General features: G+C 32.4%; 6 protein-coding genes, 1 non-coding gene and 1 pseudogene across 11 annotated transcripts in view; 3 read left to right on the top strand and 5 right to left on the bottom strand.

The window, feature by feature from the left end:
* The window catches only part of LOC142638259 (pentatricopeptide repeat-containing protein At3g56550), a 9590-nt gene extending 3941 nt beyond the window's left edge, over nucleotides 1-5649 (top strand). For 3 of the 4 annotated variants that reach the window (XM_075812281.1, XM_075812278.1, XM_075812279.1), the window contains exons 4-5: nucleotides 5366-5437; nucleotides 5584-5649. The gene's annotated coding sequence lies outside the window, so the exon portion shown is untranslated. Of the gene's footprint in view, nucleotides 1-2890; nucleotides 2959-5365; nucleotides 5438-5583 lie in introns of those variants that run through there. The other variant, XM_075812280.1, reaches the window with a different exon arrangement.
* On the top strand, nucleotides 2664-6012 carry LOC142638261 (uncharacterized). Its single transcript, XM_075812282.1, has 3 exons — nucleotides 2664-2958; nucleotides 5366-5437; nucleotides 5584-6012. Exons 1-3 carry the CDS (start codon nucleotides 2769-2771, stop codon nucleotides 5877-5879), a joined length of 558 nt encoding a protein of 185 aa, XP_075668397.1. The 5' UTR covers nucleotides 2664-2768; the 3' UTR covers nucleotides 5880-6012.
* A 2789-nt stretch (nucleotides 6013-8801) lies between these two features.
* LOC142639011 (cytochrome b561 domain-containing protein At2g30890-like) lies at nucleotides 8802-11320 on the bottom strand. 2 transcript variants are annotated; one of them, XM_075813098.1, is made up of 4 exons: nucleotides 10534-11320; nucleotides 10169-10330; nucleotides 9410-9558; nucleotides 8802-9326 (listed from the first exon to the last, which is right to left on the bottom strand). In XM_075813098.1, exons 1-4 carry the CDS (start codon nucleotides 10666-10668, stop codon nucleotides 9017-9019), a joined length of 756 nt encoding a protein of 251 aa, XP_075669213.1. In that variant the 5' UTR covers nucleotides 10669-11320; the 3' UTR covers nucleotides 8802-9016. The 2 variants fall into 2 exon arrangements, with proteins under 2 accessions (XP_075669213.1, XP_075669214.1); XM_075813099.1 differs by having other exon boundaries at nucleotides 10169-10342; nucleotides 10534-10664.
* A 14424-nt stretch (nucleotides 11321-25744) lies between these two features.
* On the bottom strand, nucleotides 25745-31365 carry LOC142640861 (3-hydroxyisobutyryl-CoA hydrolase-like protein 5). Its single transcript, XM_075815164.1, has 16 exons — nucleotides 31076-31365; nucleotides 30698-30769; nucleotides 30405-30488; nucleotides 30248-30316; nucleotides 29990-30053; nucleotides 29792-29865; nucleotides 29586-29669; nucleotides 29359-29443; nucleotides 29090-29175; nucleotides 28196-28317; nucleotides 27891-27951; nucleotides 27686-27784; nucleotides 26566-26667; nucleotides 26400-26441; nucleotides 26097-26203; nucleotides 25745-25982 (listed from the first exon to the last, which is right to left on the bottom strand). The coding sequence occupies exons 2-16, from the start codon at nucleotides 30728-30730 to the stop codon at nucleotides 25928-25930; spliced, it is 1167 nt and encodes a 388-aa protein (XP_075671279.1). The 5' UTR covers nucleotides 30731-30769; nucleotides 31076-31365; the 3' UTR covers nucleotides 25745-25927.
* Nucleotides 31366-37676: 6311 nt separating this feature from the next.
* LOC142638036 (aspartyl protease family protein 2-like) lies at nucleotides 37677-40053 on the bottom strand. The gene has a single exon (XM_075812024.1). The coding sequence runs from the start codon at nucleotides 39555-39557 to the stop codon at nucleotides 37920-37922; it is 1638 nt and encodes a 545-aa protein (XP_075668139.1). The 5' UTR covers nucleotides 39558-40053; the 3' UTR covers nucleotides 37677-37919.
* A 10226-nt stretch (nucleotides 40054-50279) lies between these two features.
* Nucleotides 50280-56086, top strand: LOC142640307 (GPI mannosyltransferase 1-like; annotated as a pseudogene).
* Nucleotides 56087-56373: 287 nt separating this feature from the next.
* Nucleotides 56374-56524, bottom strand: LOC142641850 (U4 spliceosomal RNA). The gene has a single exon (XR_012845526.1). It is a non-coding gene; the product is annotated as a U4 spliceosomal RNA (small nuclear RNA).
* Nucleotides 56525-62372: 5848 nt separating this feature from the next.
* LOC142640797 (persulfide dioxygenase ETHE1 homolog, mitochondrial) lies at nucleotides 62373-66806 on the bottom strand. The gene is made up of 9 exons (XM_075815058.1): nucleotides 66115-66806; nucleotides 65887-66015; nucleotides 65198-65305; nucleotides 63680-63814; nucleotides 63439-63480; nucleotides 63271-63330; nucleotides 63132-63185; nucleotides 62600-62624; nucleotides 62373-62489 (listed from the first exon to the last, which is right to left on the bottom strand). The coding sequence occupies exons 1-9, from the start codon at nucleotides 66340-66342 to the stop codon at nucleotides 62383-62385; spliced, it is 888 nt and encodes a 295-aa protein (XP_075671173.1). The 5' UTR covers nucleotides 66343-66806; the 3' UTR covers nucleotides 62373-62382.
* Between the last annotated feature and the right edge of the window lie 5121 nt (nucleotides 66807-71927).

The raw sequence follows: 71927 nt of genomic DNA, 5'->3' as shown, positions 1-71927 counted from the left end.
TATCAGGAATCCCAATAACAGTTGAACAGTGAAATACAAAACTCTAGCCAACTGAGTCATAGGCCTTCATCAAGTCAACTTTTATAGAGCATCTGACTTGACCCACTTCCCTGGGATAATTCTTGATACACTCCTGAGCTAAGAGAACATTCTCAGCTATGTTCCTACCTGGAACAAAAGCTGTTTGAATGTTGCTCACAAATTCCTCAAGACATCCCTCCAATCTATTCACTGGAATTTGTGTCATGCATTTATAAACTATATTGCAACATGTAATAGGCCTAAACTCAGACGTATCTAAAAAGATTGTGGAGCTTTGGGTAAGAATTTCTTTACTCATCAAAGGGGTATAGGAGTGGAGTAGCTTCTTATGGTGGACAAAGAATTACTTTAGAGCCACTTGGAACTTGCAGCATATAAAGCTTGTTATTTGGCCTGTATTGCGACTTAAAGGACATTTTTGGGCTTTTTCTGGTCATGAAAATATTAATCTCTTGCACTGTTATTAATGTGAGAACCTGACTTTACAGATTTGATGATGCTACCTGTTATTTTTTTTTTTTTCTTGACGTTATGGGAGAAGTTGGACCTTGGTGCAATACTTAGTGTCCTTGATGTGTCTCAGGTTCAAGTTCAAGATTCGACCTTTTTAAAATTGGGGGTACACTACCCATCAAAGACCTCCTAGACTGAACTGAGAGCATCGTACATGGGGTTTGACCTTTTTTCTTTATTATACAGGAGAAACAAATGGTAGAAAATTTCTTAAAGGGTAGGATTTTTTTGGGTTCTTAAAATCCTTGGGGCTGGTAAAAGATTCTTAAACTAGGCCTCCCATCAGATATGAAGTTGACTCAGGAAGTAATATATTTCTTCAGCATGATTGTTGGCACCCAGATATTGTGCTGTATAATAAATATGGTCATAGGGCTGTTTATGATGCAGCTAGTAAACCAGATTCCAAGCTTTCTAGTCTGTTGAGAGATGGCAATTGGGTTTGGAACCTTGCTCGTTCCGATGATCTGGTTGCAATTCAGAGTAAACTCAGCTTGGTAAGATTGGTTGAAGAGGACAGACTACTTTGGATTCCATCTAAGTCTGTTCAGTTGACGACCTCAGAAACCTGGAATTACATTAGAAAGAGTTCTCTAGAGGTTGCTGGTGGAAATTGTTGTGGTTCCCCGAAACCATTCCTAAGCATTCCTTTATAGGTTGGTTAACTATTTCGAACAGGCTGCCAACTAAGGATAGAGTGCCTAAGTGGGGGGGTTTAAAGGTGATGTGCTTTGTGTTTTAGGTAGGAGACAGCTTGAAAGTAGGGAGCATCTTTTATTTGAATGCTTTTTTGCTAGAAGAATCTGGTTGTGCATCATGATATTTTTGTTGTATCTGATTCTTTGATCTGTACTGAACGTCCTTTGTGGCAATATTGCTCATTTATCTAAAAAAGAAATGAATGATAGTAAAGGTCTTCTCAATCACCTTGTGTCAAGATTAGGTTTGGATATAAGCTTGCCAACTGACAAAGGTAGTAGAATCAAGGTTCAATTCTTCATCCAGTTGGGAACAGTAGGTGAATGTTACTTAATACGATGCTACATGCAACTTCTATTCAAAAATTATAAATTTCCATGATTGCTAATACAACGTTTAAATTTTTTGACAATTTGTTGCACCTAGAGCATGTTAACCCCATTGACTTCTTGTTTATTTAATATTGCTTCGCCAATTGGATGGGGACATTTAATTCTGGGGTGTTTTTTGTTTTGTTTTGTTTTGTTTTTTTTTTTTTTAATTTTATAAAATACGGATGATTTTAATTTTAATTTTTATGGACAGTGGCAAATGAAAATTTGATAATAATTTCATTCTCTGGCGATTTATGATTGACTGGATCAATGCTCTTCTTCTTCATTTTCATATATTTCAATTTTATTTTCTTTTTCTGGGTCGCTCAAGCATTAGTCTTTGCCTAGCTTGTCGACATTGGATATTGGGTTCGAAGTAATGACCAACCAGTTAGGGTGTCCCAATTCCCAAACTGATTATTATATTTTATTTATTCATTTATGGAATAAGGTCCCAAGCAATAAGAGAATCGTAACTAGTATCATGGTAATTTGGCTATTTTTTATTCATAATAATAATAAATAAATAAATAATTCCATAGATCAACGTGTGATGCATAAATTTTTCTAATGAAGAATAAAGTAGCAAAAATAAAAAATAAAAAGGATTATTTCCCACTTTTAATCTCTACTTCTCTAGGATAGTTTTTTTTATTTTTTATTTAGAATACTAAGTATTTTAACATATATATGTTTTTTAGATACACAACATAAACTAAAAAAAAAAAATTCAATTTTTATTAGCCAAGTTTGTCCCAACAACGATAGTAAATAGAATATTTCATTTTTTTCCCCCATTTCTTACAATTTTTAATACATCATGTTTTCGTCTTTTTCATATTTTGGCTTGTGAAATTAGAAAAAGGTAGCCAGATAAAAGAGAGAGAGAGAGAGAAAAAAGAAGAAGAAGAGAATCTCAGTAGGAAAATCAGAATTAGACACGTGGACAAGTCTGTTGGCTTGTGTAATAAATATGTGGACGAGCTCTTTTTTGGTCCAAATAAAAAAAATGAGGTGGGTATTGAATATTAATACAACACCTTTTTTGTAAACTGAAAGAAACCGACTAAAATTAACGAAAATGGGAAGCAAATCCTTAAACTTAAACTGCATAGAAATTTCACTAAGGACTCCAATTCCATGGCCTTGAATTTCATTGCTGCTTCTCTTCACCCAAAGCCTTCTACTACTACTACTAGGCCACTATCTTTGTTCCCAAAACACAAGCACTTCCTCAAGCTCCACTCTTCTTATTCTTTCAGAACATTTGGTCAGGCAGAGGGAGCTGAAGGAAGAGTTAGAGAAGAGGATCCTCCTGTTTCTCTCTCTGGTATGCAACTCCACAAATTGTTTTTAACAGCATCTTCTTCTTGAACTTCACTCTCATACTTCACCACTGTGATTATATTAACAGTAGAATATTAGACATATAAGTTGCTTTGTAGAATCATTTTAGCAAAAAAAAAAAAAAAGAAAAAGCTCAGTTGAATAATATATGCTCTAACACATTCTGTGTCCTAGAAGGTTTTGATAAGAATTTACATTTTATTCAGTGGGTTTTGTCAGAATCTCACCACACACGCACGCACACACGCACACACACACATATATATATATAGAGAGAGAGAGAGAGAGAGAGAGAGATTTTGGTCTACTAGCTATAAAGTTTATAGTTAAGAAATATACTATGCTCTTCTCGTTTGTTTTTCCTTGCATCAACTAGCAACAATTTGTGGCCATGAGATTAAAAAGGGAAAAGGGGAAAAAAAGTAAGGAAAAAAAGGGTAAGAATATTTACCAAAAAAAAAAGAGAAAAAGGTAAGAATAACTATAAGATGAGAAATGACAAAGGTGTTACACATGGAGAAAAAGTGTATGAGTTGGGGAATTAATATAAAATAATGGGTTGTGTAGGGACTGGATTTAGATCCCAATCCTAGAGGAAGAAGGATTGAGGCTCAAAGAGCCCAATGCAATAAAATTTCTAGAGAGTGGGTTGAAGGCTAGGCTTTAATGGATCAAACAAAGATTGTAGTTTGCCCAAATGAAAAGAGAAACCAGAATATAACTGTTTTGCATGAAGTAAATCGTCCTCGGCACAATCTGAGGAGCATCAATCTTATATATATATATATATATATATATATATATATATATATATATATCTTCCTATTTTTTTCTGAATATGGTTACAAGTACAGTTCTTAAAATTACCGTCGTTCCTTCTTTTCCTCTCCTTTCTTCTCCTTCCTTCGTAAGGGGCTTCTTTCTTCATATATATCTCCCCCTTTTATCTCCATCATCCACATGTAGATCAAGTTGTTGGCCTTATTCCCTGTCCCAGCAGCACCTTCCTGAAGTCTTTAGAAGTAGTTGTAAGGCTGCCTACCACTGCTCAGGTATCACCTTCACATTAATGCGGCTAAAGAGTTAACTACAAAACATTCAATGTAGTGATAGCAGCTTTTTCCTAGAAGATATTTCACAACTTCCCCTCATTTTATGCTTTCATGACATTTATCCTTATCAGTAGAACCTTTTGGAATGTTGCCCTTGAGGGCAGACCAATCCTCCTCACCTCTGCTTTGATTAGCTGAGGAGGCACTCCTCCTCGGACTGTCTCCCATAACTCTTGTAACTATAATTTGTTCGTGGTGTTCTATCTCGTACGTCTTCCCTATTGTCTACCTGTCCTTGGACCACTAAGTGTCCTTGGACAAGGCCCACAGCCCCAACATTCTCCCCTGGGCCTTTATCCCTACAGGTTGTATAAATGCATAAGTTTTATTGAGAAACCAGGGTTTTTATTTATTTATTAATATTTTGGGCAAAAATTATTTCAAGGAGGCCAAAGTAAGAGTGATAAGAAAAGTTTTTAAAATTTATAAAGCATTTGAATAATATTCTATCTTGACAATTACAAGACAAAAAAAGCTACAAGTTGCTTTAACTTATGTATATATATTGTACAAATGTGAAATTAATAAATATTGTCTTATTTATTTATGCCATGAGCCTTGTAGTTCAACTTATACTTCTTCGTGTTTCCAAAGGAGATGTCTAGGGTAAAATTCCCCTCCCTCAACTATCAAATTATTAAAAATAAATAACTAAATAAATACTTTATTAATTTGTGTTGTTCACTAAGTATTAATCCATCATCAATTTACATAAAATATCAGAAAATTCAATCGAATCGAATATGCTTGTACAAATTTTATTAAGGACCATTCTTGCTTTATGAGGGAAATTAAAGTTCATTTTTTGTTTCAAAAGCAATTGAAGTACTTCCAATATGCCCAAAAAATATATCCCATAATGATTACCTTGCAATTTACATGCAAAAGGACTCTCATTTGGTTGGTTGATTCAGAAACTCTAAATGCTGCTTCTAGCTGTATATGGTGAATATATGCTTTTATGATTTTCAACTAACAGATATCATGTAATTTTTTTTTATTAAATATTTTTATGTAAATTATCATTGTGTGAGATTCTGGGAATTCAACTAGAGATTGCAACTTCTTAACATATACAGTAAGATCATTAATTGCTTGTTCTCTTTGTCATTCTGTTACCACAGTTTTTAAAATTCCTGTCCATTCTGAAGGTTGTAGACTCTAGCTTGAAAGTTATTATGTTTGGTTATGCAAGATACTCCCTTTACACCTCTAAATTTTGAATTGAAATTTTTTTTAATTTTGATGCTGATGTGCTTATGATGTTTAATTTTAAAGGATCCTTGTCTTCTGCGCGGTCACAGCTGGATCTGTTGGAACAACTCACTTCCACTAGCTCAGCAGTTGATGGTATGTGAATTCATCCAACATAGAAACAAGCATACAAGATGCTTCTCACTAAGCAGAAAGAACATAAAGAAAATTGGGTAAATTTTTTTAAGAAAAGGTACTTCAATTCAATTTAAGATTTATTTATGGTCTTATGTCATCACCAGGTTATGAAAGTGATGGCAGCTCCCAGAGACTTACAATCCGTGACCAGCTAGCACGATTAGTTGGAGACAGAGATGATGATTTCAGCATTCCATTGGGTAAAGATTTAAAGAAGTTTAGTGCCAAATTCTTAACCATTTCACAGAAGAGAAATATCAGAAGACAAGCTTACTTGGATGAAGTGTCTCAAAGGAATGATTCAGTTTTCTTTGCGACTATTGGAGCTTTTGTAATTCTTCCACCTTTTATAATATTAGGTATTGCTATAATAACTGGTTATGTACAGCTTTTTCCATGACATATATGACTTTAGATTACTATACTGAAATTACAATTTCTTGCACTAAATTCGGAGTTGTGATGCTCTAACTAATCAGCAACTTTCAAATTCTTTTCTTAAAAAAAAAAAAAGATGATCTATTATTGATTTTTAAGCTTTTATCTGTCGAGTCCATTGCACTGGGTGTCAAGGCATTGGCTTAAGTTGTTTAAAATGAATTCTTCAAAGATGTCGATCAAGTTAATTAAAGAGATATTATTGTTGCATCCTTATTAACAGCTCAGACATGATTTTATTCTTACATAGCATTTGTACTGACAGAATCACAGCACAAGATCAAATAGGGTATTACTTCTGCAAATTATAAGCAACCTTTATTCCAATAATTTAGTAAGTAGCTATAGAACAGAAATACTCATTTTACTGTTTTTGAGCAAGATTTCATTTTTCTCTGTGGTCAGATTGAACTGACATTTGCATCATTTACCACAAGTAGGTATAAAAAAGAGTTGTCTTCCTTTTCTTCCCGGACGTTTCCTGTAAGAAGTTTATATATAATAATGAAATTATCTTTAGGTGCCAAGCAACTTTTGCAGCAATAACCATAACCCCGTCCCCATGTACTAGATATCCAAAATGATGAAATTGTTGATTTTGCATATAGTAGATATTTGATTTTTTTTCATTCAAACTAGCACTCATCAAGTTATTTTCAACAACTTATTATGGATGAAATTTAAAATCATCATCATAGTCTGTAGATAAGAAAAGTTGAAAATCATGTGTATATATAATTTTGAATGATTGTGTATAAAATGAGGGATGAACTCCTTTCAAATGCTGCATAAAACACAATTGAATTTTTTATATCCATGGATGTTGGAATGTTCATTTAACATTCTCCAGAAGTAGGCTTAGAACTGGATTTTGTCTTGCATATTTATTCACAAATATTCAAACTACAGGAATTGAAACTAACCAAGGAATTCAGTGGCTTGATGAGGCTATAATGAGCAACGTAGCAAATTCTGACTTAAGTACATTGTTTTTATAATTTTCATATGAGAAGTTTCCCTAGAGCTTAAAATTCTTAACACAAATTATTATTTATCCATTAAATGATAATATTGATAATTTTAATAGGAATGGGAGGCTCTCGGTAGCCCCACAATCCACTTTAGAGAGAGTATTGAAATATTGAGATAGGCTTGAATTCAAGGGGTTTGGTTCACTCCAAACAAAATAGTATTCTATTGTGGTATGTGTTGCATTTGAAATCATTCTATTTTGTCCTCAAATCATTTCAATTTGAAGTTTGATGAAACCAGGAAAAAAAGATCCTTTCCCAACATTTTAGATTTGGTTACATGAATCCTGTCTCACCAATTTCTTCATCTGGAGTTAGATCTTCCATTAATTTTTTCATCATTTTGGGATAGATGTTCTGTTAAACTTTCATTACTCTGGGTTAGATGTACTATTAAATTCCATCATGTGGGGCTAGATATGCTATTAACTGTTAAGTCATAGACTATCATACCATCATTGACATCTCAACTCATCTTCTTTTTTCAGACCATCCAATGTCCTTTCACTACATCCAACTTTTTTGACTAAATCTCCCATGTATAATGTTCTCATTCCTCAACTTCATCTACTTTCATTGACTGTCATTAAGATGGAATTATTGAGCTACATTTGCCTGCACTAGTTCTATTTTCTTAATTTTTAAAGTAATGTAACATTCTTACTTTTGCTTTTTTCCTTTGTTATCTTCTAAATTTTATTCAAAGCCATTGCTTAGGTGAATTTAACAATTCGATTTGTTAGCAAATTCAATGCTATAATTAATACATAATTTTGCCAACTAAGTTATCATAACAATAATTCAAACTCCAGACCATGGAAAGCAAAAATGGATTGATTTGGATGATTACAGTGTTCAGATTTATCCCTTGACTTTCACATCACAACTGTTTTCGTCATATGACTACTTTAATGAACCTGGTCTGAGGATCTGCCTCCTACGATGCAAAGCTGAAATATTTTTCTTGATTTTGTTGTAGATGATTTAAGGAAAAATATTTTAACTTGTACTAAAAGTGGTTCTCACTTTTATCTGCCTCCTTTAATTGCGTATTCCTATCCCAAGGCACTGCTTTAACGTATGGGATATCCAAAAACCGTGTGCCCATTCTTTGGGTTGGGGGGGTCTTGACAATTTGGCTTTGGAAGCCAGCACATATCATATTCATCACGGCAATGTTTTCCATGTCATATGAACCTATTAATAGTTAATTAGAAATACTTCCAAACTTCACCATCACTTTCTATCCACTCTAAATGCTTTAATTTTCTCTGATTTTCTTATTTAAAGTGGTCTTCCAAAGTGCTTCTGTTTGTGTGATTGACAATGAATCGTTTTAATTGTTAAAACCATTTGAATTTCAGGCTAGGAAGTGAGTGTGCATCATAGTGACATTGAAAAGAGAGAGACTTACACCATATATTGTTTCAAATGCAGTTAGGAACTTGGGATATTTAGTGTTTTAAAGAATGAGGAGAATAGAAAGAACTTTGGAGATTAATATTATATGGATTGAGTACTAGTTCAAGATTCTAAGCTTTCTTTTCTTCTACTGTATCTTCATCTTAACTAAGCATGGCCTAAGGCATATATTTGTTTGAAGTAGAAATACAGAAACAGGATTCCATTTTCTGCCAAAACACAACATCAGGATTATACAAAGGTTTGTTTATCCCAAGGATTATGAGTTTATGACTCCAGCTAATGGAAATATTTTATTTGGAAGCTCATGAGTTGTCTGCTCTTCATGAAATGATATAACTTCAGGTTGCATCTTTGTACTGTCATATTTTGCAAATATATTATCTGTAGCCCAAATAGGATCCCAAAAGTTATAGTCACTACATATCCAATTTGCCAGCTCCCAAAAGCCATATATTTTCAAAATATTATAAACAATAAACATCTGTAATTTATATGATAGGAAGTCTCCATCCCAACATTTGATGCTGTATGTGCTCTTTACTAATAAACACCAATCCATTCTATGGGAGAATATCCATAGAGAAAATGAGATGAAAAGGATAAATTTACTGTTAGTAAAATTAACATTGGCTGATTTTCATCCTCAACAAGTCAGGATCTTCAATTCCTTTTGCTTGTCGCTTGGAGAAATCTCTTGGTCATTAGGCATTATTGGTTCATTGCCCAAAACCACTCCCTGCTTTTGTATATGCAGCCATTTGTCTTGAAACAGGTAGACGAAGGCAAGGAAAGACATCTCAGCAGTGAAAATGATAGTCCAAAACCTTATACCTCTTGATGTCTTTTCATGGTAGGCTTGTAAACCTGTGTATATGTTTAGAACTCCTAGTAAGCATACTGCAGTTCCAAGTAGCCAATGCATAAAAAACCATACACTTCTTCCTTTAGACCCCCTGCAGAGAGCAAAAAAGTTGTGGTGAACATGCACAACTGATATACATAACCATGTTGATGTAACAATATTAAATGGTTATACCTCTGTGGCCTGATAAAACCAACCAGGGCTTGCAACCATATGATACCATATAGGGCTACCCCTATCCTTTGGTGATAATTATTGAAGGAGTTGTTGAAGTTTTTGATGGACATCACTGCTCCTGCTGTGGCAATAAGTACGGCAAGTATCTGTTAACATAAAATACTTATCAAATCTATGAAGAAAGAAAATATAGAATTCATTTGGAAAATAATTACATTAATGATGGGTACAATATCTTCACTTGTATGTATTATTTCTCTCTTTGTGACTTGAGTTTGGGCCAATGCCATACCTAACATCATAATTGTGTTTTACCCACATGCTCACTTCCAAATAAGATTTGGGAAATGGTGGGTTAAATAATCTACTGGAATATTGTATTCTATGCCTTTTCTTGCTCTTAAAGTATCCATCATATTCCTTAATGACCTTGAGGGATATTGAAGTTTACTAGGTGTATATCCGATTATTAAGAAACTGTGGGTTAGATTAATTATTGCAAATCAGGAATCTTTTTTAATTTAATATACGTTTCACCATCATTAGAAGTCATAGAGTAGGGCATCTGCCTTTAGTAAACAAAGTTCAAAGCTTTATTGTTATCTGTTTGTCACACTGTTGAGATATTATTGTTTTTCAATTGAAAGAGGAAGTAAAAAAGACTATTAAAACAAACTATCATTGTTTAATCTAAATTTTTGGGAAAACATGGTAAAGTTATAGGAGAAAAAGAAAAAGAAAAAAAAAAAAACTTGCCTGCAAAGTTGCATGAGCATAGAAAAGAATTTTGAGCCTTCTTCCACATTCCACTCTATTTGACATTCTGATAACAAGTATTCCTACAGGCATCAAGAACCCCATTGAAGCCCAGAGGAGAAATCCATGGAGTGTAATCTCAAACATCAGTTTCGAACTCAGCTGTTAACATAACTAAAAATCAGTTGGCTTCATTAGGAAATCCTTAGGAACAGTGGTATACAAAAGAAATAGATAATATATATATATATATATATATATATTTTTTTTTTTTTTTTTGAGAATAAGAAACAGATAATATGCTAGAACAAGAAAATGGCAGAAGTATTTCCAAGAGATCAGAATGGAAGGAATAAAAGAAAAACCTTGTGATTGTTGTCTTTCTTGCTTGCATGACTAGTAGTTTTTGATTGTTCTTGAGACGAGCTGACAAGCGGTAGAACAAGGATAAAAAGACTTGCATGAATGGTGAAAAAAACCAATCTCCGCAGAACTTGCATTCTTTCTTTTCTGAAAAAGATAAGCAATGGCCACTCCTTCAAAGACCCAGAAAGCCTTTTATGCTGTCGAAGCTTCAAAATTGCAGTTTGAGAAAATAAGGTTTAGCACATCACAGTGATGTGAAAAACCGTGAAACCAGCGCAAGGACCACAAGTAAATTAATACAATAAGGTTAAGGTACTTGACATCATCAAAAAACAGCTACAGCCTCTTGATTATCTCTTTCTCACTCACTCTCTAGGTGAATTATAAGCATAAGTCAGCTTGAACAATGTGTCTTATGAAAACCAATGATACTATTCGAAGGAGGCAAATCAAAAGTCTAAGTTCAAGATACCATGATAGTGTTTTGGTGTAAAGAAAGCCAAAGTGAGAACTTTTAAATAAAGAAGTGCGGGTGCTGCATGGAGGTTGATGGTTTTGAGTAAGAGATTAAAGAAAGTGAAGATTTCAACCATATGTGGGGTTCACTTATGACAGCCTTTTTGGGATGATGGAGGAGAATGTGAAATTTCAGAGCAAAAAGGATGCCATATTTCAAAGGAGGGAGAAAAAGACTATAGAGTATGGAGTGGACCCTGGTAGGTTGTAATAGCAAACATTATCTTTTGCCCCACAGTCCCACTACTGGGTGTTTACTATAACAGTATGCTTGAACATTATTGATTTGTTACCATGGTAATGCTGATGCTATAAATATAAGGCAGCGTTGAATCCAGTGGAGAAGGGGCCAGGATTTTGGTTAATACAAGGGAGAAGAAATTGTGATCTTTGCTCAAAGCAACTCAATGATAACTAGAGCGCTCTTAAATAAAAGAGTTGCAAACATTTTTTTTTAGTCTATTAAATAAGAGTCCGAATTTGGTAAGAATAGAGGATAAAACTCATGTTTTACACTATTTAATAAAATATTGTCACATCAATTTTTTACTTAAAATTTAATACATTCTACCACACCTAATAATATCTTAATAAACTCTTAATTTAGTTAGATTTTCATATGGGTATTAGAATTAATTGGGAGTGGTTGTGCTTATTTTTTTAATATGTGATAAGATGATGTGGTATACTAGGATTGAAGGGTGTAAAAAACTTGAGTTTTACATCACATCCTTATAAAATTTAATCTCATTAAATAAAGCTATGAAAGTACTAAGCAAAGTAGGTATGTTATTTATCAATTGATAAGGTTTTTTTTTTTAAAGATAATGTATCAATTAATAAGTTGAAAAAAGTTTGGGGGGGGGGGGGGGGGATTTTTTTAATTTGGCTAAGTTTTGTTGAGATTAGAAGGAAAAAGAGGCCAGTTTTTGGATGCATGTGATCAATAAGGTGAAAATTTTACCAAATTCAAACAGATCTGGAGTTAATTTATTGATATGACTTTTACGTAAGTTGGGTTTGGGAAAAACAAGAATCGTCACTTCTTGTCTTCAAGTTAAGAATGAAGACTAGAGCTCAAACAAATTACATGCTCATGTTCAAACAAAGTGGTCAAATTCACGTGAACCAAAAAGAATCCAAAATTTCTGATTTCTTATTAATAAAAACTTATACGGTGCTCTAAATTTCTAGTGGCTTGTAAAGAAATCATATTGTGGTGTTTAATGGGCGACTGACAACTACTTAGGAATAAGGTTATTGCATCAAATTCGGCAAAAAAAAAAAAAAGAGAGGTTATTGCATCAAATAGTCATGGGGTTGCAGGTTCAGACAGAAAAGAAGGTTTGTTTAATCCAGAATATTTTATGCACTCGCTTGGTTAACCCATTAATCCAAAGCTAACATCTTTCAAATTAGAGAGATCATAATGTACACCTAATTTTCTTTACCAAAAATTCTCTAACATTAGATCTAGTCAAGTGAACATCACCAAGAGCCTTAACTTAGTAGCATTATTTACTCTCTTTTATAAGGAGAACTAAGGCTCAAGTCCCATTATTTCATTTGTATAACTATTGAATAAAAAAATTATAATTGTTTAAAATAGTGTTTCATTTAGGGTTTGTTTGGACATTGTTTATTGCTGAAAACTGAAAATACTGTAGTGAAATAATTTTTAAGTGTGTGAATAGTGCCGTGGAAATCAATTTTAAAGTTAGATTTGTTGAAATCCGTACTTGCGGGTTCCTTGAACAGTGCACGGGACCCACAAAAACGCCAAACACAGGGAGAGAAATAATTTTAGTGCAATCCAAACTCCACCTTAAAGAGTTACAAACTCATGAGAGTTATGACTTTAACCTATCTATAAAATAATTATTTACTTTCTTTAAAAAAAAAAAGTTGCTAAAGTACATAAATAAAATTTAAGTTAATTAGATAAACAGCTCATTTTTGCCCCCTTTTTTGTGACTAATCACTAATCAACTGGAAATGGGATCTTAGGAAGGATTTGTGAAATCTTAACGGACAAGTCGTTAATATCAAAATATAAATGGGAAACCATCATATATTGCACTTTTTTTTTATTGGATTGATTTTGCCTTTTCAATCATCAGAATTTTTCTCCAGCATTTAGGATTTATGCACTCGGATTAGGGAAAGGCTAAGCATAGTGATCATAGCATAGTCTAACCATGTAAATATTATCTTTGTGTCTGTCTGTGTCCTACCATTCATTCAATTATTCAGCTCTTTTCTATTAAGATTTATGCATAAAATTATTTAACCCAAAAAAAAAAAATTCTGCTTTGGTTTAATGAAAGTTTTTATGAGTGGAGAGAAAAAACAAAACAGCATAAAGAATAATAAAGAGAACTGAAAATTTTCAGATTCAGACAAAACATGTGGACCAAGAGGTCCAAGACAACTTGGCTCATGCAACCATTTGTTGTGGAATTCTAATATTGATTGTAAACAAAAGCTGAATGGGGTCCCACCCTTATCAAATAGTGCGCTTGATTCCTTGAACTTCATGATGATTAATTTGAAAGCTATACACCTGTTGATATATATTTGTTTGCAGTTAAAGAGGTAGAAGTGCTTGTACAGAGTCTCCACCATATATGTGATCCACTCATTCCATACAACATTGCAGACCATTTTGAGAAAAAACAGTGAAATCTTTTCTGCACCATTCAAACCCAAAACACCCATTTGTACTAAGCTAGATTAACCATAACATCAAGAAATATTGTCATAGTTGTTACTATTAATGTTTACTATTACTAATATTATGAACAAGCCCTGCATTACAATCTTCATTTACATCTCATTATAGGATGAAATATGCAAGTGATTATGCTACTTGTTGGGGACCTCATATTATTGCCTTCCTTAACTGAGATAAACAAATAGTGACTTGTTTAGGCAGCAAGCATAGTCTATGTGTAAGCATAGTAACCATTGATCAGAATTGGTCATTCAAACTGTACACATGAGCTTATCATAATATTTCCCAATGTTTGTTGGCATGTCACATGTGATTCGTACATTATCGTCCACCAAATAATCATGAGCTTGAAAGAAAATCATCAAGGTGGGTTTCGATTAATATGAGTTCATTCTGTCAAAAGTATTAAAGATACAAAAAAGCCACCTTGCTTTAATTCTATAACAGGTATGTAGAGAAGGACATTTTTCCCTTATTACTAAGGAAAACCATTCACCCCACTCCCCACTCCTAAGTTAAAGCAATTATGACCTTTGTGTCTAATCAAGCGGGTGTTTTAGAAAAAGGCTTACTGATCGAAACTCACTAACAACCTCTCTCTCTCTCTCTCTCTCTCTCTCTCTCTCTCTCTCTCTCTCAATAAAACAAATAATAAACTTTGGCGACAAACTAATTTGTAGCAAACAACTATAATTCTACTAAATATCTTTTTATTAGACATGAATTTTGACAAATTTATCATTAAATCACATTTTCTTCTTATATCTTTCATACTTAACAAATTTCTAGAAAATCAAATATTAATAGTTATATTATCAATCATCTGTTTAAATTTCAAGTTTTGCAATATAAAATTTTGCATAAAAAATAAGTACGTGGATCGAATAATAAATAACATTTGATTGTAACGAAATTAAACGTGTGTATTAAGAACATAAAGAACATGTGATACAATAGCTAAATTTTAAAATATGTAGTCATATTAATCAGAGTTGTAGCCAAACTTTTTTTTTTTTGTCCATAAATCTTATTAAAAGTGACAGTCATCATTTCCTTTTTTTTTTTTTTTAACTAATATTGAGATTACGCCAATTAAAAGTACATGGAAATTTCCTTGCAATTGGGGTCAAATAATGACAATTGGTGAGAAGAAAATTAGGTTTGAGACTGATTGTAGCGTGTGTGTTTTCTGAATTCAGTGATTGATGTGTTTAATTATGTTTGCTTTGATATTCTACTTGCTAGACACAAAAATTAACTGTATCCTATTCTTTGGCCGAGTGTGTCGTGGGCATAGAAGTCAGCTAAACAAAGAGAAATGGTAAAGATGTTTTATCATTTATGGATTCTCTCTCCTTCTTTATAGAGTGAAAGGTTGCTCTCTCCCTTTTTTATATATGTATATATATATAAAAGTTACATATATAAAAAAGGAGAGAGCAACCTTTCACTGTATAAAGAAGGGGAGAGAATCCATTATTCTCTCCCCAAAGGGAAAGAGCAACCTTTCACTGTATAAAGAAAGGGAGAGAACATTTGTTCTCTCCCTTTGTATAATGTTCTCTCCCTTTCTTTATACAGTGAAAGGTTGCTCTTTCCCTTTTATATATATATATATATATATATATTTAATGATGTCCTTTAAGTTTATTAAACCCACAATTAGACTGTTTCTGGAGAAACTCCCTCCATGGACGGAGCTATATATAGACTAGGGGGCAAAGGTCCCCCCCCCCCCTAAATGTTTTTTTCCTTTAAATATTAGTGTATTAATAGGTATTAATTTTGAAAATTTTGTTCAATAAAATTACACTTTACCCCTTTAAAAAATGTCATCAATTCTTTTAAGAGTAACTATTAAGTTGTCTGTGCGATGCATGGATAATATTGTAATGTTTTATGTAAATTTTTTTGAAGAATGTTGTACGTATATTATATCATATTTGCTATAAAACTTTGTTAGTAACGAATTCATTATAAGATGCAACAATAATGAATTGCACACACATATCCATTATATTTATTATATTAAAGTAATAAGTGATAAAATAAACATTTTTGGAGTAATATTGTATAATAAAAGTTGATAAAAGCATGTTAATTCATTCTATGCTATTGATCTTTATTATGTGATGTAATAAAGAGTTTCATTGTGAAATCTTGTTTTTTTTTTTGTTTCTTCAATGCTTTGTTTTTGTTATATAGCGGCGCTTATAAAGCTTATTGAGGGGTATGTTATTATCATCTATTTCTTCATCTTCAACTTTTAAAGTTTGGTTTGTCCCTGTTTGTTCAATTTTTGAGTTTTCATTACTTTTTTTTCCTTTTGTTGTATCATTTGTGTTAATCACTAATGAATTGGCATTAGAAGATTCTTAACTGAATCTTACAAAGTTTGGACTTGCAGATTTGCTTTTGCTAAGATTTTACATAGTTATTTACATTCATGTTAAATTTCATTGATGTAACAGTTTTTTGTAAATGTTTTTTTTTTGTTGTTACTTTAGGAATAGTGTAGCAAAAGAATTAATAAAGCATATTGGATTGTGTATATATTTTTTTCTTCCGCACCTTTCTGTCATTTGAAGGTGCATCAAGAATCTTAGCAACTGTATAATTTTCAAAACCATTATTTAAATTGAATTCATTATAACAAAGTAGGAAAATGTTTTTTTTTCCTAAAATTTCCTTTAGATTATGTGGGATTCCTTCTCCAATATAAATCTACATATGAGGAATTTGATATTTATTATGTTCAATAGTTTTACAATAATTTAATAATTTATATAAGTTGTACCTCTGTTTGTTTTTTAGCAAGATTTCTTGCAAAATTATTTAGGATTTTCTTAGCATCTCTATCAAATATCAAAAAAATTGTTTTGTCATGCATCAAAAACTTCAATTTGAATCCTGTATCTAATGTAGTTTGCAATTTCATATATAGTAGTTATAGTAAGATGAATATATTATAAATATCTGGAGAGTATGTAGCTAATTTGGGTGCCTCTAACCTTAGGATAGGAAGATTTGTTTTCGTTTCACATTTTGCACACCAAAATGATCCTGTATGAAGTATAGTATTCATTGTGAGAAATGATATGCTCCTATAGAGCCATCTCATTCGCCAGGTCATTAGCCACATCGTTATTATTTTTTATATTTATTTTTTACCTTTAATTTTTTGACAATATTAAATATATAAATATTTGGCTTTACAAATTCATCTTAGGCAGTTTTAACTTTACATATTCATTTACTTTAATTTTGATATTTATAAATAAATAATAAATCAAAGAAAAATCATAGCAAAAGTGTTGTCTATACATATTCATCTTGAGCAGTTTTAATTTTACATATAATTTTGCTTTTTTATTTTCCTTTATTTTGGCTCTTTTTATTCCCATCATCTTACATATAAATCTCTCTCTCTCTCTCTCTCTCTCTCTCTCTCTCTCTCTCTCTCTCAATTTTTTTTTTCATTTTTTGTTGGATTATTTTATTCTTATATCTCTACCTTAGATTCTTGAATATTTGTGTTCTTTAAAACTCTACTTTTGGTTGTTTATAATTGAAAAATGAATTCGATTAAATTTTTAAAAAAAAATTATCTATAAAAATGTATTCAAAGGTCTTGCTTAATCATTGATGGTAGAGCAGATACAATCTAACAACTACCACATAGGAGGATCTCCTACTAGAAGTTTGTACCCCATCACCCTATTATTGACTACTCCATTCTTGTGTTCCTTGATGCAAATATATATATATATATATATATATATATATATATATATATATATATATATATATATATATATTTTTTTTTATCTACAACACTAAATACTTTTAATGATGTTTGTTGTTGAAATGATTTGGGGGGAAATCATATTAGAATATGTTATATTTTTTGTTGTTGCCAGGTTTTAGTTTATTTGGAAAACAACAAGATAGACTAAACAATATAATGAAAAATAGTTAGTGCAGTTGAAGAAGATGATCTTTGTATAGTTTCTTTTTACTGTTTGTAAATATTGTGTTTAACAAATTAGTACTTAATTGTTTATAGCTTTGTTATATGATGTTCTTAGATGATTGAGTGATTTTTTTTAAGCGTTTACTAATATTTTATATTGATTTTCATCTTCTTTTTCTCTTTAGTGTATTCTTTGATATTAAAAAAAAAATCAATTTTTTGTTTAAAAATATTTATTTATCTATTCATTTTTCACATATTGGATTAGATGTTAAATTAGTGTATGACAATATGTATACAATACTTCTTTCTTTTTTTTAAAAAAAAAAATTCTCTACTTTTTCCCCTCTAAAAGTGTACTCTCTTTTTTTTAATTAATTTATTAAGGAAAACAAGTTACAATCATTATGTATAAATTTATAACTAGCACTTTTATTTGAGAACAACAACATATTTCTATTGTGTTACTTCAAATCCATTTTAAAAATTTTGAATTATTTATGCATTTGATACTTAGCTTGATCACATCAAATTTTATATATTTAACATATTCAGGAGAAGAAGTTTGACTGTAGTGTGAGTTTTATTTTATTTTTCCTTTATTTTTAATTTTGAATTGTAGTTTTGATGGATTTTATTAATTTTTTTAGATTTCTTGGTGTTTTTGATTGTATGGTAGAACAAAATTAATTTCAAGAAAGTTTATTTAAAACTAAAAGAATAATTTACAATTTTTATATACTTTTTAATGAAACACAAAATGTTATAAATAACTTTTATTAAAAAATTAATATTTTCACTAACTTACCTTTTAAATTCTTGAAAAAATTTGTATCGTTTTCATTTTTGTACAACATAAATATATATATATATATATATATATATATTATTTGTGATTTTTCCTATAATAAATGAAAATATGATTAGTGAATACATTACTATTTATTAAATTAGTCCAAATTACAAAATTAAATTTAATGAGATAAAATATTATCACAAGCAATGCGCGAGTCATCGACTAATTTATATTAAACTAATATGTGACCCACTTGGGCTTTGGTTGTATGAATGCTAACTGGGTTACTTCATTAGATTTAGAAAATCTAATCAATATTTGTTTAGTGTTCTAATATCCTATGACATTATATTGTATATAATTGTATAATGTTATTCTATTACGTAACATGACTTGGATAATTTGGTATATACAACTATATATTTTTAGTGAATTTTTAGATATTTGGAAGTGAGAATTTGAGTTTATATCAAAATACAATCTACATTTCTATGTATTTGGATGTGGCTTTTAATTATTTGAGTAATATCAATTCTAAATTTGTGCTGAGATTTGATTATCATGATAATTTTCTTAAGAAAATGAAAACTTTTTTTTTCTTGATAAGTAAGAGAATGAGAAATTTGAAACTTAAAAAAGTTTAGTTGTACAAAAAAAAAAAAAAAAGGCATAACACACTCTACTAAAAGTTTGAAGAATATAGATCACTTCCAAAAAGAATCAATCAAACACACCCAAGTTTCTAAAAAATAAAAATAAAAAATTTCCAAAATAATAGAATGATATATTTGTAGAGATAGATTAATGGAAAAAACTTTTAGAAATAGCTCAAATTTTAAGAAGAACAAATTATCTTCCATAAATTTTAAAAAATAAATTATACATTATTCCATATTACAAAATAATTATATTTCTCATGTATCAGCATGAGTTTGTGACTTGTCTTAATAATTACCAAGCCTTTCTTTTTCATGCTTTTCTCTCTTTTTCCCTTCTCCCAAAATTCCCATACAGCACTATCTTCTCCACAAACTTCATGAGAATTACCATATAATAACAAATAACAAAGATACAGGGACATTGTTACAAGATTATTCATAATGGCCTTTTCCAACATTGTTAATGATACAGTATTCTTATAAAGTCATTAGTTAGTTACTCTGAATATTCATCAACATTCATATCTTAACAATTTAGTAAAATGGTAACTATAGTGACAGTTATGGATACAGTATTGTTAAATATCTACTGGTTAGTATTATTTGAATTAGGTTGCTAGATTTCTTATGAATAAGATCACATCAAGATATATGTTTCAATTGAGAAATTTTTTTAATTTTAAAATAATGGATATTGGTATTACTATGGAAAAATTAAAGCAAAAGAATACCCAAAGAGTTAAAGAGAAAAGAATCCCCAAAGGTTATAGAGTTTATTAGTGAGACAGGTGTAAAATAGTTTTGAAGAAAGGTTGTTTATCAATTGATGGGAAAAGAGAAACATAGTACAAAGAAGTCTGAATTTTTTGAAATTGATTTGCGAAGATGTTAAAGAGCCGTTTTTCCAAAATTATTAGTTTTTTTTCCAATATTTCAAGAAATTTTACTAAAAATCTTGTAGTTTAACTGGTTGTCACCTCATTTTCCAATAAAGACAAGTAGGATTCAAATTCCTCACCTCTAACTATTGATGTATAAAAAAAATATTTCAATAAATTTCATTTTAAAAAATTGTAATATTTAGTTATTTTATAGACAAAATAAAAAGATACAAAGAGTAGTGTAGTGATTTGATTATACTATATATATATATATATATGCATTTACAAATTGAAAATTGTATAATATAATGGCTAATATAGATAGGCATGTTTCATGCCTACTAAAAGAAATGTAAATATCCTTGATTTTTTTTATTTTTTTTTACATTCTTGATTGTGTGTTGCTAAGATATATATATATATATATATATATATATATATATATATATATATATATATATATATATATATATATATATTCCTTTTTATTAGATATTGTTTCAATTGTTGCAAAAACAACTAAATTTGAGTAAGAATACCATATTTCAAATCAAATATTTCTCACAAAAATAAAAATATTTCAATTGTTTCTCATATAAATCTTAGAAAAATGATATTACAATTTCATTATACTTAAAATAATTAATATAACAAAGTAAACATATTTATTCTATTAGTAATCTTTCTAATTTCATTGAATAAATACTACAATGTTAGTTTCATCACACACACACACACACACCTATATCAAAATATAATATAAAACCAAAACTTTTGACTATTTATTGATTGCTACTTATTGCACCACATGGCTACAAAAATTAATGTCATGTATACATTTAAAAACACCAAATAATTGTGCCTTTTTTATTTTTCAATAGGCACATTTTCGATCAATAAACACATTTTCATTTAATACGCATCATTTTGGCTAATATGTACATTTTCATTTAATAGGCTCATTTTTAGCTAATAGGCACATTATCACTCAATAGGCACTTTTTCAATCAATAAACACCTTTTGGTATATTCAATATGAAGAAAGGTCGGAACTATTTGCCATGACAGTGTGGTCGATTTGGACTCAACAAAATCAAGTCTATTTAGCTCAACCGAATGTTAATCTCCATCACTTGGCACAAGTCTCCAAAGACCGACATGAAGAGTTCATGGCTTTTCAAGTTCCAAGCTCTTGACCCTAGCAGCGGTCCTATGCTTCGTGGCAACCTCCTCCTTCTGCATATTCCAAAATTAATTTTGACGGAACTACTTTTGCCGCTGAAAATAAGTCTAGCATCGGAGTTGTTATTCAAGATTCTCAAGGTATGGTCATTACTTCTCTATCTCAATTGCTCCCCTAGGCATTTTAAGTTGTAGAAGTCGAAGCCTTAGCTGCGGTGAGAGTTTTGGAGTTTGCTTCAGAGCTGGGTATTGCACAGGCAGTTTTAAAGGGTGATTCAAAGGTAGTAATGAACGCTCTTGCTGAGGTGGATGTTTCTTTATCTTCATATGGTCTTTTAATTGAAGATGCAAAATCTTTTTTCCCTTGATTTCTGTCAATTACGTTACTCTCATGTTAAAAGAGAATGTAATAAGGTCGCTCATAGTTAGCTAGGCATACTATTACTGTTTTTGATTTTATTGTGTGGATGGAGTCTATTCCTCTTCAAGTTGCTTTTGTTTATTTGATTGATTTATCTAGCCTTTCTTAGTTTTTAATATAATCGTTTTCCTTCTTTAAAAAAAATTATGACCTTACAATAAACACTTTTTGGTATATCAAATTTGAAGGGTTATGACCTTTCAATAGGTACTTTTTGGCATATATATTACAACCTATTATACATATACCTATATATACAATACAAACTAAACTAGAGATGCAATATTCTATCTCTTATTCCTTCCTACAAAAGACTAATAAATGAAACAACATTTCTTTCTTTTGCCTAATTAATAAAACTTTGTGCTATTTATTTCAATATCTTTTTAAAAAAAAACATTTCATGCATTTTTTGCTTAGTACTTCAACTCAAAAATAATGATTTTTTTCCCTGAAACTCATTTAGTAGCTATTTCCTTGCATGCATGGGTTAGTGACTAGTATAATATAAAACCGAAAAGTTTGACTTTTGTTGACCACTCCTCATTGCACCACGTTGTTACATAAATTTATGACACATACATTTAAAAACACCGAATAATTGGTCTTTTCATTTTTTAATAGGCAACTTTTCAGTTAATAAGCATTTTTTTTCATTTAATAAGCACATTTTCAATCAATAGGCACATTTTTAATTTAATAAGCACTTTTTAATTCAATAGGCACATTTTCAATCAATAGACATATTTTTATTCAGTAGGCACATTTTTGGTCAATAAGCACATTTTCAGTCAATAGACACCTTTTGGTATATATAGTATGAAGGGATATAACATTTCAATAAACACCTTTTGGTATATCAAATTTGAAGGATTATGAAATTTCAATAGCACCTTTTGGCATATATATTACAACTTATTTTATATATACCTATAGGCCAAAATGGCCCATTAGCATTAATTTTTAAACATTATAATTAGTAGGTACTATTTCTAAACTATATTTTTTACTAACATCTCGAGTCTAAGAGTATCGATTTTAGGCTATAAATCGAGTCTCAAAGACTCGATTTTCTTGGTCAGATCAAGTCTGATGTGGCATTTTTTTCCACGTGGACCCTACCTAAAAATCGAGTATCTGACACTCGATTTACAACTTTCACTTGTTTTTTCTTATTTTCCTTCTCTTTTTTTTCTGAGTTTCATTTCCTCATTGCATCTGTCTTCCGGCACAAGGTCAGCCACCACAGGCCCATTGCCGCCGATCAGCAGTGCGACCCAGGCAGCGCCGCCCCCTGCGCGCCTGGGTCGCGACCTGGGTCGCGCGCCTGGGTCTTGCGCCTGGGTCGCAACCCAGGCCGCGCGACCCAGATCACGACCTAGGTCGCGACCCAGATCGCGACCCAGGTCGCAACCTGCGCGCCTGGGTCGCGACCCAAGTCGCGCAGGGGTTGTGACCTAGGCCAAGCGACCCATATCGCGACCTAGGTCGCGACTTGCGCGCCTGGGTCGTGACCCAGGTCTCGCAGGGGTCGCAACCCAGGTCACGCAGGTCGCGACCTGGGTTGCGACCCAGATCGCGACCTAGGTGGCGCGACCCAGAGATTTCTGGGATTTTTTTTTTTTGGGTGGTTTGTAAATCGAGTCTCTAAGACTCGATTTCCAGGTGGCCCTTGGAAATCGAGTCTTTGAGACTCGATTTTGACCCTAAAAATCGACTCTCTTACACTCGAGATGTTAGAATTGTATTTACTTTCGCACCAATGCCTACTAACTATATTCTTCAGCAACTGTGCCTAATTGCCCATTTTGGCTTATACCTATATATACAACACAAATTAAACTAGAGACATAACATCTTGTCTCTTATTCATTCTCACTAAAAACTAATAAATAAAACATTACTTTCTTCTGCTTAACTAATAAAACTTTGTATTATTTCTTTCAATATCAATTTTTTTTTAATTGCATTCATTTTTGCTTACTACTCCAACCAAAAAATAATGACTTTTTTTTTTCACTTGAAACTTATTCACTAGATATTCCCGTGCATCGCATGGATTAACGACTATTATATATATATATATATATATATATTACATATCAGTGAAAAACATTTAGGAAATTTAAAGGGCTAAGATTAATTTTAGTGAATTCACAAATATTTAATTTTTTATGGGTTATTTGTCAATTGTTGTCAAAACAACTAACACATGAGGAAAAATGATATATTCATGATCTTAAAAACTGGACTGGGGGCAAAACCAAATTTGCCTTTGGTTTTCGATTTTTACTGGTTTTTGGGCATTTTATCGAACCAAATTGGTACCCAGTTCCCGGCCCAGTCCTGTTTTTAAAACTATGGACATATTCTAAATGTATTATTATTATTCCAACTAAAAATTATTTCTCTCTCTCAAAAAAAAAAAAAACTAAAAATTATTTCTTATATAGAGTTTATAAGAATATTCATATAAATTCATTTAATATAAGTAATTGATACACAACTTTAGATAATTAATATATACATTTATTCTATTGGCTAATTTAATGGACTAATACTTTGATATATATGCATACTTCGTTGATTTAGAAGCCTAAATAGAGACAACTTCAAGAAATGCGCTATATGACATAACCTTATGCTCTTCAACATAAGGTTTCTACTTTTATTCCTGTTAGTTAATAACTTGTGGTGATATCAACATAATGATTTCTTAGAAGTACATCTAATTATATATATTACAATGCCGTTGATAGAGTAAAAACCAAAAACTTTGGAAATTATCAATTTTATATCTTTGAGTGTTTATAAGTTATAACATGCCACCCAACTAGAAGACATATCAGTTACTTTTTTTTTTCCCTCCCAAATACGGAACATAATAACCTAGAACAATATATAATGAGAACATCGATAAGATTTTCAAAGCATAACAAAGTAAAATTATATAGAAATCATCTATTATTTGTAATTATTTTTTTATAATCAAATTTGTAATTAAATTACTCACTTAACATTGGAACCATAAATTGAAGTACTACTACTTATATAATATCCTTGATGTAAACATTGGATACATTGAAAGCAGTAAATATGTAACGTCTAACCATTGTCACTGTTCTTACAAAGTAAACTCATGATTTTTATCATCTTTTCTACAATAGTGGCTTCCATCCTCTTGTTTCTTCTCAATAACCTCTTTCTGATGATCTACATCTTTGACTTCAAAGAGGGTTTTCCTGTTTTGTTGTAGATATCATTTTCAAACCCATATTTTGGTTCGATATATTATGCTTGTTCATCCACAATGCCTTAGTTCACAAATATCAACTTCTATTTCCTCATTTTTCATTCCCACTTATTTCCTGTTACTAAGAATAAAATCCCCAATCCATCACTCTTTGTTCTTTTAAGCTCAAGCTTAGCATACAATGAATCAGGTCTATTTCTTTTAGCTCTAATGGTTTATACAAAAGGATTGTAACAACAACATGAACAGATTATAGCACAAAATGCCCAAATTATTTAGGAACAAAACCTTGCCTAAACTACATATTTGATAAATTACAGCAAAATAAAAACTAAATATCAAGAATTTGCAATAAAATACAATTCCCTACTAGAGGAGGTAAAATGTGCAAAATGAGATGGTGTCAAGGGGTAGGGTTTTGGCCAAGTTTTTATTGGAGTTTATTCTCCTTACTTAAGCCAATTTGGTGTAGTGGAGATCCAGCCTTTGTGGGCAAATGTATCTATAGGGAAGGACTATTGGGGGTTTGGGGAGAGAGAGGGAAGCAAAAAGGCAAAATTCATAAATGTTAATGATTTAATGATATGTTAAGGAAAACAAAGAGTCTTAGACTCTTCAATTAACATAACTCTCGGGTAAAGGCTAATCATAGCCATCCATGTCAGCAATTATTATTAATAATAATTTTTTAAACAGAGTTTTAAGATTTTTTGATTATTGGTGAACTCTCTATTAAAGGCTTAAATCAAGGTCCTGACATGCATGCATCTAATTAGATAATTACATATATGATGATTTTTGCCCAAATTATAGCACAATTATTTTTATTACAAGAAGAAACATCAAGTAGAGAAACACAAAAATCAGCAAGGTGAAATACACAGTAGTATTAGGGGCCTGGCATTATTTTACTTTCCTTGTTACACAGACAACAACAGTTCCTAAAACAAACAGCTGCAGACCAGCAATTTGTTTTGATTATGCCATGTACTTTGAAGTTGCATAGGGTGTAGTCTCATACTTACCATGCCACCTGCAATTTGGTTTGAAAATAAAATTAAGGATTTGTTTTCCCAATATTTTTGATTGATTCAGTAACACATATATGACATAAGTTGGGCATTGGAAATAAAGAAGCTACACTAACCTGCTTTCTTCCTTTTCTGGAATCTGGACCTCTAAATCCTCTTTGAATGACTGAAATACCAGGTCTACCTTCTTGTCTTCAACTTTGTCCAGAGATGGTGGGTCCCACTGCCATAAATTAATATTTTAGATAGATTAATTGGTAGAAGTATAAACATGGCCTAAATTTCCCATTTTTGCTGGTCGTAGTAGTAAACAAGGCCGAAAGTTTTCTACATAAATTCACTCTCAATCAAAATCTAGAAAGATTGAAGCATAGAATTGGAAAATTTTGAAGCACAACACACACATAAAGAGAGAGTACCTTTGGAGCATTATCCTTGTCAATGGTGAGAGCTCTTATACCCTTTTTGTCAAAAGAAGGAGACAAGTTTATTTCAAAGTTGTAGAAGACAAACTATGTTCTGAAAGATGGATCTATAACTCTATATTCATACATTTTTGTTTAGTAATATAACTGCAGAGATTACCTCATAGACATCCTCAGAGATTGAGGCTCGTAGTATATTCATTGTTAATCTAAATTCCTTTTTCAGACTTTCAGGCAGTGTTTGCTTCCTTCCGTCACGAATCTGGTAAATATTTAACAAGAATTTAAGGCCACATATGCAAGAACTACCACAAGGAGAGAGCCGCTCTACTTTTTAAAGCTGATGTTAATTTATAATCTTCTAGTAGCAAAAGGAAAGTGGTAGGTGTTATCTTATGATGTTACTCTCTTGAGAGTAATCAAGCGATTTTTAAGTTAAAAAGGCCAAAAATTTATTAGAAGATAGAACATGACAAAGAACGAAAAAAGAAAAAAATGCAGAAAAGGGAGTAAGAAGTGGGGGAGAAGTATTCTATTCCAACCATATCCATAACCCATAATCTAAAGCAAATTTGTGATTTCTTTTCTGGTCTTCAACAGAAAGTTCTTCATTCACTTTTTACTGACAGATTCAATCATCAAAGCAATTCCTTATAAAATTCCATTTGTGTTCAGGGCCACAGGAACAGAGAAGATAATTTTCACTCATAATCATTTTGCACACTGGATGAGAACAAATATGCAAAGAAGTTGTGGATGTAAAGATAAAGAAATGTAATCTAGAAACTTAAGTGTCAGGATGATCATTGATGCTTGAAATACGTTATCTATACTACACTAGGCATTCAAACTTTGGAAATACTCAACCATAAACAAAAACAAAAAAAAAAAGCTTCAAAACAAGAGGCTTTTCAATATACAACTTAAATAAGTAACTCCCCATTGTTGGTCAGTTAAATGGCACAAATATGACAGAACTTTTAAGTCACAGGATGTGAAAGAGTTCATAGATGTTCAATTCCACATCAGGGGAACAATCCTTGAAAGAATAGTGCCTTTAACCTTGAAGTGAGTTTTGATGTGTTAGTCTCACATATCTTTTATAAAGTGATGTTATACCCAATCAAAGATCAATGCAATCAAATACAATTTTTCTGCATTTCTACGTATACAAAATCCCATCAACAATTATTCTGTCTATTATTCCTTGTGAAGCATTCAATGTAGAACAGGAATTTAGCATAATATCTTTTAAGAATCAAATTGCGAAAACCCATTACCGATCTTAGTGTTATTTTCAATCCAGTAGGAGATGATCTTTTTAACCCCTTAAGAACTGCACCTATCCATCCATTTCCCTCTTTGCTTGCCTCAGCTTCCTGAAAAGCAGCTTACATAAAGACTGTGGCTAAACAAAGGCATGGACATGCAACATTATGATGAACTTGTCCAATGGAATGTGCAAAGGAAAAAAGAAATACTTACAAGTGATTTTATTATCTCTGCCACACTATCCTTGGAAAAGCACTCATCAATTATTGACTTCCTAAAAAGTCACCAGAGCTGATTGTTAGTGATATTATGCAGCTGATAATATTTGGGTCCAATTAGCAATAGCAATAGCATGTCCCAGGTGCCAATAACCTATGGACCAAATGACATATCCTCCACCCATAACCAAAAGGTGGATGGTGAGGTTACATACATGTTCATTCTCATTTTTGTATTAACCTATTAAATATACATCTGTGTATATATGCATCAATAGTTAAGAACTTAAGATCAATTACTTGTTCAATACACTATCTTCATCAAGTTGAACTTCCACTGAGAATTCTTCAATTGCAGATTTGACTGCATTCTTGTCACCAGAGTTCAAGCTTATCAGACGCTTCTCTAGCTCGGGCAGTTTCTGATATACAGTAGACATAATAAGAGTAGAGCATCATAATCTCAAGTAAACTGATAATGGACCATTTTTCAGCATCTTGAATTAACTCCAGCTTCAATTTGTTATCATAGGAATATGTGTACCATCACTACATGTGGCATTAGCAGTTCATGGAATGAGAAACTTACTGAAGCTTAATTCAATTGAGAAGCCATCATGATTGTAAAAAGTTCATCACCAACACAGAAAATATAGAAATGAATAAAAATTTCTCTGAAATCCATGCATACAGAGTTATAGTCACTTTGTCAAATCCTAAAACACACAAAAACATAGACAGTGAAAAGGTGTGCTTTCCATAACATTTGGCACGAACAATATCAACAAAGTCTATGACCCTAGATAAATTTAATTGATGGGAACAAATTCTTAACCAATTGAAGTAGAAACCTGAGGCTCTTGAGTTACATTAATCACAAAAATGATGATAGGAAGTACACAAATTCACACCTATTCAAAAAAGAGTGGAAAGTTATTGCTTTATCATTTTACTTTTCCATGCCAGATGGCTACATGTGTTTACATATTGTAACATCAGATTTTAGAAGGTTTTGACGAAGCCACTACATATCTGAAGGACACCAGCCAGCGTCCACATTCCATGTTAGTCACATACCCACTGATAAAATTAGATAAGCATTAAGCATTACTGAGTAGTAAATATCTAGCCGATGGTTACAAGACAAGTTTTCAAGACAAGGGTTCATAGTCAAACAAGAGTTCTCAAACTCACCTCGGAAGGGACAAAATGGGTTGCTAGTCCAGCTGCCACCAATTCCTTTCCATTCAGCCTAGCTCCTGTTAAGGCCAAGTATTCCCCTGCAAATTTACCCACATGTTTCTAATTATTTAATTGGGAAACAATTTTCTCTTTTTAGATTCCCTTTTCATTTCTTAAAAATATCAACTTTTCTTTTCTCATATGAAAATCAAGAAATTTGATGTCACAACAGATCAAATAGCTCCCTCTTGAATAGAAGAAAAATGGAAATACATGTTTACCCAAATGCCCAGGGAGATGAGAATGAATGTATGAGAAGCCACAGTCAGTGTGAAACCCAATACTTGCTTCTGGAGTGGAAAATACCTACTCGAAGCATTCAAGAAATGCAGCTCAATGTAATAGTGTTAAAATACAGAATTGAAATCAAGCCCAAAAAATCAAAACCAAATAAATAAAAAGGTTGCACACAGAAGAACATGTAATGTAAATAGGATTAAGTGCCCACAGTTTTCTCTGTGACAACTGAGAACTTCATTGGGACCATCAAAGATGCACCTCCACCCATTGAAATGCCATGCACAAGAGCAACCTGTTGATAGCTTTAAAACTTGAGTAGCACTTTTTGACAAGATAGACTAGGCAAAACAAGAGGGCAAATTTTATTTTCTTTACATTTAGGGCATAGTAAGGATTACAAATTCAAACCAGTACCTGGGTTTTCTTATAGGTATGAATGTGATAACAAAGCCAATACATTCTATAGACCACTTCAAGGCAGGAGTCCTCTGCCAAAATGAAATTCATAAATTGTAAGTAACTTGCGCGCATGTGTGTGTGTGATTTGTGGCATAGAGAACCATATTAAGGAAATCAGGAAGCAATAACATTATTGTAGGCTAGCAGACTTACTTGAATTTCTTCCATCATAGAACATTTTCAAATCTCCACCAGCAGAAAAAGCTCGGCCAGCACCCTGGATAAGATATAAGGTCCAAAATAATAACCTCAATGAATGAAAATCTAAGTGCATAGAGATAGACTCTAAAATTAAGTTATGTATACAACCGCATTGGCATAAATTGTGTTTAATCACATAGCACATTATGATTAAAACAAACCAATATTATCAACAATAATTCAGATTTTGCCAGAGGAGACAGAACTAACCTTGATTATTATAAGCTCTGCTTTGTTGTCCTTCTCCCATCTTTCCAAGTAATCTGCTAGCAGAGAAACCTGATTGCAGTAAAAGAAACTACTTAAACACAAAAATGATTCCAAGAACTCGAACCAAGTCAATGTGGGTTGAGTGTGTTCAACATACCACTTTAGATGAGATGACATTTAATTGACGAGGCCGGTTTAAGGTGATCAACCTTACATGGTCTAATTCCTCTCCAAGAACAACCTACAGATTAATTACAATAAAACCCATTTAGTGTTTAATAAGGCATAGTTTTGTTTTACCACCAGTTGCAAGAAAATCCAAGAATAGATGATAAAATACAAACAAATAGAACAATACACAATAGTACAATACATAAGTATATAAACATGGGTAGAATCATCACCCCTAAAAAAAATCATATCTATAATCAAAATGTGCTTGGAAAGTACCTCCTCATTTGGAATTACAGCTTCTTGTGCCATTTAATTGATTGATTGAATTTTGGATTCGACGCCAATAAACTGCATAAATATACGACTTAAGATCATGAGAATGCCAACTGGGTATACAAAAATTGATTGAAAACAGAAATGAATTTACTTTGAACAGAGAATTAGCTTCAAAAAACAAATTGCAAAAGTGGGACAAGAAAACATTTTATTCCATTCTTCAAATATAACAAAATTACAGGCATAATAATTAAAAATTTAAACTTTAAACTCGAAACAATAAAAAACCCAACATCCAAATATTGCCAAGGATTTAAAACACATGAAGCAAAACAACAAAATGAAACACAGACAGAAGAAAAACAAAGTCAAACTCACAAGAGCAGGAGAGTCTTAGTTTTAGTACAAGAGAAACCCAAAAACAGAATGCCCAGAAGAAGTGGATTTAAGAAGAGAAAGAAGAACAGTAGTGGAGCAATTGCTGAGGTTGTCTGGTTGGTACTTGGTAGCTACTTCATGTGCTTTAAAGTCTCTCCCCATTCTTAATCATGCGGCTTTCATTTACCTACCACCATGCATCCTCACATTCTGTGTGTGGGGAGTAGTTTTGGGTGTGATTGTCACCAAACTCTCCAACCTTTTTTTAAAATGTGATTAATATTGTTTTTCATTTTGAGGGTGAGATTTGAGATTGTTAAATATTGTTTAATTTGATTTAATTCCTTTCTTCTTTTGATTTTAAATCTTTGTTTGGTACTCCCTTTTTTTTTTCCCTCCCCTCATTTTTTATTATTATTTCTTTTCAACAAATTCTTTAATGATTTGATAATAAATTTATAATTATGAGCTATCATTTTAGCTACCTCATTTTTTTTTTAATTGTTTTTCAACAAACTCTTTTAATGATTGATTTTGTAAAGTAAATGAAACCTTTTAATCATTTGATAGTAAATTAATAATTGTGAGCTCTGGTTTTGGTTAGAGATAGAGAAAGATTAGTGCACACGATCTTTGAAACAGTTGTGTTAGAAATATTATAATTTTTATTATATTAATTTTACAAAATAATATGTTACTAATCACAATTATATAATTCAAACATTCATTTATTAAGTGCTTTGATCTTACAAACTAAGGTGATTATTGGAATATAAACGTTGAAAAATTGAAAATGTGATGATAATTATTTTGATTTTGATTTTAAATATAAAAAATTCTTGTGTTTTGATTATCGATTCAATAATCCTGTAGATTTTATTTCATAGAATTTAGGGGTTTTTTTTTTTTTTTTTTCACTGAATAACAGAATCTTTTTTGAGTTAGACAAAAAGATTTCAAGAAGCGGGAATAGGCCAATAGGGTGAGGCCGTGAGGGATTCCAATAGATGCTGGGCCTGGGGTAATCAGCATTTCAAGTAAATTTTTGAGGAAGGGCCCCTAATAGGCTCAGGGCCAGAATTGGGCCATTGAATTCTAATTTTACCTAGCCCAATCATGGTTGTTCTTTGAGATCAAAGAAAAAGGTTTGGTTTGAGTCCGTGCTCAAACGCATGTCCACAGTTGATCATGTATTTGCATAGTGTCTCATCCAGTGCACTAAAGTACAGGATGGAAGTTTTATCCAAAAAGCAATACTATTACTTTTTTTTTTTTTTTTTCCGTAGGAGTTGAAGTTTGTTCATCTATAACTCGTGATTTATAACCACTTTTTTTTTTTTTTTAATATCAACCACTGTTTTTTAAATTGAAACAAAGAGAGAAGAATGAAATCTGATCAAGTTGAAATAATAACGACATAAATATTTTAATTAATAATTATTTATTAAGTGAAATTAATATATCCATTTTTATAAGTCATAACTTTTTTTCCCTTCCGCTTTTCTATAAATTAATTGAGAACAAAAGAGTTAAATTGAACTCTCTTTCAAAAGTTGGTTGAGTTAAACAGATCTTTTACATAGGGATTAATTATAAAATAAATCAATAATTACATTTTACAATTTTAAATTATATCACAAATTACACTTTACATCTTAAATTTTCAAAATGTTAGCACCCTAAACTATAACTTGTGTTATATTTTGCACTCCGTTGTCAATTCTGTCATTATCTTGGACGGAAAACCAAAGTTTAGGCTGCAAAGTGTAATCGAGAGTATAGTTTAAGATAGTAAAGTCTAATTTCTTATTTATTTTTAAGAAATTGAGAAAATGGGAAATTAGATATTTTTACATGGGAAATTAGATAAATTCTGTCTAAGTTAATAGCCTAATTAACAGTAGGGGTGTAAAGTGAAACACGAGTTATAGTATAAAGAGGTAAATGAGCATTCTAAAAGTTCAGAGGGCAAACTATAATCAGGGGTATAGTTAGGGATAATAAAATGTAATTTTTCAAAAGATCCTTTGTAATATTAGATATAGGCAAGGAAAAAAATGTAAAAGTGAAGGGAAAATATAGAACAACAAATAAAGACAACATAGAAAACATCCATCTCTAAGAATTTTGGACAGCTAGCCAACAAAAAAATTATAACCTTTTTTTTCCTTTTTACTTAATCAAATAAATAAGAACAAAGTCATATATGTGTGTGTGTGTGAATCCAAACTAGTGAATTAACATTCTCTTTTTGAAAAAAAAATAAAAAAGTTAGGATTGTGGGGTTAGTTATTTTTTACCTGACATGATTTACGCTAGATGACTCTGCGGTCCTTGGTGCTAATGAAAACTCAAACCCTACAAATTATGACAATTCAAATGAGTACACTAGACCCCCACATGAGGTTAGTGAATTACAACTCATACTATGTAGCCTTGGAATTTTTTTTTTTTAAAATAAGGAATGTAATGTAATGAATAAATAATAAAAGACCTCCAATGCGTTTAGGGGTTTCTAAAGAAGGAATGAAAATGAAATCAAAATATAATTTATGTTTGAGATAATAAGCTTATATATTCATGAGTAAGCATCATTGATATCTTGTATTGAGACCTTATGGGAGGAGTGCAGGAAGCCAGTGGAGCATAAGCGCAACCTAACAAATGTAGCTAGGCATGGCAAAACTGCTCCCACGGATGTGTATGCACTATGCACACATCACACTATTGAACTATGTAAATTCTCTTATTGCTCTCTCTCTCTCTCTCTCTCTCTTCTTTATTTCTCATATTTTGCATAGATTGATAATCCTCAGCATTTTACTACTACACCCTTTATCTTTTTATACATTTTTTTTTCTCAACAAATACATAAGAGGGAACCAAATGAAATGAGCATTCCCTTACAAGTTGCAACTATTACATTCCTTTTCACTGAACTCCCAAGCAGAACAATAGATGAGAATATCCTTAAACAAAGATCATTTTCATTTTATTTATTTTTATTATAACTATAACACTTGTATCAGTGCTTGTATAGTAGAAAAATAACCACACTTTAGCCAATCAAACTCAAAATTCATTCACATCAAACCATGTAAAGTTGTGTAAAAATACATTATTGCTATAGTCACCGCATGCTATTAGTATTCATTTTGCATTTATTTTTTATTCTTTCTTTTCGTATCTGAAGATGAAGAAAGAGAGTAAATGATGGTTGTTGTATGTAAAAAAAGAGAAATAATTAAAAAAATCAAGAAAAATTGATATATTAATGAAATATAGTGTACAATATATAATTTGATGTGAAGTATTTTGAAAAGTGAATATGTAAAATAGAAAAAAAAAAGAAAAAAGAAAAAGAAAGAGTAAGTTCTTATACTAAAATAAATTTGAAATTTTCCGTCAACACATTAGTATGGTAACTGTGTAGATACTGTTCATCCATCCCATTTTCTTTCACCAACCCCATCTATACATTACCAAGAAAAATGGTAAGTTCAATGGTCACTGAGTCCATCTTAACAATGCATGTAACCATATAATGTCAAGATAAAACATCATTGATGCATGATGCATCCTTTCAAAATGAACTGTTGCTAGTTGCTACGCTATTAAACCAATCCAACTTTGAATTTCCTTATCGAATTGTTGATTTTTAGGTTCCCCCCACCCACCCTCCATTTTTATGAATTTGTAATTTTATATGATAACCAGACTAGTATTTATAGGCTGATGCACATTCAAATCGATTCAATTTAAAACAATGGTCATGACTCAATAAACCCTACATAAGTACATTTAAGACATAATGTGAATTATATCATCTTATCGTGCTAGCCAATTTATAAAAATTTATAAAAATTAGTATATAGATTGCTATAGAACTATTTGAAGTTGATTCTAATTTCTAAATAAAAATTAAAACTAAACTAAACTTTTTCGCTTCTTTCTTTTCTTACGTCCACTAGCTAAGACAAAGGAGAGTTTTAAGTTACCCTCTTATTTTTTTGTTGGAATGAAACAAAAACACATTTTTTACCATATATATTTAGGAAAATTTTTTCATTCTTGTCGAAGGAGATATAAAAAAATATAATTTCATTTTTAATATTTAACATTATTTAAGTAACGTGTACTTTTAGTCATATAATCTATTTAATGAGTAAGTAATTTGTTTAAATAATACACGTGAATGATTTTATGAGCCACCATGTAAGGAATTGGAGAAGATTCATCCAAATCAATTTGGAATAAAACTTTATCATATTCAAATTTCAATATACTCCTTCCTTTTGATTCTATGACAAACATGATTGTTAAAACTTAAAACCATCTAAGCTTGCTCTACCATATATGACTACTAATCCAACTTAAAATATGCCACATACAATGTCATATATAAGAAGTCTAAGTCAAGAAATATCAAAATATTCAAATTTTTTGAAGTTGGAGACTTGGGACTATAGTAAAACCATAGGCATAGGGAGATGGTGAGGTCAAGGCTTCAAATTCTGATTACGCCAGTTTCAATAAGAGGTTACTTGACTATGCTTGCAGTGGGGGAGACCTCAATTTAAGTTTAGTCCAAAGTTTTGACGTAAGCCCAAAGCAAAACTCAAGGCCGAAAAGTTCCAATTCAAAGTTGGAGTAACTTTGGGGATGGACTTGGACTCACAATATGGGTCAATCTAGCTTGCCCAATTATAACCCCTACAGGCTCCAGGTGATTCTTTTTTTTTTTTTTTGAAAATGAGTAGGAAAGTTTTGAAAGTCAAGTTGCATGATATGGATAATGGGGTAGTATTAATTGCCAGGTTAGTCATGATGACAATGATGGCTTTTAATATTTGTTTTATACAAGTTTGGTTGACCACATGACAAAAATGGTGGTACCTATCGCATATTGGTGGCAGCTCGTCGTTAAGGAAGCCCATCTTCTTGACAAACAGGTCAAACTTTGAAATTTCAAGTTTTGTGGTCTCTGTTCTATCTCTCTTCAATTCCTAATTGGCTAATTGCACTTTAGGACCGCTATTTCTTGTTTTGGAACCATGTGATATCCACGTACTTTTTGAGGACATTCATAAACTACACATGAACCTCTAAATGTGACCTTGTTAAAGATATATATTCCCATTGGGTGTATGTTGAGAAAGACTGTTGGAGATAGACACGGGTTGTCAGATTGATGAAAGTTTTTCTACTAGCCAAGATAGTATGGCTCTGGGTTTATGTGGTTTATTATTTGTGATAGTCCAAGAAACTGAATTATATTGTAAGGTCTAGCTAGACCCAACTCTAGCTCCTATAATCTTTAAATATACCTTACTATGATTCATTGTAACATGTGTAGTTCTAATATCAAAGATGTAACCATCAAAGACTTTAACCCGTAGATATAAGCCGGCAGGCCAAACTACATAACGCCTTGCGTTCTCTCTTTTAATGCATTCTCCTTACAGTATTTTCCATTTCATTTTAAGTTCAACAGACCTCATCCATCAAAAGAAACTATAAACCATCCGTTAAACTAGGCACAACTTGTGATAAACAGTTATACACAAAATAGCTCAATAAAAGTATTTATGAATTCATCAATTGTTGTGGTGTGACTTTCCCTGTAAGTTTTCTCGATGGCTTCAGTAAGACACGAATGATTCAAGCAAGATGCCTTCAAATGACAGTCCCTTTATGCATGCAATATCGATTCATTTAGCAAGCCACACCTCAAACATCCTTTAACAAATCTGAATTGATGCACATATGTTTTGTAGCCACCAAACTTGCAAGAGAATGCTTGGACTAACTCTCCTCACCAAACAAAAAGCATGGTTATGAACCAGAGCTTCAACAGTAAAGCTTGATTCACCAGTTATCTCTATAGGAAAACTCTTGTTGTAACCTTGAAAACCACTAGGAGATAATCTCTGCATGCACAGTGATGCAACCCTACCACAAACTGAGTATTAAAAGAGAGGTCAGTCATCTAAAGACTTTGCCTCATTTGGAGAACCACACCGGGCCTTTTCAAGAGTCAAATCCACACAAAAAATTCTTATCTACATCAAAGTTGACATGAAGAGCAGTCTATAATACCATTAGGAAGCTCATCCCTTCTTTAAGCTTCGACTAACTGACAGCTTACTGGTATAGCTAGAATTACTGATTTAAGAAGATATGGTTAAAGGAACAGAATTGCAGGAAAAGAAGATTTAAAGGAATAGCAATTGGATCAACTAGTGCTCCAAAACTGTGTCAATTTACGACAACTAATCGAAAATAGGAAATGACAGAAATAGATCCAAGAATATGAAGGTAAACACCCCTAGTAGTTGTCCCACAAGCAAGTAGAATGCAGAAATTCATGTAGAAAATCCCAAATAGTTGAGATAAGGTTTCTGTAGTTGTGAATCTACAGAACAATGACATAATAGGCCTTGCACCAATTATTTTAGCTAATTTCTTGGATACAAGTGTTTAATACCAATCAAGAATAAGGGATCAGCCTCAATTAATACTAAAGTAAATTCATCATATCAGTCTAGCATCAGTGATCCCTCAATTAAACAACAATTTCAAATCAAAAGACATAACCAACTTCAAAAGGGAGCAGTTAATATATGTATAAAAGCAATGGTACATTTTTGTTAAAGCAAATTATGACCTTGTTTCTATAACCACCTGATCTCAAAAGATTGAAAAAAACAACGAATCTACTTTTTGGGTGTTATCTTTCATGGCAAAAAAGAAAGAAAGAAAAAAAAAAAAAAAAAAACTCTCCCTTCCTAACAATAATTGTATACAATTTATCCTCCATCATCTCCAATCTTCTATAAAAATGTCAAACATCAGCACACTTCATTGGAGCATATCCCAGCCTAGACTTGTTTATGTCATACCAGATGTGAAAATTCTGCTGCTGGTAGTTTCCAATTATTGAAAGACTGGTACGACTAGTTCCCATAATTGCCAAACAAGCAATACCCTCTGGTTCAAGCGGGATAAAGTAATTCTCAACTGGGAAATTCCACACAGCTCCATCTGCAAAATGAATTTCAAATTCAGGCAGATCTATCTTCTCAACTCCAGACACGTTGTAACAAGGACTCAGAATGGGAAAGTCCTCTAATAACGGGTACCCTTTAACCTTCTTCACAAATGCCTCCTTGATTTTCTCATAAGCAGGTTCTGCAAAATAACTTAGGGTGGTACCAGAATCGATTATCGTACCACCAGCTCCTTCTGGTGACAAATTCCAAGTCTCCTCTGGTATGTTAAGCACCTCACCTCCAACCACAATTGCTTTAATCTGAAGATAGTAGAATGTATCAACCAGATTCTCTTTATCAACAACAAACGAAGTAAAATTCAGATTGGGATGACTCAAAAGGTCCTTGTCCTCTCCAAAGATCAACTTGCTGCTAACATTTGTGTCACTATTTCTATCCACAAGACAATAAGAAAATGAGTGACCATAGAGAGACTGCAGCTGGGAAGAAAAGGAGAGAGCCCCCTTTCCCAGTCCTAACAACCCTGCAGCCCCATGGAATAGACCTCTATTCCAATGACCACACCCGAACATCACATTCTCCACCCGCTTAAATTCCGACTCCCCAGAAGGCTTGGTAAGATTAACCGTGAACGTTTCCAATGCAAAATCTCCGGTGGTGTTTGAATTATCTCCATACCAATAGTAGTAAGGACATGTTTGATTCTCAGCTTTGCAAGGCCGAGGAGGATCAGGGGATGAGACCAATTGACACCGATGATCATGGCAGCTTATATTCCTAAAAGAACTGGAATCTTTAGGATCATAATGGGGTCCATTTTGTTCAAAACAATCATAACAAGGAACACATTGAATCCAATTAAGATCACTACCAGTATCAAGTATCAAAGAGAAATGTTTAGGAGGGGTACCCACAAACACATCCATGAAGTACTCTCCAGAGCCAAGAGTCACCCCAGATCCCAAAGTCGCCATGAGCTGCCCGGAAAGGTCGCCTGAATAAGATTCCGGCGCCGCAGCCGCCTTAGGAACAACTGACTTAATCCGCTTCTTTGATAGCTCCTTCTCTTTATTTAGCCTTGAAATGGTGTTTTGGTTCTTCTTCTCCACAATCCTTGTATGAAGAGTCTGAATTCTAGTCAAGTCCTTGTTTGTGAACTCAGCCACAGATTTTTTAGGCTCCCTTTCTTTGCTCAGTGGATGGTGCTTTAAGTGGAGCTTCAAAGTCTGTTTATGAGGTCCATCTCTACGTTTATCTTCTTCTTCATTCAGTACTGCTTGCCTAGTTGGTTCTGAACCTCTACAACCGGTACTCGAAGAAGACGAAACGGCATTGAAGCTAAGGTGATCAGGCAATTCGATACCAGCGAAACTAGAGCCGTTAGAATTGTGGATTCCGGAAACAGCTTCGAAAGCTCCGAGGAAGATTAAAAGGAAAGCTAGACTGAGCAGAGCAACCTTAAGAACCATGGTGACAAGTTCTCCTTGTTTGGTTGCAGAGAAAATCCTACAACAAATTCGACCCCAGAAAATGAGCCGGGAAAACACAGAAAGAGCAAGCCTTTGCTGAAAAGTCAATGCTTTGAATGAAAGAAAAAAAAAAGTTCAGAACTTTCTTTCAATTCCAAACAGAAAAGGGTGTGAAGAGAAAAACCCAGAAAGTGAAAACAAAGAAAGAAGAACAGGAATATATATGAAAACCAAGCAGGACTTGCTTTCAAACCCAGAAACCCAGAAAGAAATCTCTGTTGAAGCTAAAAGAACTAGAATAGGCTCTGTAAAAATGACAAGGAATTAAATATTAGGTTCAGTTTTATAACCAAAAAAATGTCTCTTTGGAACTTGGAAAGAAAAGAACAGAAAGGAAGAGAAGTCAGATGAGTTTTGGGTCTGTGTGTGTGTTTTTGGTTGCTAGGGAACAATGTTAAAGACTTTAAAACCATGTTTGTTTCAGAAAGTCATGTGTTGGAGTCGACTAACGCGGTTTGGTAGATATATATTGTAGATTGTTTTAGTTGAACTTTGAAAGAGGAAAAAATAAATTAAGAAATAAGCATTTATTTATTTATTTGAAGTATTTAAAAATGTGATTTTACCTGGTCTCCTTTGAGTGGTTCTTCCTCCCTATTTCCTCCACCATAAATTTCATATATCACTGTGTATGTAATTGAAACTTTTTTTTTTTCTTCTCTTTTTTACAAGTTGCAGAAGAAGCCACTGCTACTTCACAAAAAGTCAAAGAAAACGAGAGCTCTATTCTCACTCTCTCTCTCTCTCTACGAGCTTAGTTTTGCTTGGTCGGAGTTTTGATTTGACCTTGTCTTTTCCTAATTTCAATTCAATTAAATAGAACACGAATATCAACCTCTCTGACCAAAATATTAAGAAAATGAATATAGTAAAATATGGATTACTAGTGAATGAGACAAGCATAGTATGATAGTAAGAAAGGGGTTGTCTCACTCAATGGCCTGGCTAATACCGAGGCAAGCATAGTAATGATCAATTAACAATGATCACATTCTCAAAAAAATTAATAATAATTAAAGATATCTTTTTTTTAATGTTTATTACAAAATTACAATAATAATTTTATAAATTATTGTGATTGCAAGTTTTGGTGTCAAAGTGTAACACTCATTTGGTTTGTAAGCACTTTATTTGTGAGATATTTGACAAAAACTTTCAATTTTTTTGTCAATCAAGTCAATTTAAAATGAATAGTACCTCTAACATTTTTCAAATTTTAATTTACAAAATGAAATTGAAAAAAAAAATGTTTAGATTCAAAATTAAGAGTTCATATCTTCACAAGTATACATTGGTTTAGATTAGTATATTATGATAAATATTAAAGTCTTATATAATGTATATGGAGACAGTTTTTAAAATTTTGTGTTTTTGTTCTTCTATATTGATATAAACATCAACCCAATGTTTTTCAAATCTTTAAATAAATATATATATATATATATATATATATTTCAAAATAACAAAATAATTCATAATTAATCTTACGAGTCACATCTTATAACAAGTTAAATATATATTTCTAATGAATGAGACAAGCATGGTAATAGTAAAAAGGCATTGTTATCTCATTCAATGGCCTGGGTAATGCTGATCAATTAATAATATGAATAATGAGACAAGCATAGTAATGATCAATCAATAATGATCTAACTTATCTTCTTCTTCTTTTTGGTTTATTACAAAATTATAATAATGATTTTATAAATTATTGTGATTGCAAGTTTTGGTGTCAAAGTGTGACAATCATTTGGTTTATATGCACTTTATTTGTGAGATTTACAATTGATGAAATCATGTTTAAAATGAATACTACCTCTAACATTTTTCTTCAAATTTTAATTTACAAAATGAAATTGAAAAAAATGTTTAAATTCAAAATTAAGGGTTCATGTCTTCACAAATACACACTGATTTAGATCTTATATACTGTATAAGGAGACAGAATTTTTAAAATTGTCTTTTTGTTCTTCTATATTGACATAAACATCAACCCAATATTTTTCAAATCTTTATAATAATTCATAATTAATCTCATGAGTCACATCTTACAACGATTATCGAGTTAAAGATCAGTCATTTTCTCAAAAAAGAAGAAGAAGATAATTCGTTATTTTGTTAGGGAATTTTGTTTGGTTAACACTCAGTGATTATATTAAAAAAATATCTTCAAGTCTCTATTGGCAATTGGAAGCCTATTAACCTTGAGTGTTACTTTGTTAGTGAAATGTTCTAGTCTCTATTGTCAGAATAATCTCATTCATATTTTGGTGTATTTAAAATCTAATAACCCATAAGTTAATGAGGGGTAATCTTCTGTTATCCTTTTCCTTAACCAAGCAATGGTAATACCATCTTATTATTGTTATTATTAATCAAAGATAGTAATTACAAAACGAGGTTTTATTTTTTTTAATACTTAAACCTATTTAAATATCAAAAAACTTTTGAGATGATAATAATAACTAATTAATGTAGTCCATGTACGAAGAAGTAGCCAAACCTAATTTGTGCTTTGTATTTTTTTGTTTTTTCATCTCCACAATTTTTTTTTTTTGGTATAAACATCTCCACAAATTTTAGTGTATGACATAATTAAGGTGCGTATATAATACGTGACCAACAGGGATGTGACGTTTCCTTTTTTTTTTTACCCTTTTGAGTTTGGACCAATGACCATGAATTCAAACGTAAGACACTTGAATTTTTTCTCTTCAAAATTTTTAATCAACCTTCCTTTTTTTCTTTATATATTCAAACTTCAAACTAGACATTCTTTTCTTTTTTTGAGAAATTTCTGGTCTGATTTCTCAAACTAGATATTCTAATAACCTTTTTTTTCCCCATTTATGTGTTCAAAGTTCAAACCATCATTTTTATTCCCTTAAAAAAAAAACCATCATTTTTAAGAGAGATGCTACGTCCATAACATTTTTACAATATTTTTACAACAAATCACAGGCGGTTAGTTGTTATTAGTTTAAATTTGAATCTAACGCTAAGATGACTTTTTTGTCCCCAACAATAACAACCAGTAACAATCTGCCATTTAAGATTTGTTGTAAAAATATTGTGGACATATCATTTCTCCATTTTTAATAACTTATCCCTATTTTTTGGTTCAGACTTCCAACTAGCAATTTATGATTATCAACTTTCCCTTTTTCTTCCACCTCACAACAAACTTTCCCTTTTCCTTTATGTGTTTAAACTTTAAACTAGCCAAGCAACAAAATAATTCTCGGTCAGGTGGAGGTAGGGTAGCACTAGTCTAGTAAAGCCTGAAAGCATACTCAGCACTAGGTCCAACATCCTTGGCGTTTTTTTTTAAGAGAAACACAAAATTAACTCTTGAAATTTGGATTAATGACAAATGCTACTAAGATTTTTCGAAAATATAAAATTTATTACCTTAGCGCATACTATACTTAACACAATTTGAAAGTTTCTCTCCTTCTTCAAGTCTTTTTTTGCTTTCATTTTCATTTCTGATTGTTATCCATGTACGATTTACTACTCAATACTTTTTTGTGCATATAATTATCACAATACAGTTGCTATGAGATTGCATTGTGGCAATTAAATTGACCATAAATTAGTTTTTGTGAAAATAAGCACAAATAGTTTTAAGTGTGGTTGTGCTCATAAAGCAAATTGGGGTATAAATCACAAACATAAGGTACCATAAAATATGTTATTATCATTAGATTATCACTTAAATTCATAAAAGAAATAAGTGGCTATACTATCTCGACAACTAATCATCATGGCACTCCTTACGTAATACAATGATGAAATCTTCAAGTCTTTTCATTAAAATGTAATTTAAATATTTGTGTTTCTTACAGCATATATATCACAAAACCTCGTATTAATTATTTAAGTTAATCATAAGAATCAACTCAATCTATAAATTTTACAAAGTTTTAACTTAATTATCAAATTGTTAAAATTTGAAGTATGATCCTTCCATCCATCAATTTTTTACCATGACATGACTAATTATAATATTTGTCATGTTAATGATTATCATTAGTTTGGATTAAATCCAATGTTTACGGATTAAAATCCTCTAAAGTTCTCAATATAACTCTATTATGGAGTGTTTAAACTATATCGATTTATTTTGAAACAATTGAATTAGATTTGAACACATTATCAACACACAAAAAAAAAAAAAAAATTGTTAGCTATCACTATTTTGGTATGTATTTAAACAACTGATGACGTGATGTAACAATTAAATTCAATCTACTTATTTCAAAAGAGTTATAAAGAGCCCTTAACATAAAACTGCCAAGTGGCAGATTCACATTCTTCTTAATGTCATTTTTTTTCATGCATATTTAAAGTTTTGATCTATAGACACAAGTACCTGTGAACAAGATCTAATAAAAAATGCAGAATATATGTTTGCCACAATTAAGATGTCTAGAATATATGTTCAATGAGCTTTAAAACTTATACAATAAATGAAATAAAAAATACTAATAAGTATGAACACAAAAGAAACCAAAAGAGAAAAACGAGGTGAGTCGTAGTAGTGTGAGCAGACATACATGCTGTTGCCGCCCTGACCCATGAACCATTTTTTTTTTGTGTGGATCTTAATTAATTGCATGCGTAGTAGTTGGTTTGGTTGGACCATTGGACTTGTAGCATTGTTGACTCCCCAAAAAAAAATGACGTTTAAACTTTTAGAATAAAGAATGCGAAAGGGGCTTTGAAGGTGGAAAATTGGACCATTTTTACAATTTAAAGAGTGCCACCTGGTCGTGGTGTGGTATAGACACAGTGCATGGATAGTAAATTTTTGTCTCTCTTTCCATGTGCTTATGACTTAGAAAAATGCGACACGACCCCTTCTCTTCAAACTCCCTGGTTTAAAGAAATTAAGTTTCATAGGCTCTAACATCGATTTTTCTTTTTCTTATTTTTGAGAGCTAAAATAGGCTTCAATTCTTGTGTGTTAAGTAAAAGATGTTTGGTAAACTGGCTTAAGGGGTCAAATATATGACAGTCAGGTAAAAGATTTGAGATTAAAATAATTTGACTTCAATGAATATGGTGAGATTTTAGAGTTTAGGGTTCAGTTTGTAATGTTGACTGGTTAAGAGGGTGCTTTTTTTTTTTTTTTCTTTTCACCGAAGTATCACATGAAGGACTAAGGGTCTATTTGGTTGGCCAACTTAAACTCATATTTTCACATTTTAAACAACATTACACACTTTTTCACCTTTTCACTTACACGTATTAAAAAAATTACAAAACTCTCGTTTCAAACTACTTTACCAACCACCCCTTAAGTGTTCCTTTCATATTAACTACAGTACATAATGATCACCATAATTAAGAATAGTAATTTCTTTCATATCAACATTTTTCATTTATTAAACGTTAGTAAAAACAATTTTTAAACATTTTAAAATATAAAGATGATTTTGAACAAATATTAGAATGTGGACAAGATATGGAATTTACCTCCCCCAAAATAAAGAATTCATTAACAGCGATGAGTTTTCTTCTTTCCACTGTGCCATGGTTGAAAATCATCTTCTACAGTCTGATCCCTAAAAATAGGGAATACTACACTTGTTGGTGGCGGCTTCACATGTAAGTGAACTTGCAATATATATTTCACACAAAAATTATTATTGTTACAATCACCGTATGTATTTTATGTTACTCTCCTTTTCTCTTTCACTCTCTTTCTCCATTTTCCTCTTTTCTACTATCATTAAAATTTTTTTTCTCACTTTATTGCATTCATTTTAGCATTTGTACTCTCACTTTATCTCTTATTGCTCATTTTTAATTTTTTTTATTTTGTTAGTAAAAGAAAATTGTAAAACTTTATATATTTGTGTATTTTTTTGGGTGATGTCGACATATTCAAATTCTTTTTTTATAAAATTAAAATTTGTATAAGTTACGTTTCTTAATTTCTCAATGACTATCTAAAAAAGATTTCTTGAGCCGCCATTGATCGTTGTCTCATGGTCCAGGGACCCTTGCTTGGAGGTTGAAAATTGAAATTATCCTCTACAATTAATTAAGTTGATCCCTGAATAGTGAATATTGTACTACCCAAATTTAGGCTATCGTTGTCTCATGGTCCATGTCAATAGACATTATTTACGTTGTTGCCTTGTTTCTCTGTGCAATTTTGTGGGTCATTTTGTAAACATTTATGAGATAGCGATCGAAAGTGTCCAAGAGTTAGGTGAAAAAACGGATCAGATTTCAAACATGTGAGGCTGCTAGTTAGCTTTGTAGATTATACAAGTTGGACAGGAGTCTGCAGAAAACTTGGTAGTTGTTACTATCATTATTCTCAATTCTATATCGAAATAACTTTGCAGAACATTTTATGATGAGAGACAACATTAACTATTAATTTCCTCGAAGCCTTGTACTCTCCAATTCTTGTGTACTCCAATAATCATATAATATTTTCTGACTTAAACAAAAAAACTTCTTGATTATGTCATTAACAATTGTTTTTAAGTACATGTAGAAGTTACGTTTAAAATAAAGTCTTATCACCTATGTGGTATTGTCTGGTTCTCTCCTGCAAGAAAACTTGGATTCAATCTGATTCATGAAACAAATTAATTAATGCCCATAACTTGGAATTGAATTATAGGAGAAGGTTTATGAGTGCACAAGAGTACAATCCGCATATATATATTTTCTAGGCTTTTAAGTAAAAAAAGACTTATGTATATTATCTCCAATTGGAAATATATTGTTCAAATTTCGTTGTGGTCACATTTCCACAAGAATTCCTTGGTGGCTTTTGGGCTAACATACCAACCAATTAGTATTTCTTCATGCAGCAAGGTTGAGCAAGAAAGGCCAACCACATAATCAAAAGAAAGAGTGTGAGACTTTTCAGTAATATGTGTAATTAATTGTCTATAAACAATTTGAGTAACGTGGCTCACATTTGGCTACTAAAAAACTCCAAAAAGTCCAAAACTAGTTAGGCATATTCCTCAAATAACAAGTAGCACGTTGCATCTCAACCTGCAATATTCCACAATATTATCGGTAACACATTAATGACAAAAAAAAAAAAAAAAAGAGTTCTATAAGATTGTGAAGGCCAGATATATATCCATTGTGTGACTATATATGGCATTTACACTGTTAACACAACATGTTTGAAAATCATACTATACCGTATAAAATTTTGGTAGAGTTTTAGTTTGACAAACAAAAGTACTGCTACTATAGGTGAAGCTGCGGCATTCCCAACACGCAATCACGTTAGGTTTACCTTCCAAATTCATTATTAACCAATTGATGTTGATGATAAGTGCTTGTTTCTTGGAGAAAGTAACAAAAGATTTTGAACAATGGGAAAACCCATTTAGATGAGATTTTCCATTACAGCTCTGTCTCCTTGTATATATTTGTATTTGTATGTTGTATGTCAAATGTGGGCATTTATTTTCTTTCAGTTACCTGTACCTATCAAAATTTCAAAGCACGATGTCTGTGCATGGACTTGGGAGGCTTTTGCTTAGATAGACTAAACTCTTTTACCGTGTCAAATCTTTTATTTCACATCAGTCTTAACAGTAAATCCTCTAGTCCTTTTCTTTGAGCTTAAAGTTGACAATAACATGTTAGCAAATGTTGATTATTAAGTCATATCATCCATTTTAAAATCCTTTTTTTTGTCAAGATAAGAATCAATCCCATTAAGATTTATTAATTCAAGTTACAAAACTTTCGTCGGCTATTAAAAGCATATGGAGTATTGTGATTGAATGGGCGGTTGAGTTAAATTTTTACTCTAAACAAGTTTGAGGTTGCTATTATTAATAACCTATGGCAATTCTCTTATGTTTGTCCAGACTTTGAAGCAAAGAATTGTATGTAAAAGTATATGTTGCGTATAGCGTATGCTAAATTCCACATTATGTATTTATTAGGTTATATTAAACTCTGAAAAGGATTACAAGAAATTCTAATTATAATTTAATGGGTCATGATTGTTAATAAACAATTTTAGGAAAATTTTGACACAATTCTGATGAAAAATGTAAAAAATCATCCAAAAAACTATAAAATATTTTTTTTAAGTTCTTAAAATAATGCCCTTAAAACATCCATTAAATTTTACCTAATTTAATTAATTTTTTTAAGGTATAAAACAAACATACAAAAACAATATATATATAGTGATCAATGACATGGGTAAAGACATAATTAATGAGCTAATTTGAGTTCAATCTTGAAAAAAGAAAGAAAGAGACAATGTTGTTTTGCTTTGTATGACAGCTATGCCATGACATGGTGTTATCTTTCACTCAATTGCATCTAAATCTAATCTTTGAAAATATGAAGTCAAACCGAGGGTGTAATCATATCAGCTAGTGAAATCGAATTCTCGGAATAGGACTATAATTAACTATATTCTTTATCTGGTAGCCAACGATTTCCTTCCTTTAAAAAAAAAAATTGGAACATACGGGAAAAATACCTGACTTTGGTTCTTGGTAAACAAAGTTTAGATCTACTAAACGTGTGTGTTTGTTATGTGCATAGTTTATTTTGACTGGTATTGACTAAATGATAATAGAGATTGATTCAAAAAATTAGTTTAAACCAGCCCCATGACTACATTTAAAAATAGACAAACTTACATGAAAATTAAAAATTCTACACAAGTTAAATACTATTAATAATTTTTTTTTGAGAACGATTAATAAATTATTCTTAAATTCGTGATTTTCAATTAATTCAACCGGTAATATCTTTTCATAAAAAGGGTAAAATCTCACATGGACCGCTTCATATGATGGAATGTCATTGTATCTATATTTTTCTATAAAAAAAAAAAAATTGGCATTCTTATATTTTATTAACTTTTAAAATGGCATTGTAAAAAATATTATTTGGTAAAACATGCAAATTGTTAATTCTTGTTAATTTTATTTTAGAAAAAAAAAATATTTTATTACTTCTATACTGAATTAATTTTTGTTATTATGATACAATAAATTGTTTTATGTATGCATTTTTCAATTAAGATATGAACAACAATATTTTAGAACATAGTATACTTTTTTTTAATCTATTTGAATTAATTATAATTTTTTGTGAGAAAATCTAGCAAGATTTTTTAAAAATAGATTAGAAGTTATTTTAAATAGGATCTAAAATTGGTTTAAAACAATGCCTAAATTAGTTTTAAATAGGATGAAAGTAATACACATTCAAAGTTTTAGGCAGTAGTGTAGGGTCATTAGGCCTAGGAATATGTGTAGGATGGCCCAAAAATATCTTTTGGGCTAAAGGCCCAATCTGAGGATATCGAATAGTCCGAGGATGGATGAAAGTCAATTCAGAAACAATACTAAACAAAGATAAGGTAACGTCTGTATAGGTATGTCCAAGGGGACGGTCCAAGGATGATTGTGCCCTCGGCTATGTAAAGCCGAGGTAAATGAAGACCTGGTTAAACCTTCATAGGCTATATTCTAGAAAAATCTTGTATGTAAGGGTAGAAATGGTAAATGTGGAAGATATGAAGAAGGGCAGTGGAATATTTAAGATAAAGTTGTTACCACCGCCCCCGCATTGAATGCTCTGCAACTGCTACTCTGGTGGCATTAATGGGGAAGTGAGACCTGAACATCAGGTTTGAAACTTGGCTCCTATTTCCAAAGACTTCAGGAAGATTTCAGGGAAGGTGGATGAGACAAGTATCTAAACCAGCGGTCTGACCATAAGGTGGAGGATGAAAATGGGAAGAATGAGGGAGTATAAAAGAGAGATGGTAAAAGGGGGGATTTTTTGGAGAGAAAAAGAAAAAAGTACATTATAAACCTGACTATCTATAGTTGTAATCTATTTTGAGAAGTAGTAATATAACTTATCATCGGATTGTGTTTGAGGAGAAGTTTTCATTCATATTCATATAATTAATTCCTTGTGAGTGTCATTGTGACCAAAGCCCATCATTCTTTATTATTTAAACATTATTAGAACCTAGATTTCGAGCTCACTCTCTACAAATTTTATTGTAAAAAGGCTTTTCAGGCCTATTTCCTTCTGATTATGGGCCCGGGCTCGAATTGTGTCCTTACAAGTAATATAATAAGTTTTAGATTGAGTCTTTTTATTATTATATATATATATTTTAAGTTTATATAATTCTTGAACCTATATATGTATAGACACTTTTCAAAATAAAAAATGGGATGGCACTTAATACAAATTGAGGTCCATTAAGATATATACATGCTTGACAATAGTGTAAAGAGCCTATTTTGTGAGATAATGTTTTCGAGGTTGTTAAATTAGTTCTAACTTTTAATACTCGTTTATAACGATTTATTAAAAAGTTATGTTAATGTCATAACTTGTTGCATAACTTATGCCACAACTCGTCTATGTGCCGAGCAACAAGTTGTAGCACTAGCATAACTCTTTATTAAAAATGCTAACCAGCTTAGTTACTTCTTATATTCACAATAGTCAATAGAAATAGGCTTTAATAATAAATAAAAAAAATACTAATTATGGAACTTGGGACTGAAACGGCACCGTTGAGGAAGTCAGTCTTCCTTTCACCTTGTACGAACCCATCAAAACACTTTCTATCCTACGCATGAACTTGCAGAACCAAACCAATGTCCACCATGAACTTTCGCCCGATCCCTCGTACTATCAGCCATTTTCAGAGTAATCTTAATCCTATACGGTGAATGGCAAGACACCCACATGGAGCTCAGGTACACTGACATTGATTACCTTGTTTTCTCCGACGCTGCTTCTCTAATGAACTTTGGCAAATCCCCTTATCTGAGATCCACATTCAGAGACTCACCTTTGCTCCCTTTTTTACTCGTACCCAATTCCATTTTCCGTCGCTCTTGGGGCAAGTTTCTCTTCTCAGCTTCAGGTATAGTGTAAATAAGTAATTAAATATTAAAGTTTCTACTTTTTTTTTTTTTTTTTTTTGTTTGACTGTAAATTTTTTGCATGGTTTGTGATTTGGGTGTCGATTGGTTTTGTTTGAGAATTACAGATTTGCTTGTGGGGTATTTTATACGAAGCGTTTTGAAGCTACGTGGAGCTCCATAAAATGGGCCATTTGGTAACATTACGTTGTTTATATTTTTTTAAAACGTGTATGTGTGAAAAAATGTATAAAAATACATGCAATGTTATTTAATAATTAAAAAGTGTTACTTAAACTACCAAACCAAATGGTCCTATATGTGTGTTAGTTTTGTTATGGTCTGGCTGTTCAATCTGTTTACTTTTACAATTGGGACTCCTGAGAACTGTGAGCCTCTTGTGTTTGTACCATGGTTATTTGGGTCCTGTTATGTCTCATGAATGTCTGTACCATGATTCTTTGGGTACTTTTATTTTTTATTTTCTTAAGTGATGGTAAGAATATTGCAAATTTTACTGTATAAATTTTACAAATTAATTAGTTATTCATCACAAAAATACGATTCATTGTTGAAATAACATCAATCACATTTACTACCAGTACCACATGAGTTATGTAAGCATTCTATAGTAAAATTAATTGTAGTATTTTTTTTTTTTTAATTGCATATTTCTATGATGTTAGGTTTGGATAGAATTCATATTCCTTTACAGCATGAAACTGCTAGATTAAGTTGATAAACACTTTTGTCAAAACTCATTCTCGCAAGTTCACACACTAACTCACATGCAATTGGGAACACGATCACAATATTGGGTGTACCACCCAAGAGAGGTTGACCTTTTGATAATCCATGGGAATATGGGAAGGTGTATGTTGGTTATCAAAATCATAAAGGTAAAAAAGAGTTCTGTGGATTGTCATAATGTATACTTGAATTTACCATTTCCTTACTCCAGGTATTTCAGTTCATGGAAATAGTCTTAGCGATATTTTCTTGTAAAGGTTATTGTATGTCTTTTTTCTTTTTTCTCTTTTTTTAATGTTGAGAGGTGTCTATTGAGCAATTAAGCCCTTTTCATTTATGGATAAAATTATTATTATTATTATATATATTTTTTAGTCTAAGGGTCTATTTGAGATCCACTTATTTTGTTGAAACTAAAATTTTTTTGCTAAAAGTACTGTAGGGGTGCGTTTGGATACTGCTTATTTTGCTAAAAACTGAAAATAATAAAAAAATAATTTCTGGATTACTGTTCACTCCAAAAACACTATTCATTTGCCTATTTGCATAGTGTAATAGGCACTGTTTAAAAAAAAGAAAAAAGAAAAAGAAAAAAGAATGAAACGCAAAACGTCCAAACGTGGACGTGAACCAAACGCTCACTAGATAAATGTAAAAGTTAGCCGAAATAGTACAGTGAGACCCATGAATAGTACTACAAAGTGCAATGAGACTTATAAATAGTAGCAAAAATAAGCTTTTTTTTCTTTTTTGGGTAAAAGGGAGTACAAACAAAGAAACTACACAAACGAAAAATCAGCAGGACAACGCTTACTTACAAATAATCCAGACAGGTCATGGTTAAGAATAGGGAGTAACTCCAGAGAAGGATAATAAAAAATGCGGAAGTCTTCATTTTGAATCGCACCTTTTCTTGCGAGGTAGTCAGCGCATCGATTAGCTTCATGATAGCAGTGGTTGAAATGAAAGTGCAAGATCTGAGATGCTAACTGCTTGCAGTCATCTAGCAAGGGGGAAAAGATGGGATTTGTCTAATTGGAATTTTTAAGGACATCTATTATGACTTTTGCATCCAACTCTACTTCAATAGCTTGGAAGTTCTTGTCCACACAGATGGTTAGGCCATCCCTCAAAGCCCATAATTTCACTGCAAAACTCGAAGTAGCACCAATCCTTCTTGAAAAGCCTACCACCCAATTACCAGCCTCATCTCTAATCACTCCTCCTCCACCAGCTAGTCTCGGGTTGCCTAAAGAGGACCCATCTGTGTTTAGCTTCCTCCAGCCACTTCTTGGCCTCTCCCATCTAATATTCTTCATTATGAAATTGTTGGCTTTTGTCCAATCCGCAACACACCAGTAGAAATCACTTTCTTGACTGATAATTTGAGCAGCCAAATTTGGGTTAGAATTTCTATTCTGGAAAATAAAACTATTCCTATGCTTCCATAGCATCCAAATGGCAAAGAGGAACACTATATTCCAAGGGGGTTTGTTATGACAAATAACTTGCTCATTCTTTGCATTCATGGCCAGCCATGTATGAAGATCACCTGTATAAAAATTCCTATCCGCCTCAGATATACCTAGCTGCTTCCAAAGTTCTTTGCTACCCCAACAATCTCGCAGCAAGTGAATAATAGTTTCCGAGTCGTCTCTGCACTGAGGGTAAGAAGGGTCAGAACTGACTTCTCTTGAAGCTAGGCAATCTTTAACACTAATACTATTGTGAAAACATTTCCAAACAAAGAATTGAATTTTTGGGAGGATTTTTATATTCCAAATCCAATGCCCCTCAAAATCATGGCTGACACTTCCTGTAGTTGCCAATTTATACGCGCTTTTTAGATCAAAATTTCCATTGGAATTAGCTGCCCATGACAACCTATCCTCACTCCTAGCAACTATAGCGTAGGGAGTAGCCTGAATTTCCTGCTTTAAACTCAAGGGAAGATCAAATGAAATTTTTGACCAATTCCAACCATTCGCCGATACCACTTCCTTAACTTCCAAGGTACTTTCACCCCTGCTCAGAGGACCCTGCACTAAATTTCTGATAGGACCTTGAGGAGACCAATTGTCCATCCAAAACCTAAGATTGCTTTCTCTCCCAATGACCCATTTTGTTCCAATATTAAAAACATCCTGACCTTTTCTCATACCTTTCCACACTCTGGAACAAGGAAGCTTGTCGCGGTTGGTTGAGCTTGTTCTCCGGCGAATGCAATATTTGTTTCTAAGCACTCTGGCCCATAAAGATTCTTTTTCTGAATGGAACCTCCAGTTAAGCTTTGCCAACAAGGATGTGTTCCTCCCAACCGCAGACTGTAATCCCAAGCCACCCTCCTTTCTAGGCATTGTCACCTTATGCCAACCCACCCAATGCATTTTTTTAGAGGTATCCATAGAGCCCCACAAAAAATTCTTACTGATCCTGTCTATACCATCCAACACTTTGCTCGGGAGGTAAGCACACTGCATGGTATAACTGGGAATAGTAGACAAGGAAGATTGGATAAGAACTGTTCTACCCGCCATAGACAAGAGATTTGCCTTCCGACCCCGAAAGCTTTTGTTTCATTCTATCCAAAATGAAATCAAAATCATGATTCGACCGCCCTCGATGCTTGATAGGAATTCCCAAATATTTCCCAATAGTAGAAGTCGACCTGAACCTAAGAAGACTACACATATCCTCCCTGCTTTCCAAATCAACATTAGGCGAAAAAGACACCCTCGACTTGGCCTGACTAACACTCTGACCAGATTTTTCACAGAAGATATCAAGCACCTCTCGGATGGCAGAGCAGTTAGCTTGATTAGCTTTAGCAAAAAGCACCAGGTCGTCTGCAAAGAAAAGATGAGAGAAACTCGGACCACATCTAGAAGCTTTAATTGGATTCCACAATTTTTCATTGCATTTCTTCTCAATAAGTTGACCCAGGAACTCCATACACAAAATGAATAAGTAGGGAGGACAGCGGATCTCCTTGTCTAATACCTCTAGAGGGGTTAATGGGTTCCAACATACCTCCGTTGAACAAAATAGAGGTTGAGACTGTGGAAACACAACTCATTATGATCTCCACTATATCCATAGGGAAATTGAAACTAAGAAACCTCTCCCTAATGAAGCCCTACTCTAGCTTATCATAGGCTTTTTCGAGATCAATCTTTATAGCCATGAATCCCTCCTTGCCTTTGGCATTACTAATGGAGTGAATAAGTTCTTGAACGATAATCGCATTGTCAATACCCTTTCTTCCTGGCACAAAAGTAGTTTGAAGCGGGGAAACAAGCTTGTCCAAAAAGGGTCTAATCTGAGCTACTATAATCTTCGTGATGATTTTATAGACAGTATTACATAGGCTGATAGTTGCCTAGAGTTTCAGGACCTTGAATCTTAGGAATGAGAGCAATAAGGGTTCTATTGAGATAATCTGGGATTTTCTTCCTAGTGAAAATTTCCTTAATTTCCTCAACCATAGATTTCCCAACCACAACCCAAAAGCGCTGATAAAACCCGACATCAAGCCCATCTGGACCAGGCGCTTTAAAAGGCTTCATTGACCAAAGAGCAATTTTTATTTCCTCCTCCTCCGTAACCTCGATACCAAGAGATTCACCTTCGTCCTCTGAGAGAGAGGCCTGCCCCTGAGACAAAAACGGGGGAAACGCATACTAAATAGTGATGGTGTTAACAAAAATGGTACTTTTTTTTTTTAATCATTTTTGGCCCTAAAGGGAAATTAATATCTGCTAATATAAATGAATTGCCTTATTGTCGAACAGTTCTTATAGGTCTATGGTCCGATCCTTGTGATAAATGCAAGTTATCTTTAGCATTGACCATCAAATTATAATTAAAAGGTATCTGAAGATGGAATATTACAGCAACAATAACTCTCAATTATACGAGTGACAGCATCTTCTAATAATTTAATATTGATCCAAGTTTCAGTTTACTTGTCATGGTGTTATGCTAGGGTCTAAAGTCTAAATAGATACTATTTTTATTAATAGACTATTTTACTTTTTGTTAAAGTCTCATAACTATATTTTTTTGGCAATTTCGTATAGTTAAGGACTATAAGATTGTTTAAGGTTCTTTTAAATTTCTGTTGTGGTGAGAAATGTCTAGCATATAGAAAGTCACATTTTCTTGTGCAAATTTCTGCTGTGTCAGACAGCATCAACACCACCTCGGTTTTTTTTTTTTTTGGGGTGTTGAAAGTGACTATCCTGGACTCAATAGCCATATCAACATCTTGGAGCTTCTTGTAGTTCATTCTTTTAATACATATTATTTGATTGCTTCAGCAAGCTATTCAAATATGGGACCTTAAATTTTAGACTCTTCATTCCGTGATATAATTTGCTGTTGTATTCTTAAAATGTACACTTTGTAAAAAAAGTAAAAGGAGAATTTGATAAGATGTGCGAGGATTTGGCTTGTTCTCTGAAACAGTAAGTTATGTGGTGGCTGGTTATAAGAAAAGCAGAAACACTTCCTATATAAACAAAAGAAATTTCCCTAGATTTTGGGGGCTGTCTTTTTTATTTTGCACTGCCTTTTTTCTATTGTCTTTATGGTCGATAAAAATGTATTAAAATTATGAGAGAATCTAATACCCAAATTTGACAGGTAATCACTGCACAATATTTTGTGTGGTTTTTCTACCTTTTGCCTCTTATACTGCCATGGAGCCATTTGAAGCTAAAATGGAAAGGTCTATCTTGCATATTCTTGTGCATGGGTGCTGAACTTCATTGGTTGATGTGGGGCTATATGCTCCAGTAATGAAATTACAATGATGGTACTAGTAACTTTATCGATTGCTTTCCAGATTACTTTTTTTCTCCCACAATTTCTTTGTAAAATTAGATGTGTTTATTTCCAAGTTAGATGTTCTAAAATATAAAGACTAAATTATAAATGACACTTTTTGACTTTCAATTCAATCCCTTGGGTTTCTTTTAGTACTTCTGTTTAGTATGCTTTTAATTTTTTTATTATAAAACTAAAAAATCTGCCAAATAAAAGAGTAATTTGTAATTTAAGTAAACATTTGGAACTAGTAATTGTAGGGCTTTACCCCAGAGGGAGCCCTTACAGAAATTCTCAGAGGCCAGGGCCAAACCCAGGCCTAAGAGGGGGTTTGGAAATAGTTTTCAACCAGCAATAGACGCGCCTCGGTTAGAACCTCACTAGCTGCGTCATTGCCCCAAGCGCAAAGATGCATTTCTCCAGTGCTTTTGCTCTATTTTTATATTCGGCTCCACAGCTCGGTATCTCATACACAAGCCATGTGGGACTACTGCAGTTCCCTTCTTATTATATCATCATGCATGCTTGGTTTCTCCTTACTCCTTCTTTGCAGTTTAGGGTCTGTTTGAATATTTCTTATTGTCGAAAACTGAAAATACTGTAACAAAATAATTTTTAAATGTGTAAATAGTGCTGTGAGACTCAGTTTTAAAATTTTTTTTTTTGAAAAAAAAAAGAAAAAAAAAGTAGTTTGTGGGTCCCGTGAACAGTACACAGGATCAAAAAAAACACACCATTGGGAAGCAAAACGCGCTTCCCAAACGGAGACTTAATGCATAAAACATATTTCTCCACCAACTTGTTAGTTTTTACTTTTTACCAATGAATCAATATAAAAGTTCTCTAGCGTGATGCATGTTTCGGTTTCTTGAGAGAGTCATTAAGTCATTGTTGTAATCTTTCTATTTTATTATGAAACTTTCCATCCGTTGATGTAGGCAGCTTGTCAAATCATGTAAATTCTTGTGTTCTCTTTATGTGTGTGTATTTATTAGGTGCAATTTGCACAACAATACTATTATTCCTTCGACACAAGTGGGGGAGAGAAAGACAGAGTAATCCTAAGTCAAACAATGAAACATTACTATCATGGTTGTTAGTTAGAAGAATAAGTGAACAATTGGGCTGTTTACTCTCTCTTGAAAAATTAATAATCGTACATTATCATAGCTATTGCTGTCTTTACCTCTAAACAAATATTCTTTATTTCTTTATGATGCTCAGACAAAAAAGAATCAAATTAAGTACTCACTTAACGCTACTTCGCCAATTGGCTTAAATTCTAAAGACTAGCACGTAACTGATCACATATTTTATACACATAGCACATTTGTAGCAGGTTGAAATTTGAAACTTTTAGCGAGCCTAATTTTCAAACACCCCATGATATACACAGTATTATAAACAACACCACCACATTTGACCTGGTGGTTCTTGACCCTTTTTTTAAGCAACACGTTGAGCAGCATAACTTGTGACTGATACATCATACAATTCTACATATCAATCAATGTAAATCTTTGAGATTTTATATTTCCAAACCATATTTTATCTAGACCCTAATTCTAAAGAGAAATGATATGTCCATAATATTTTCACAATATTTTTACAACAAATCTTAAGTGGCAGGTTGTTACTGGTTGTTATTGTTGGGACAAAAAAGTAATATTGGTGTTAGGTTCAAATTTGAACTAATTACAACTAACCACTTATGATTTGTTGTAAAAATGTTGTGGACGTAGCATCTGTCAATTCTAAATTATGACCATGACAAAACAAGTAGTAACACGGTAACACACACCTTATTCCTCATGTTACATGCTTATTACATTACGTGTTTTGGTAAGTTCTTTTCAATAAAACTACATTTTATAATTTAAGTAGAAAGCCTTTATGTACAAGAAAAGAAATACAAAAATTCCACACTGTCTACCTCAACAAGGTTCGACAACTATAACTGGCATGCTCAATGTTCATATGACGAAGATCATTATTCATATAATAATACCTTTATAAAATTCAATTCTCTGAATATTTCAAAGACAAAACAGCTACCAGTAGGCAAGCTTGAAAGAAAAAGAAAAAAGAATTAAAAACTGTGGCGCAATATAATAAATAACAATAAACAAACTCTGAGACATACTTCTTTTTCTGGGTAAGTTCACTCAAGCATACTTAAATATCATTCTTCCAATTCCAAGAGACTTAGCTCAAATACTCAATGTACAAATTCATAATTAAAACCAAAATGAAATGTATAGTCAAACTTCAAAGGTAAGTCCTATTCCATTTCAACAACTGAGAATTCTTTTGCCAAAACTTCATGGTTTAGAACTTTAAGAAGAGATTTGAAAACAGAATTTGCACAGTTTCGTGACATGTATAGCAAGGATAATGCTGAGAAGTTATGGTTAAAGTCAACATTTTTCATTCAATTCCACAGCTGAAGTACAATGTGCTCAAGGGCATAAGCCTCCATAAAGACATTGCAAGCTACCAAATGATTCTTTGACCAAATGGCATTTCCTCCCCCAATCAATCAATCAATATTTATATATATCTAAAAATTAAACTGTAACTTTTATTATTGCTATGCTTTTATTGATCCACATCAACAGTCAAATCATTCACCGATTTTCAACACTCTCTTATTTTTAACCCTTTTTCTTCTTATTAATTTCTCAGCTTATTATTACACTTCCTCCAACGTTTCTCCTCACCTTACCTTTTCATCTCCCTACTATTGTTTACTTTAATATCAATTTCCTGTCTCTTTATCATCCTTTATTTTTTCTTTTTCTTATTGCCATCCTTTTACTATAAATACATAATTCTATCTTCCATTTCTAGCTTTTCTTATGTCCATCATCTTAGTATATATCTATTCCAAGTATAATGAAATTTTGATGTAATTTTTGTAAGATTTATATAAAAAAACAATTGATTTGAAATATGGTACTCTTGCTCAAATTTAGATATTTTTGTAACAATTGAAACAAAGTCAAACAAAAGAAAAGAAAATAATAACATACAATTAGGAATGTAAAAAAAATATTTGAAGGATATTTGCATTTTTATTTTAGCAGGATGATATTTGCATTCTTGAGTAGGTATGAAACACATTTATCTATATCAGTTATTATATCATGTAATTTTCAAATTTATAAGTATGATGAAATCACTACATCATTCTTATTGTCTTTCTATTTTATCTACAAAATAGAACACTCAATATTAAAATTTCTTACAAAAAAATTATTGAAATTTTTTTTTTTATAAATGGATAATCCGAGGCTGTCTTACAAATATATATTTTTTTTTATTGAAATAGAGGAAATTAATAACAAGTAGCACCGCATGATGTGCGGGAACTTGACTAGTAATAGAAAAAGGGGTGAGATCAAGATGTATAATTGCTTATCGAGGGAAAAAAACAGAATAGGAACAATGCAAGTTGAATTGTAAGTACCGTGGACCTTTCTTATTACTGAATGTGTAAAATACATGAAAGAGCCTTAGTGGTGTCACATACATGACATGTACATAGTTACATTTACCAATAGATTTTTAGCAGCGACTCTCTGGTCTGCAGAATGCATAGCTCTACCAAATTGTAGCTTTACATTGGGTGGATTTGTGGCTCTGAAAAAGACCCTCTTTTTCTGCACATAAATTGTAGCCATTAAATAAGATGTACACTACAGAAAAAAGGACCCAATCAGGATTGAATGAAGCAGTTGAAAATTGTGAAGCAATTGAGACACTTCTGAAGTACTTGACCCTCTTTTGTGTAAACAACCAATTGCTCTGCCAAGGAAATTCTTCTGAAGTACTTAACTTAAGCAAGTGTTGCAAGAAATAAACTAATTCCAGACTAATTTAAGAGCAAAATACATGGTTCCTACAAATATGGAAGCAACCTATGAAAACAGATTCCAAATAGGAGATTGGTTTGCTATTGGTTGTTTTTTGAATAAATATTGGGATATTAAAAGTAGCTAGGAGTTAGGACAAGTAACAATAGCAAAAATTCATTTAAAACAGCAATCCATAGTAACATCTGTACAAGCTCTGGTAGCTTATAAAACCAAACTTTAATGGACGTCCCCCTTTTATAGTCTGCACTAGTCCCTAGAAATTAATTTCTAATAACACATTAACTGGGCATGGATTTTGTATTACTGGATGGAGTAAAGCTTCCTAAATAAACTCTTTAGTAATTGAAGCACATGAAGTAGATTTTCTTAATAAGCCTACGTCAAAGCACATGAAGTAAATTTTATTGTGTGCACTATGCAGTGAATTTTCTCAATAAGCCTACATCAAAGCAGCAGAGATCATTGAAGGGCTTATTATACATCTACACTGCAAGGTAATAGGATAAACAAATGTCTGGTGCAAGATTTCCTATCACTTACAAAAGAAAAAATTGGATATGTATTATTTGATAAGACTAGCAATGGACATCCAGCTTATCAAGGAGAAAGTTTTGCTAGGGGAAACCAAAATCAAGCATTGAACTTTAATTTTTCCACTGAACACTAGCTAAATTGGTACCTCCTCCCACATAAGTTCAAAACCCACTACCAATTTAAAATAAAAAAAATAAAAAAAAAACCCTTAACTTTCCCCATAGAGATAGAATTTTACTAAAAGCATTGCCTTTGTCACAAAATGGAACATATTACAAAGAAAATATCACAATTAATCTGGCATTAAATAATGGGCAATTTCTCCAAAAACAAGGCCATGGCTTTTAGCCAACAGGATGATAACCATGAATGATGAAACTCTCTGCAGGAAAAAAGATCTTTCAAGTGTTCAATAAAAAGATGTTAAAGAGCTATGAAGCACGGGTGCGTTTCGGGATTCGGGTGCGGGTGCGGGAGCGGTTGCGGGACTCGGCAATTTTTAATAAAGTAGGGTGCGGGTGCGGCGGGGTGCGGCGATTAAAAAATTATTAAAAATATTTTTATTTATATTTTTAATATATTGCTAAACATACTTTTTTCACATTATATAAATATATACCAAATTTAAGAGCAATGGTAAATAATAACTAGAATACAAAGAATAGGAGAGAGCCTAGCTGAAGAGTGAAGGTAGAGAGTGAGAGAGAGGCTCAAGAAAAATGAAGAGGGAGAGGGTTGGGTCTTGGTTTTTTTCCAAACGGTGCGTTTGCACCTTTTTTTTTTTTTTTTTTTTTTTTTTTTTTTTTTCAGCCATACGCACCTGTTGTTGTTGTTTTTTTTTTTTTTGAATTTCGGCCGGTATCGGCCGATATCGGCAGATTTCGGCCGATATCGGAAGATTTCGCCGGTATCGGCCGATTTCGGCCGGACCGATTTCACCCGATTCGGCGCGATTTCGCGCGCGTCGGCCCGAATCGCGCCAAAAAAAATAATTTTTTATTGCCGGACGCGGCACAGACGCGCAGGCAGCGGCGTCGCCTGCGCGTCGCCGCGTCCGGCCGCTTCCGACGCGGGTGCGGCGGCCCAAACCCCGCACCCGTGCTTCATAGTTAAAGAGTTACCAATAACAACTAAGCATGCCAAATTTTTGGCCTCTTAATGCCTGGTAAGAAAGATAGAGTTCAAGCTATCAAGACATCTCCCCTAACATACAGTGTTGAAAAATAAAATGGTAAACCCTGTGATGTCTATAAAACTACCCACTTCCAAATAGCTAAACTAGAGAGCCTGTATCTACTTCAAAAGCCCAGGTCTTACATTAAGCTTTTGTTGTGGGACCGATCCAAAACAAGATGGCCTAGTTCACTTTTAAGTCTCATATTAGGGATTTTATATTTATCTTTGTTTTTGATCTAGAGAAACTTCTGAGTTATTAGTGGGTGCTTTTCCACATCCAGTGCACATTTTCATGCTACTGCATAGAGGATTGTAAGAGCTTATCAGTCTTTTGGGGTTCTTCACTTGAATTTTGGTAAAATAATTAGATTACTTTATTTCAAGGGCTAGCATTAATTTATCTTTAGCGCTTCTAATTGATAAAATTATTTTATGAGGAAAGAGAAAATTCAACTAAGGAGTTTCTGATATGAGACTTTGTTTGGAAGGGTAAATTGCCTAGATTTGCCCATAATTTTTCTCTTTTTGTGCTCAACTTCTATTCCACTTGTTGTCTGATAAATTTTTGCAGCGATACAATCTGCTACTGGCTTAGATTCAGACACATAGAAAAAGCCAAACTACTATTAAAAACAAACCCTTCAACCCCATTTCCCCTCTGAAAATCATACCTGACCAGATCTAGTTTGACGTGGCCTCAACTGGCTTCGCAGACAAATCTTGCAACCCACAAACCATATTTGCAGGGACAGCAATGTCAATCATTTTTGGATAAGAAAGGTTAAGATCTGTAAAACAATTCATCAGAATATATTCAAATTGTAAATGCCTAAATGTAAAATATGATATTAATCTTCAATGATATCAAAAAAAAATTGCATTGCTAGATACTACTTACTTTCCATTATATTCTTGAATCCTTCCTACAAAAAAGAGTTCACAGATCAAACAAATTAATGTTATATGGGGAAGAAGTATTGACAAAAGGAAAGCCAAATGTATTGATAATGGAGAAACAAAAATGATTGTATGTAAATATTAGAAACCAAGACAATATTCTCTACAACAAAACCAATGCATTCAGTTAATCAACTTCAAAATTCAGAAACCTTCTTTCTCATAGACTAGTAATAATAATAGTCTATTACTTTAGTCTTTATAATAATAAACTTCAAAAGCGTTCTTTCACAACCAAGGACAAAACCAGAATCCACCTTGTTTTCAAACAAAATTAGTAAATTAAATGCCGGTGGTGAAGTTCATAAAACTACTATAGGAGAAAGCATACCTAGTGAATATTTTGATTAATGGATTAATTGGGGGGGGAGGGGGGGGGGGGTGAAGAGCCATAATCTATATTGTGATAACCATATTTTCTTAGAAAAATTGAATCTAGAAAACAAGAACATGATGTTAAGGAAAAGAATCACCTCATCCTTTGTGAGCCTAGGATTATAAAGCATCTCCTCCCCCACTGTGCTAACCTGGATGTCACACAAAGGTGTGGCATAAGCAGCAGTTTCAATAAATTAAATAGTCAGGAAACAAGACACAGTAGATGGTTCATACAGTGAAGCCCTTGTAATCATGGGCAGGATAGATCAGTGTATCCTTGGGCAACGTGAAAATCTGGGTCCACAAGAAAAATGATAATAAGTCTTCGCCAACAGTGTTGTGAAGGTCAAAATTTACACCATTTCTTTTCTATGGAAAATGTAGCATGCTAAATGTCCTTGCCTGTGAGTGCACTGACTTGTAGAGTTGAAGCGAACTTCCACCCTGTTAGTTAAATTAATGATATCAATGATTTTTTATATTTCCTATAAATGCCCTCTTTAAAATGAATTCAATTTCTTCACACGCAAGTGTGACTTTTCTAAAATGATATTTTCTTTCATTTTAAAACACGAAAAAAAAAAAGTTCTGTTAAAAAAAGAGAAGTAATAAATAAGCAGTTTAGAAATTTAGGACAATACACCTGAAAATCAGTTCTCCCACATCCACGAATCAGTAAGGCGTCCCCAGTGAAAGCCATCCTTGGTTGAGGCTGATCAGGCCCATCTCCTGTAACGTAAGTAATACAACCCAATGTATGTCCAGGGGTAGGACAAACCTGCAAAAAAGATTTTAAAAAAAATATTTACATATACTTTTGCTAGTAGTTAAAGCTTAAAAGAAATGCATCCCTAGTACATGCAAACTAATCCTGCTCTAGTCAGTACAATTTCCTCACTCAATATTTTTGTGAGTAAGATTGCAGCAAAAGGGATAAGATACACAGAAAATTCGGCTATAAATACAGGGAAAAAAAAATTATGATCAACTGAGAAAATATAATTACTACATCACTTACTGGCATTTCCCCTTTGTTTGGCTGGATTTCTAATTTATTTATTGCAAAAAAAAGTAAACTAAATTCCTCAAGTTATGGAAAGCTTTTAAAATCTCAAAATCACACCTCCTTCCCCCACTATAAAGTAAAGTGGAAGGTAAGTAGTGTATTCAATACCCATGGAGTGCACGAGTAAATTTCAAGGTTACAAAAATACTTATTAAAATTTCATTTGATTCTCAATCTTTTCACAAACTAAGATTTTGTAATTACCACCTTCCTTTGCTACTATTCTGCAAATACAAATTCCTTCAGGTGCCAGGCAAGAAAGTTGACAAGACTACAAGAAAGAATTTAGAGAAAAGGGCAAACGCTTCCACTTCCCAAATTTAGGAGTTGCATGGTCACCACACCACATTGATTGAATAAAGACCTCAAGTTCCTACCGAATGAATTTTGAAGCAGCACAGGAGGTATCAACCTGATGTAATAGGATTTTATAAACTATAAACAACTTCACACTACATCTGCCCAAGGCAATAAGTTTGTCTAGACATTAATGCTTAATTATTTTAATCTCACTACAAATATCTAAATCACAGGAATGTTTGCATCAAGACACCTTATAACAAGAAACCAATTCACTGTTCTTAATAGCATGCCATCTCCCGTGGGATGACCCCTTTTTTGACAAGTTGGACAGTGTTCATAATACAAGATATGTACTAATCATCAAGGAAAGAATTTAAATAAAAGATATTTGTCTCACTGAATTAAAGAAGCAGGATCAGCAATTGTGAAGCAATGACAATAGTTTTTTAATGGTAAGTTACACATGCACCCAATGGGTCTTGAACACCCTCCATTTTGGTCTTACAATACAACGAGGTGCCAATTGAGGCAGAGCTCATTGGCAATGCAATATGAATTTTACATATAAGATTAACATTGATTAACTTTCTACTGCCTTTAGAAGCACCCAGAAGCCAGTAAGTTAATGCCTACACTCACCCACCAATTATCAAAACCAATAAATTTTCAAGTCAACCTCATATATACAACAGTCATTAATGTTATACAATTAGAAAATAATAAACCAAAGATCATTTCCATGTTCAATTGCACAAAACACATATACAAATCAAAGGGCAACAGCAACCCCACCTCCAAAAACAGATCACCAATATGAATTTTATCACCAGCTTCAATCAGAACATCTGCCTTTGAACTGCTCGCTTTTGAAATGACAGATTTCACTCCAGGAACCTTTGTCTGCAAATTACATGGCATCAATGGGAAGTAACTAAATTTAATCACAAAATTTGGTTTGGCAAAGACAAATTACAAAATGGGTAATGAAGAAAACAAGCTGAATGATACATAATATGGAAAAAGTCCACACCTTGATGCTAGAACAATGGAAAGAAAACAAAATTTAATCACAAAATTTGGCTTGGCAAAGACAAATTACAAAATGGGTAATGAAGAAAACAAGCTGAATGTTACATAATATGGAAAAGTCCACACCTTGATGCTAGAATCAATGGAAAGACACAAAATTTGGTTTGGCAAAGAAAAATTACGAAATGGGAAACGAAGAAACCAAGCTGAATGATATATATTATGGAAAAAAGTCCACAAAGAACAAAAATTAATCACAAAATGTGGTTTGGCAAAGAAAAATTACGAAATGGGAAATGTAGAAAACAAGCTGAATGATATATAACATTGAAAAAAAAGTCCACACCCTGATGCTACCATCAATGGAAGAAACCAAATTTAAAGAAAAATTACAAAATGGGTAATGAAGAAAACAAGTTGAATGATATATAAAATATGGAAAAAGTCCACACCTTGATGAGGCCAGTACCAGTCACATGATCAGCATGAACATGTGTGTTCATAGCATAAACAAGCTTCAATCCAAGCTCTTTTACAAGGGTCAGGTCTCTCTCCACTGTTCTATCAACTGGGTCAATCAACTACAAAACCCAAAAACAAAAAAGTAATTAATGACAAACATTATATGACAATTCAGAAATCAAAATGTGTAAGAGATTTGTGAGTAATTAGAAAAAAACCAGAGCGGGTTTGTCAGGGTGAGACACGTCGGCAAGCAAGTAGGTGTAGGTGGAGGATTCTTTCTCGAAGAGCTGCCGGAACAAGAGCTTGTTGTTGTTATTGTGAGACGAAGTGGTATAAGCCATGGCTTGGGGTCTGAGCTTGGAGTGAAGGTGAGACTGAGAGAAATTGAGGATTGGAGAAGAAGAGCAAGGAAGAGAGATGCGAAGGAGACTGATACGAAGCATTGTTGTTGTTAAATTTTGTGTGTATTTGTAGTTTTGTAGAATGCGTACGGTTTAATCATGGCGATCAGATCGATTCAGAATTGCACATTTTGATCTGTTTCTCCGTCAGCTTTTTATTTGTTTACTCTATTTTACGCCAACCATATTGTGATTCCACTCAGATACACTTTCGCATTGGATTCCACGTTGGTTTTAGATAACTCATCTCTTAAAGTATTTAACTATTGAACTATGATTCAATTCGCACCTACACCGATTAGTACGTTGATTCGATGATAAATAACGATTAGTAAAGTGCAAAAATAGGATTTCATCGTCATATTTTATTTTGTTTTGTTCTGTTTTGGTTGTTACATACATTGTTTTTTTTGAAGATGCCAAATGAGAATGACAAAATATGGGCGTCAGGAACCTTGGTTGGCCTTACATATTCAGTGCGGCCGATGTGGGACTCTACCGTTCTGGCCATGCCCATTAGGAATTCAGAATTCTGCCATTCTGGTCATCCCTCACCAGTAAGCAATGATAGAGTGGATAAAGTGATTGGATTAGGTGGAGAATTGCTAACTCAATTGATGTGTGCTAGCTTTTTAGCTTTTCAGCACCACTATTGCTAGTGCTCTTAGTTATAAAACTCTAAAGATGTTCTAATTTTTTTTAAGTATCACCTATAAATTGACTTAACAATGATTATGATTGATGAAATTTTAAAACATTATAAATAAATGTTTAAATAAGTTTTTGATGATTGGTGATGCATTAGTTTGTAAATATTATGTAATAAAATTTGAAATTTTTTCTAAATGAGGACACAATATTTTCACAGTAATTGATGCATAATAAAAATAATGTCAATAATAAGATTAAAAAAAAAGTGATGTTACTCCAATTATAAGATGTTATATTAATAGTTGTGAAAAATGTTATATCTCTGACATTACTAAAAATGTATACAATTGGAATGCATTGTAACATAAATGGAATGACAATGCTTAAGTAGCATGAAGCTCTTAGTCATCCACATACAGGGCGGAGCCAGAAATTTTTCTTTTAGGGTGGTTAAGTTGTGACGCTAATATATTTATCAAGACAACCCCCCACACAAGGGCGGAGCCAGAAATTTTTGTTTGGGGGGGCTGATTTGTGTTGTTAATTTATTAGTCTATTCAAACTTTCATACACATGCATCTATACACATACACAAAAATTAGTATCTTTCATAATGAATCCTTAAAATTAAATGTTTCGTAGAAATAAATTAATCTTTCACCATCTTCCATAGTGAAATCCTTCCAATTTTCATTTTCAATATAAGTTACCAAATTGTCTACAATTGTGAGTAAAAAAATTTTCAATTGAATTAATGAAGTGTTCAAAGACATGAATGGTCTAAAACTTTAAGAAATACGAAAACACATTTTATCATAAAAAATGAATTTGAGAAACAATACGTTTTGTCGTTCTCTATAACTACTAGACAAATTGAACAATTTTTTAAAGAACATTATTGGACCAACTCAAATAATTGGGGGGGGGGGGGAGGGGCAAGTCCCATTTTTGAGGACTAATTATTAAAATATTAAATATTTCTATATAATAAAAAGAAAATTTCAAAAATTTTGTGGGGGCCATGGACCCTCCACCCTAACATGTAGCTCAGCCCCTGCTCCACACACACACATTTTTTTATTATATACACACACATATATATACACACATTTTTTAATTTGATAAGTTATATATATATATATATATATATATATATATATATATATATATATATACACGTACACACCCAAAAAAAAAGAAAAGAGCTTAGTATTTTCAATTATAATTTTTTTTTATGATGATCTTTCATAAAATAAAATCTATTTTTTTTCCATTTTTATAGTGAAATTCTTTAAAAGTTTCATTTTAAATACAAATGATCAAATTTTATACTAAAGTAAGTATAAAAAAATTCAATTGAACTAATAAAATTTTCAAAAACATGAATGATCCAAAACTTGGAGGAATAATTTAGGCTCCAAACATATTTAAAACTACCTTACTTTAACCCATTATGCGACAATTAAAAATACATTTCATGTGTAGTTTTAGTGGCAAAATTTTTTTAATGAGTCAATGAGTTGTTAATCACCACATAACAGGTTGAAAAAGATGTATTCAAACATGTTTAATACCAAACTTTATCAAATATTTAACAAATATAAGAACATATTTTACAATAAAAAATAGAATTGTGAAAAATAAAGTTATATCTCTATAACTATTAGACCAATTATTATTTTTAGAGCATTATTGGACTTGTAAGGACATAATTCGAGCCCGAACCCACAATTAGAAGGGGATAGGCCTGAAATGCCTTTTTACAATAAAATTTGTAGAGAATGGGCTTGAAATCTAGGTTCTAATGATGTTTAGATAACAAAAAATGATGGGCTTTGATCACAATGGTACATACAAGAAACTGTTTATATGAATATGAAAGAAATCTTCTCCTCGGACACAAGCCGATGGTGACTTATATTACTTCTTCCCAAGATAGAGTACAATTATGGATAGTGAGATCTACCATGTTTTTTCTCTCTTTCCTTTTGATCCCCTTTGCTTAAGGTCTCTTCTTTGTTTTATACTCCCTACTTCCTTTCCTCTTCACCCTCCATGTTAGGATTAGATTGTTGGCTTAGATACTTGTCACATCCACCTCCCCTGAAGTCTTTGGATATAGGAGCAAAGTTCCACACTGATATTCAGATCTTACTTCCCCTTTAATGCGACCAGAATAGTAGTTGCAGAGCATTCAATGCGGGGGCGGTGGTAACAGATTTATCTCAGATATTCCACCGCCCTTCTTCTTATCCTCTATGTTTACCATGTCTACCCTTACCTATAGGATTTTCTAGAACATAGTCGAGGTCATAATCTTCCTCAGACTAACTTCTTGTACATACTTGCTCAGACATTATCTCTTGTTTATTTAATATTGCCTTTATGAGTTAATATTCATACACCCTCGGACCGTTCAGTGTCCTCGGATTGGGTCTTTAGCTCGAAGAATACTCTTGGGCCACCCCACACATATTCCTGGGCCCAATAACCCTACAGGACTAATTCAAATATTTGGGGGGGCCAACTCTTATTTTTGTAGACTAAATTTTGAAAACATTAAAATAATTGTATATATATTTTAAAAAATTTCAAAATTTTGGCCCTCCGCCCTTGTCCACATACAAAGGGGACCATGCCACAAGGCCCACAACAAGTAGGCAACCTAAATATGACGCAATTTAAATTTCAGACAAACCACAAATAGACAACATGTAATTACGCCTATTATAAATCTAAAAGCATACAAACTGCTACCCAATTTAAATTATTAGATAACATGATAGTTTATATACTACTATATTCAAAAAATAAATTTTTAACCGTGAAATAGACATGGTCCCATATAAATATAATATATATATATATATATATATATATATATATATGTTAAACTACTGATTGTTCCAAAAGTTTAAGCTATTGGGATATGGTAAATTTAACCATTTAACCAATACTTCTAACACTCCTCCTCACGTGTGGGCCGAAACTACCTTTTAATAGGTGAGGCCTAACACGTGGGAATTTAAATGGGAGGTAGAGTGAAGGAGACAATGATCAAACTTAGGATCTCATACTCTGATATCATGTTAAATTACCAATTGTCCCAAAAATTTAAACTATTTGAATATGGTAAATTTAATCATTTAACCAATACTTTTAACAATATATATATATATATATATATATATATATATATATATATATATATATGTATATCAATCAGTGTTTTTGGAGGTCTTTCACTTATTTAGGAATTTAGCGAGTACAAGATCTAGCACCTATAATCTCTCTCATATAGAGGGGTTGAGGGAGTGGAGGATGTGGAAATTTTTTGACCATATCTGAGATGCAGAGCAAAATAGATAGGTTTTTTTTTTTTTTTTTTTTTTATAGAACAAAATAGGTAGGTTTTGATGGTTCCTTACCCTTATTTCCTAGGAAGCAACCAGTGTGACCCGCAATTGATGCATCATATGGTACAACAATGGTCCGATTGGTAGTTTCGTGACCGAAAAGGTTTGGAAAAGCAATTCATAACCTTATCTTCATTGTATTCATAATACACACATTTCAGCCTATGTTATGAAACTGGAAAACTCCAACAAGTCCAACTTTTGGTGATACTAAAGTGGTACATAACATTTATATTGCTTTGGTTACTCTCTTCTCTCTTTTTAATCGTTTGTTTGACATTAAGATATATAGGCAATAAACTATAAACTGAGTCATAAATATGTTTATAGTTATACATTTATAAGTTACACACAACTGTTTGCTTATTTCGATTCAGCTATATATTCTCCCACAAACAATTGTAAGCTGTCTCATTGGAAGAAAATTCATCATGAACTTGAGAATAATAATCTCCAACATCATAACCAAAGTTGGCCATATAAATTGGGTCATCTACAAACCCAATCTCCATGTCATCAATTGGAAACATCGGAGCCATATCCATCAGGTCCAGCCCATCAAAGTCATGGATTTGAAGTAGTGCATGCTGCTCCAAGTAACCCTTCCTTTCTTCTATCATGTTGTTAGAGCCATTCTCTGCTTCGTGTGATTGTGTTGCATGCTCTAAGGCTAAGCTATCATGCTTGGCATCCACACTCTCTGATTCATCTAAAAGTGACCTCAGAATGGCTTCATCGATTTCTATAACTTCCAAGTCCTCCAATTCTTCATTTTCAATATCATATTGGCAAATCTCCGATGAATCTGAGGCCATTTAGAAAGAAAATGAGAGCTAAGAATTAAGGAAGATGAAGATTTTATTTTTTTGAGAAGAAGGAAGATGAAGTTAATTTGTTCTACTTCACACAAAATGATATGCTATATATATAGTATAGTTGGATAAACTTCAGGTATGGTAGGCCTAAAATGGGCACGCTAATTAACAAAGTCACAAGGATAACTAATTGACATCACTATCATATTGAACATTACATGTACCGAAAGTTTCTGAAATAACTACAAACATACGTGGAATGAGGACCGTGAAAATAGATAAAAACAAAAGAAGAAGCTTAATTTGAAAAGATGAGAAAGTTCTAGATAGCTATTGAACACCATACGTCTTTGATTTTGATAATGTGTGGGGACAAACAATCTTTGAGCTAAAAAGGCAAAGAGCGCAAAGAAGTAGGATAACCAGTCCTACTTCTTCTAATTTCGGGTGGGACCAACGTGTGTGCCTTTTCCTTTTCAATTACGTTTGGAAAACCTCTTTCTTTCTTTCTTTTTCCTATGGAAAACTATGATTAGGTACCTAGATGGTATTGTCCAAAGCACATTCAATGAATTTAATGGCACAACTAATTTCATAACAAACTTTGCAACTGTTGAGGTATCAGTTTATGCATATTTTGATCACCTTAAGATTTATTTTTGTAGCACATCTGATTTGAGCAATGTTATCTTGCTTCATGGTGGTATTATTGTTCTATATATATGAAATTCTCTGTTCTTTTTCA

This window comes from Castanea sativa, chromosome 6 (genome assembly GCF_040712315.1).
Source record: "Castanea sativa cultivar Marrone di Chiusa Pesio chromosome 6, ASM4071231v1".
In the NCBI taxonomy this organism is placed as follows: Eukaryota; Viridiplantae; Streptophyta; class Magnoliopsida; order Fagales; family Fagaceae; genus Castanea; species Castanea sativa.
Note: the sequence above shows the minus strand (reverse complement) of the source record. Positions and strands in the feature narration are given on the sequence as shown.

Bases quoted from the DNA above. Each gene is read 5' to 3' on its own strand.
- LOC142638261 (XM_075812282.1), top strand. From the start codon at position 2,769: ATGGCCTTGAATTTCATTGCTGCTTCTCTTCACCCAAAGCCTTCTACT. The intron at 2,959-5,365 runs GTATGCAACTCC...TTAATTTTAAAG, and splicing joins TCCTCCTGTTTCTCTCTCTG to GATCCTTGTCTTCTGCGCGG. The intron at 5,438-5,583 runs GTATGTGAATTC...TGTCATCACCAG, and splicing joins CACTAGCTCAGCAGTTGATG to GTTATGAAAGTGATGGCAGC.
- LOC142639011 (XM_075813098.1), bottom strand. From the start codon at position 10,668: ATGCAAGTTCTGCGGAGATTGGTTTTTTTCACCATTCATGCAAGTCTT. The intron at 10,331-10,533 runs GTTTTTCTTTTA...TTATGTTAACAG, and splicing joins AGAAAGACAACAATCACAAG to CTGAGTTCGAAACTGATGTT. The intron at 9,327-9,409 runs GTATAACCATTT...TGCTCTCTGCAG, and splicing joins GGTTTTATCAGGCCACAGAG to GGGGTCTAAAGGAAGAAGTG.
- LOC142640861 (XM_075815164.1), bottom strand. From the start codon at position 30,730: ATGGCACAAGAAGCTGTAATTCCAAATGAGGAG. The intron at 29,176-29,358 runs GTAAACATGTAT...GTAAATTTGCAG, and splicing joins TCATCTCCCTGGGCATTTGG to GGGAATACTTGGCCTTAACA. The intron at 27,785-27,890 runs GTAAGTATTTCT...GCTGCTTTTCAG, and splicing joins CAGAGATAATAAAATCACTT to GAAGCTGAGGCAAGCAAAGA.
- LOC142638036 (XM_075812024.1), bottom strand. From the start codon at position 39,557: ATGGTTCTTAAGGTTGCTCTGCTCAGTCTAGCTTTCCTTTTAATCTTC.
- LOC142640797 (XM_075815058.1), bottom strand. From the start codon at position 66,342: ATGCTTCGTATCAGTCTCCTTCGCATCTCTCTTCCTTGCTCTTCTTCT. The intron at 66,016-66,114 runs GTTTTTTTCTAA...TGGGTTTTGTAG, and splicing joins ACCCTGACAAACCCGCTCTG to TTGATTGACCCAGTTGATAG. The intron at 62,490-62,599 runs GTAAGTAGTATC...ATTGTTTTACAG, and splicing joins ATTCAAGAATATAATGGAAA to ATCTTAACCTTTCTTATCCA.